Source organism: Rosa chinensis, chromosome 6 (assembly GCF_002994745.2).
Source record: "Rosa chinensis cultivar Old Blush chromosome 6, RchiOBHm-V2, whole genome shotgun sequence".
NCBI lineage: Eukaryota > Viridiplantae > Streptophyta > Magnoliopsida > Rosales > Rosaceae > Rosa > Rosa chinensis.
Window position 1 is genome coordinate 23,847,123 of NC_037093.1, and position 70,664 is coordinate 23,917,786.

The 70,664-nt window shown below is 37.5% G+C and overlaps 5 protein-coding genes and 2 long non-coding RNA genes across 17 annotated transcripts; 5 read left to right on the forward strand and 2 right to left on the reverse strand.

Annotated features, from left to right (window-relative positions):
* The first annotated feature begins 5,825 nt into the window (after positions 1-5,825).
* On the forward strand, positions 5,826-9,785 carry LOC112173220. Of its 4 annotated transcripts, XR_005801107.1 has the most exons (8): positions 5,826-6,103; positions 6,473-6,524; positions 7,503-7,592; positions 7,954-8,067; positions 8,187-8,361; positions 8,475-8,564; positions 9,217-9,267; positions 9,358-9,785. XR_005801107.1 is itself a non-coding variant. In XM_024310809.2 (6 exons), the coding sequence occupies exons 3-6, from the start codon at positions 8,205-8,207 to the stop codon at positions 9,399-9,401; spliced, it is 342 nt and encodes a 113-aa protein (XP_024166577.1). In that variant the 5' UTR covers positions 5,828-6,103; positions 7,503-7,592; positions 8,187-8,204; the 3' UTR covers positions 9,402-9,785. The 4 variants fall into 4 exon arrangements, 1 of the variants encoding a protein (XP_024166577.1); XR_005801108.1 differs by lacking the exon at positions 6,473-6,524; XR_002925488.2 differs by lacking the exon at positions 7,954-8,067 and having other exon boundaries at positions 5,829-6,103.
* A 4,496-nt stretch (positions 9,786-14,281) lies between these two features.
* LOC112174226 lies at positions 14,282-17,842 on the forward strand. Of its 3 annotated transcripts, none has more exons than XR_002925911.2 (5): positions 14,282-14,317; positions 14,490-14,609; positions 14,759-14,828; positions 15,092-15,178; positions 17,733-17,842. It is a non-coding gene; the product is annotated as an uncharacterized LOC112174226 (long non-coding RNA). The 3 variants fall into 3 exon arrangements; XR_002925912.2 differs by lacking the exon at positions 14,282-14,317 and adding an exon at positions 14,335-14,402; XR_005802514.1 differs by lacking the exon at positions 14,282-14,317 and having other exon boundaries at positions 14,411-14,609.
* A 104-nt stretch (positions 17,843-17,946) lies between these two features.
* Positions 17,947-19,057, forward strand: LOC112174511. Of its 2 annotated transcripts, none has more exons than XR_002926042.1 (5): positions 17,947-18,072; positions 18,175-18,311; positions 18,390-18,484; positions 18,633-18,679; positions 18,829-19,057. It is a non-coding gene; the product is annotated as an uncharacterized LOC112174511 (long non-coding RNA). The 2 variants fall into 2 exon arrangements; XR_005801010.1 differs by having other exon boundaries at positions 18,390-18,475.
* Positions 19,058-22,360: 3,303 nt separating this feature from the next.
* LOC112171089 lies at positions 22,361-23,143 on the forward strand. Its single transcript, XM_024308324.1, has one exon. The coding sequence runs from the start codon at positions 22,361-22,363 to the stop codon at positions 23,141-23,143; it is 783 nt and encodes a 260-aa protein (XP_024164092.1).
* Positions 23,144-27,298: 4,155 nt separating this feature from the next.
* Positions 27,299-30,699, reverse strand: LOC112168828. 2 transcript variants are annotated; one of them, XM_024305752.2, is made up of 4 exons: positions 30,571-30,699; positions 29,002-29,148; positions 28,386-28,919; positions 27,299-28,292 (listed from the first exon to the last, which is right to left on the reverse strand). In XM_024305752.2, exons 3-4 carry the CDS (start codon positions 28,815-28,817, stop codon positions 27,531-27,533), a joined length of 1,194 nt encoding a protein of 397 aa, XP_024161520.1. In that variant the 5' UTR covers positions 28,818-28,919; positions 29,002-29,148; positions 30,571-30,699; the 3' UTR covers positions 27,299-27,530. The 2 variants fall into 2 exon arrangements, with proteins under 2 accessions (XP_024161520.1, XP_040365705.1); XM_040509771.1 differs by lacking the exon at positions 30,571-30,699 and adding an exon at positions 29,237-29,316.
* Positions 30,700-53,349: 22,650 nt separating this feature from the next.
* Positions 53,350-60,073, forward strand: LOC112169992 (squalene synthase 2). 2 transcript variants are annotated; one of them, XM_024307127.2, is made up of 14 exons: positions 53,350-53,883; positions 54,309-54,351; positions 55,147-55,236; positions 55,669-55,744; positions 55,831-55,900; positions 56,727-56,870; positions 56,968-57,072; positions 57,259-57,405; positions 58,250-58,325; positions 58,759-58,847; positions 59,369-59,460; positions 59,546-59,591; positions 59,683-59,749; positions 59,833-60,073. In XM_024307127.2, the coding sequence occupies exons 1-13, from the start codon at positions 53,689-53,691 to the stop codon at positions 59,746-59,748; spliced, it is 1,239 nt and encodes a 412-aa protein (XP_024162895.1). In that variant the 5' UTR covers positions 53,350-53,688; the 3' UTR covers position 59,749; positions 59,833-60,073. The 2 variants fall into 2 exon arrangements, with proteins under 2 accessions (XP_024162895.1, XP_024162894.1); XM_024307126.2 differs by having other exon boundaries at positions 53,355-53,883; positions 59,543-59,591.
* A 1,235-nt stretch (positions 60,074-61,308) lies between these two features.
* LOC112169993 (protein BUD31 homolog 1) lies at positions 61,309-63,727 on the reverse strand. 3 transcript variants are annotated; one of them, XM_024307129.2, is made up of 3 exons: positions 63,540-63,727; positions 62,424-62,715; positions 61,309-61,692 (listed from the first exon to the last, which is right to left on the reverse strand). In XM_024307129.2, exons 2-3 carry the CDS (start codon positions 62,703-62,705, stop codon positions 61,537-61,539), a joined length of 438 nt encoding a protein of 145 aa, XP_024162897.1. In that variant the 5' UTR covers positions 62,706-62,715; positions 63,540-63,727; the 3' UTR covers positions 61,309-61,536. The 3 variants fall into 3 exon arrangements, with proteins under 3 accessions (XP_024162897.1, XP_040364116.1, XP_040364115.1); XM_040508182.1 differs by having other exon boundaries at positions 62,424-62,709; positions 63,537-63,727; XM_040508181.1 differs by having other exon boundaries at positions 62,424-62,713; positions 63,537-63,727.
* Positions 63,728-70,664: the final 6,937 nt, after the last annotated feature.

Below are 70,664 nucleotides of genomic sequence, written 5' to 3' on the forward strand. Positions count from 1 at the left end.
TCCAAGAAGGAAGCTTCAGAGACAGAAATTGAATCCTAGTCAAAACAGGGCATTTTGGCCGAGATTCTTCTTTGGACGGATTTCCAGGGCATTTTTGGAAGGTTATTGCTGCTGCAAATATCAAGGAGAGTCCTACAATAATTCCTCAATATTTTCGGAAGATTACTAAGGCTTGAAAATCATTTAATTGTGCACCAATTAAAGGAATCCTCAAGCAACAAGGGAATGTTTTAAAAGCATTGTTGAAGAAGGGAACTAGGGCTGAACTTCTCCTATATATATTGAGCTTCTGCACATGTTGAAGAGGACCACACCTTTCACCTTCTCTTCTATCTCTCTTTCTTATTCATTCGCCATCATCTTTTTCTCTATTTGTCTTATTTTGGTTTTTAAAACAATGTGTAACTAACTATCTTCTTGTTAGGGGCAAGGTTTGAAGCCCCAATTATGTAGAACATATGTTTGTTTAAATTTAGTTTTTTGATCTTTGGTGTGAGTTGGTTGTTTATTTCTGCTTGATTGAAAACTTTTATGTGTTTATGTTCTTTGGGTCGACACTTAAGATATATGCATGTAATTGGAGCTAAGTTTAGAAAATAATTCACCTAATCGTCTTCTTTTCTAATCCACAAGTATGCAAGGCTTTGAACAAAAGCTGATGTTTTAGACAACTAGAAGAGCATGCTAGGTAGGCGTTCCACACTAGACTGCAACTCTATAATCAATCGTTTCCATGAGATCTTAATGCTTCAAATGTGTTGACACTATATGTGTTGTTGATAGGATAGCGTTCTATACCTTGATTGCATGTTTGATAGGCTTAGCTATTGTGCATTCACGTGGACTAAGTATTTAGGGAAACATTAATAAAGGACATGATCTGCTCCGACTTGTTTCTTGGTTGATTTCTGTTCACACCTCAGTAATTGAATCTAGGTTAACTTAACATTGTTCGAAAGTAATTGGTGGTGGATTTCCGAGTCTCTAACGTCTTCTCCATATTGTTTTTCAAACTCTAAAATCGTTTCTGCTTTCTTATTTTCCTTTTATTTTCGTAGGAACATAAAAACCCCAAATCTGTTTCAACTTAGGATTGCAACGCACCCTTCTATCCCCATCTTGTCCTGCCATCTTTTTCCCTCTTTGACGTTTTTCTTTTTCTTAGTTTTGTTATTTGTTTTGTGCTTTAGTTAGTTTTTTTTTGTTTTTTTTTGTGTGAATTATAAAGTTACCCTCAATTCCCGGCTTGAACGATCCCTGCTTACTCTATATTGCTAACGACTACATTTTACAGGGTTAAGTTGAGCGCTTGTTTTTAGCGTATCAGGCATGAGCGGAAGCTCGGGGTGCCGTGAAGGCGTGAGCGTAAAGCCCGGGGTTGCCGCGAAGGCATGAGCGTTAGAGCTCGTGAGCGGGAAGCTCGAATGTGATGTCCTGAGGAGTAAACGTAACCGTTGCTAATTATGATGGGTTGTATGTACAAGTCCCCGAGATGGGTTTTCTTGCGGGGTTGATACCAAAGTGTAGCTTTGTGCCGTATTGTGAGCATAATTAGTGCGAATGCGTCGTCCATCTAGAATTGGTCGGAGCGAGCGCTTGTGCCCTTTCGGGTAGGCCCCTGCTAGGCCCTCTAAGGAGTCCCCCACTCCTGGTTATAGACCTCCGTATGGTCGGAAAATTGTTTGATGAGAGGAGCTGCGTTTAAGCAATGGGTGTTAGGTAGCGAACCTAATCTTTGATACCCAAGCGTCGGGGGTTAACTGCCAGATCAATGGATGCCGTGGGCTGCGCTAACTTGTCCATTTACTCTTTCCCGGAGGAGAAAAGCTTGACTGCAATGCCGCGTAGTGGTCATTGTCATTATGAGGCGTTGCCTTACCGCATGGCGATTGGTCGTAGACCATAGACTCATGGAGTTTAGACCCGTTTGGGTCTCTTTCCCGTGGGGAGGGTTTGACAAAATATGGTGGCCAAGAGGGTAGACAAAATATTTACATATAGTGTATATGTAAATATTGCTTAATTGTATGAATATCAAATAAGCATGGCATAGTTTGTTTAAGTGTCACATGTTTATTTAATTGATTTGCAATTAAATAGAATCACGGCATGTGTAGCATGTATTTGTAGCGTAGTTGCCAATAACATTTTTGTATGTTGTAAACATGCTAAGGTCATTGAGATCAATAATTAAAGCATGGAATTGCATGTAAGGCATAGCAAGTGGTTTTGCTGAATCTACGAAATGTTGTAGGCATGCTTTAAAAGTGGTAAAAGCATGTAAAGACATGGCAATGGCTCTAATTCAAAGAGCCTAAAAGATAAGATATAGTGACTTATCTTATGCCGATTTGGAGGCTAGAGGAGTTGTGTCACGCCCCTGATTTTTACAACAATAAAAATCGATATATATAATCCCATAATTATACATGCGTGAATATTCAGTCATCAATACAAATACCTGGAACATCTTTCCCATAAAACAAGTACTTACTGATACACTGAATCATCCAAGATAACATACACTCGCTCCACAGAGTTATATATTACACAAATTTACGAATTTAATTGTCATCACAAATAAAACGTAAATGCTCCTCAGAGCTTACTGCATAGCGGAAGTCATATACTGGCAAAGCCAACAAAATTTGCTTCCTATCCGTCCTGCTGCCAACAAGCTACTTCAGCTTCAACCACGATTTTCCTGACCTGCAGGATTAGCCCCTACACCATTTACAATGGTGCACCGGGGTTGCCAAACAACAAACCCGGTAAGCTTCTTCAAGCTCGTATGAGTAACTCATGAACATCAATCAACAACTCACATCAATCTACTTAAGGAAACATGCAGCCATGATTTCCTTCTAACGTTTCATATCCTTTCCATAGAAAGGACAACATGAGTCACCACTATGACCATGCCTTATTTGCTAACTTAACCATCAAGTAGCTATTCAAGTCTCATCTAGACAATTAAAGAAGAATGTCATCGAAACTCTCCTTTAAGCTGCATACCTATGAGTCTCAAGCAACCTCGACCGTTACTCCCATAAGCTATCATGGCAGATAAATTGTACTCACTCATCCAAATCAGGACGTGATTACCTATTTCCTGCCTTGATCACCATCTGTGATCTATCACCATCTGTGAACTGTCACCATCTGTGACATATGATTCAGACTCCGTCTAGTCAGGAAATCAACATCAAGGTCGCCATCTGCAACCTGTCACCATCTGTGACCTATAATCTTTAGACCCCATCTGGTCTCAGCTCAACCATTTATCACCATCTGTGACTCGTGATCTTCAGACCCCATCTGGTCATGAAGTCAAACATCAAGGTTACCATCTGCAACCTGTTGCTATCTATGATCTATCACCATCTGTGACGTAAGATCTTCCTAGACCCTATCTGGTCTTGAGATCAACGTTAAGTAAGTCGCATCTGACTTAAGAACGTACAACATCTAGTTTCGGTTTTCCTAATCCCTGCTCACCATCTGTGACCTTTGATACTAAAACCAATACATCTAAAATGAGTCACGCTTGACTCAAAATGTAACATCAAGCTCAATACTTTCCAAACAATAGAAAACATCTTTTTCTATAATATCGTTTCTTGAAAAGTCGCATTTAACAATAATATGAACACCATCATGCATATTATTATTCATCATAATCATTCACAAGGATATATATATTTCATCTAAATATATATATATGTAGTCATTCGCTCAGGAATGCCTACTAATACCAACTATAGTTTGCAGTTAAATAATTAACGCCAAAACAATAATGGTACTCCTGTTCATAAAGGTCCTTGTGAGATTTACTCACCTCGAACTCCTGCTGCGTCTTCAATACAGAACCGAACCAAAACTATCACCAACCACTCGTCTGAATACTTCGTCAAGTACCTAATCACATATGGTTCCAACTTAGTAATGATTCACATTTGATTTAGTTCGAAACCCCTGTTTTTGAACTAAAATCCCCAAAGTGGCGCCAATCGAGGCAAAACCACATCCGAGACCTCCCAAAGTCTTCGGAATACGTCCACGATCGATGTGACCAAACCACAAATCGATCGGACGCTCGAATCCTCACGGATCAAATAAATTGATCGGTATGAAACTGCAAAAATCATAACAAATCCAATCGAACTCCAAAATTTGCATATTATATATCGAAACGCTCGTATCGACGAGTAGAAGACATATAATAGCAGAAACAGTTCCATACATGGCCAGAACACCGCCGGAACGCCGCCACAGACGGTGGCGCACCGCCGCCGGCCAAAACTCAATATTTCACAAAACTCCCAACATCAAAAAGCTTCATCTAAGCATGCTTGTGAACTTTCATAACTGGATCGAAGTCAGAAAACAAGCTTAAGGGATCGAAAACTACCTCACAAGCCGTGAACAGTAATCCAATCCGAGTTGATCGAATTTTCACGTGAATCGATCCAAACAACCACAAAGGATCGATCGGCGAGGCAGCTCTGAGCTCAACCAAGAAAACTCGAAGCCGTGCCGACGTCGGAGCTGTGTTTTCCGACCGGGTCCGAAAACACAAGGCTGCACCGCCTTGTAGCGCCGCCGTGAAGAAGAATCGGCGATAGAGACCACCAGAGGGACGACCAGACGGAAGAGGCGACCCTGCTGACCAAGTTTCAAGGCCGGAGACCGCCGCAGTTGGCCGGAAAAGTCGGGTCGGATCGGCCGGGTTCGGGTCGGGTCAGTCGAAAATCTTCGATACTGAGGGAGCGGACGAGAGAGAAGAGAGAGAGAGAGTATGGTTTCCGGAAATGGAAATGAGGAAAAATGAAATATTTTTCTGATTTTCCCTTTATATACTAAAATGGAAACTTCTTTCCATAGCCATAACTTCCTCATACGAACTCCGATTTACGCGTTCCGCATGTCCACGAACTCGTATCGACGCGCTCTACAACTTTCGTGAAGGAAATTTTCCGAGAATCCCAACATATAAAAAGTCAAACTTCACACGACCCCCTAAACTGTGAAATTCAAATATTTATACGTACGAAAATCATTCCACTCTACATACAACCTACGAATAAAGCATAACAACAATTATTCGTACAACTGGTCCATTATTAATTACCAAAATTACATAACGAAAAATCCAGGTCATCACAAGTTGGCCGAGCATGACGGTCCATTGCTTGTGGCGGATAAAGTATTCCGATAATGTCCGTCAACTAGTAGTTGAGGTTGAATGCTCGATAGAAATAGAAATTTCCTTGAAACAAAATATATGATTAATATGTGGATTTGTAAAATCAATACTAGTATCTTGCATATATACATTGATGAGATTGTTAAGCAATGTTGTAGTTGACAACAAATGACATGCTTGATTGTGTGCTTCTAGTGTGGATTTCAAAGTGATAATGAAATGTCAAAGAATCATTTTCAATAAATCATGTATATATTAGGCATCGAAGCCTACATAGAGGATTATACACAAATAATCACTTTACATATATTGATGCACACATTAAACTAGATGGACTAGATTGGGTGTGAACTAAAGTTCGTTACCGTTTTGAAGTCAAGATATGCAATTCTAATGCGGAGAAGCATATTTGAGACAAGGTACTTGACCATAGCATATGATCCCTTAGGCTTTTGATCACTATAAGCATGTGGTCAGTAGGCATATATATTCATAAAGAGTACGTGATTGTCTAGCTGCTAGCATGTAAGCCAAATATGCATAAAACCTGCATGATTGCAGTTTTGAATTGTCATTTACATTTACATATATCTAAAGCTCAGTTCACTGTTCATCGCTGTGCAAAATGAAGTGGCACTTTTGCCCTTTCTGTTTCGCTCAATTACAAGTTTGCCATTCTTCTACACCCTTCTTACGCGATGGTTTCTATTTTAGTCTGACGGTGGTGGTGTTTCACAATAGAAATCATTTACCAGAGTCCAGAGTTTTTCTCATAATCTCATCATCATCGAGTTCGATCCCCACTGATTCAGTAGAAGAAGAAGTCGAAGCAGTTTTATACGAGACTAGAGTCTGTGAGATTCAGATCGGTGGAGAGAAGAGCGTTTCGTATCGAAGGTATTGTTTCCCAGATTTCTATGTTTTTTCATTTTGGTTGGGGTTTTTGTTGTTCTCTTCTTATTCAGGTTATTGATTGCGGGTTCGGAAATTGGGAATTGAGTTTTGTTGTGTTGGGTTTGATTTGCTTTTACGGTTAGGGTTACTGAATTGGGGTTTTTCTTGGGTGATTGAATTTGATTCTATAATTTCAGAGTTTCGATTCTGAGTTTGTTGAAAGTTAAATTCAGTTAGTCTCTTTGCTGTTTTTATGCTTAATTGAAGAGTTGGCTAATATGATTAATTGAAATGGTAACTGAAGTGAAGTTTTGTAATATGGTAGTTTCTTTTCCTTTGGATTTGATATAAGGTTTTTGATTTTGATGGTAGATCGCTGGGGTACGAGAAAGAAGAGGAGAGATTGAAGATTTTGGTCAAAGAGGTGTGTGTTTGATTTGGGTATATCTGTGGTGAAATCTCCTCTTTTTGCCATTGCTCTTAGAGCCTCTAAATTCAGCATAGTAATTTCTCAAATGCACAGTACCAACAAAAGTTGCTTTCAGAAAACAATCCTAATTAGATAAATTCACCATTAAGCCTATGTATGTTATTGAAAGTCAAAAACATAATTTCGTTTTGTACCAATTGTAACACCACCAAAACTTCATTAGCATAGTAACACCAAAAGATTAAGATTTTGTATTCTACATGTTGTTCTCTAATTCTACTTAGGATTAGATAGTGCTATTTTTTTTCATTAAGTGAAATTTGGTGTTTGCACCTTACGACTGGATTGATGAGTGGATAAATTTAGGGATCGTTTATATATATGCTTTTGTATTGAATAGGGTGCTTAGTTTTAGTACAATTAACTACCATGTTATTTCTACAATTTTGGCTTTAGTTTTGAGTTTAGGATCATTTTCTGGACTTTGCCTTTTGACAGATACAGATTTTGATCTTTTTAGTATTTTATTTCCCCTGGGCTTTGCAATTTTGATGGTTGATTGAAAAAATTAGAAGATAGAGTTTTCAGTGTGTTTTGTTTGTTTGTTTGAAAATTTTGGTTAGTTTTATATTGTTTGTGTATTGTGTAACAGCTTTGCAATGTAGTTCAGTTTCTTTCTGTTTGGTCAGTTTCAGTATATAGTGTATATAGGTGAGCGCTAGAAATAGAGTATTGGAAATTTCAAAGAAACTTATGGATTTGGAAAGACGCATCTCATTAACTTTCATTAAACAAAATAATCTCATATGATTGGATGTTTGTTAATGTTTAGAGATATTCTGCAGTTTTGTTTAGAGTCTACAAATGGTTATCTAACAATGTGATTGCTAAATTATAATACCTTGGTTATGTTTTTTGGCAGCTTAATGATTAATTTTCAAATTTGATTGCTCTTTTGTTTGTGTTTTTCAGATTATATGCAAAGAAGTGTGTGTATTATTCTTCTACCGCTGTTCCTCTGTACATTGTTTGGAAGTATCTCACCGTCTTATTGCTATTCAGGTATGTAGTTAACATAGAATTGATATGTTCATATTGATGTTCATTATTGGTATTAATGCAAATTAGTTGGTAATTAATTTAGTGATGATATGTTTGGGGATGCTATTTGGTTCAGTTTTTTACATTCTGATTCAAAATGATGTAAAGTTTGTACTTAGATTCATGCTGTGTTTACGTAATGTATTACTTTCAGTTTGAATTTGATGATTTTTTGGATCATCTCATGATTGATTCTAAAAATGTTAAGAATGATTCAAATTGGATATAAACTTCTATTCTATTTCATCGGTGATTCATTTATAGTTTCTATGTCTAAAGTGTTATCATATAGTGTAAATAATTTTTTTTTTTCATTCTGCAGATCTAGAGGACAGCGTGCTGTCAGTCTCTTTTGCTGTTTCGGGTTTAGATAGAAATTTTACATGTAGTTTTGTATTCAATTTACCGCTGATATTCAGTTTATATTATGGAAAAGGTTGATTAATAGGTTATTGTTAGTGTGTGTCTATCTATGAGACTATGAATGGACTTACAAATTATCATTATTAGAGATAATTGTCTGAAATTTAAACTGGATTACATATTTGAATGCAGTGATGGCACTAAAAACTGATGATGAGAGGAGCAAAAAGATTGTTAGAACAGTGTGATGCTGAAAATCGTCAGAATCAACAGAAAATTCAACGAATTTGCAGTGGTGAGGGCTTTGTTGCAACAAGAACTAGATGTAATAGTGTTGATCAGGTTAAATCACGTAGATGCAAAACAGGTGGGTCTATTTTATGTCCTTTCAAATGTTGATCTATGCAAATAGTTTTTAGCAAAAACTGTTCTTTCTTTAGAAATATAAACTAATTGACATTGTTTGATTTTTGATTATAGTGTCTTATCCAGAAATTGCTGAAGTATCAAATAGCAACGACCAAAATATCACTGCAGTTGCGAACGAAAATCCGCATATGATTACAGAAGGTAAAATTTTTAATTAATTTAATTTATGGCCTTAATTTTAACGAGACTTTTGTTCTACTGTATTTCCTTTTCCTGTACTAATAAGTTTATATCTACTTCAATTTTGTTTTCAAATTATTCAGTTTTGTCGTCTCTATTTTTATTCAATCAAATTTCAGTTGGTTTCAAATTTTAGTCTTCAATAAGAAACAGAGTATTACAAGTATGACTACTAAAGTCTTTAGTTTGGAACCGAATTAGGTGTTAATTTCAGTTGGTTTTGTTTCGTTCTGTCTCCTGTATCACTCTTAATTAAGTTTTGCCGGTAATGCTCATATCACAACACAGCTTCTGTGTTTTTGTTACTCATATTTTCTAAACTCAGATGCAGTAATTGTTTAGACTTGGTATACATTTGCCATTTCTATTAGTGAATTTATTTCCCCTGATGATTAAAGGAAGGAGAAATTTTTCAGGTTGATTGAATTAATTGATACAACAGTATTAAGTTTTTAGCATATAGCTTTTATTAAACAGTTCAATAAAGTAAAATATTGCAGCATTAACATTGATATAGGTCTGAATTTCTGCAAATTGATAGTAACTAACTGTCATCACATCATTATAATTTTAATGAACAATGTAACTAACTGTTTACAAATTTTGTATGCAGGTCAATACTCTCATCCATTTGGTCAGGCATCATATCAAAGAAGCAAGCAAGGTTATTGGCATGTGATAATTCTTACGTATTATTTTCAAAAAATAATTATCATATTTGTTTGACTAACAAAAGTGAAATTTCTCATTCCAGGATCAATTGTAAAATATGAGGATTCGGGTGATAATGTTCATTAATGTGATTATTGCAATGCATCTTTTTGGTTCGGAGAAGCTGTTAAGCAATCATCTTCAAATGAGCCTGTTGCAAAAGAGGTCAAATCAAAATTGAGCAGCCAAAACCAACACCAATTTTTCTTGAAAGATTATTAGATCCAAACAATGGTTCAGAAAGTAAACTTTTCAGAGAAAATATAAGAGTTTACAATCAATGTTCTCTTTTACATCAATGGGAGCGAAAATTGATTATAAGATAAATACTGGATCAGGTCCATATGTTTTTAAAATTAGTGGTCAAGTCCATCATTTAATGGGTTCTGTATTACCTTCTGATGGAGAATGTCCTAAATATGCTCAGTTATATATATATGATACAAAAAATGAGATTTCAAATCGTGTCAATGCTATTGATCCCGATCATGTTAATCAAAATATCAAACCAGATATTGTCGAAGGACTTATTAAAATGTTTGATAAGACTAATGAATTAGTTAAAGAATTTCGAATGATAAGAGATAAATTTAAAAATCATTCTTTGCCTTCATTAAATATGAGTATACTTAATCGCCAAGCTACTGATAGTAAGCAATATGAAGAACCAACAAGTGATGAAATTAGTGGTTTGATAGTTGGTGATATTGGAGAACACAATTCAAATAAAGATATAATTATTGAATCAAACAGTGGACATTTATAACGTATTTCTAAAATACATCCAAAATATATGTCACTACAATATCCAATACTTTTCCCATATGGTGAAGATGGATATAAAATAAATTTATTAATGCAACGATTGACAGAAAATCGTACACAGAAAAGACAAAGAGTATCAATGCGAGCTTATATTACATATCAGATTCAAGACAGAAATAATATAACAAACACTTTTTTAAAAGGTGGACGACTATTTCAACAATTTTTAGTCGATGCTTATGCAACTGTTGAAGAAGATCGCTTATATTGGATTAGAAAAAATCAAAGTAATTTTCGAAGTGAAGTTTTTGAAGACATTTATACTGCAGATTCAGCTGGAATTAAAAGAGGTTTTGATTTAGGACAAAAAATTATTTTACCAAGTTCTCATACTGGCAGTCCTAGAGATATGATAAATCTAATTATCAAGATGTCATGGCAATTTGCAGACAGTACGGTAATCCTAATTTATTTATAACTTTTATATGCAATGTTAAATGGCCTGAAATACAAAGATATTTTAAGAACAATCCCAACTGTAAAGTTGAAGACAGACCTGACATAATTTCGAGAATGTTTAATATGAAATTACAAAATATGATTGCTTATATTAAATCCGGTGAACCTTTGGACAAATTGACGCAGATGTTTGCACAATAGAATTTTAAAAAAGAGGACTCCCTCATGCTCATATGTTGTTTTGGTTACAAAAAGATTATAAATGTTATACACCAATTGATATTGATTCTATTATTTAAGCATAATTGCCAGATAAAAATATTGATCCAGAACTTTTTAAAATAGTTAGCCAATTTATGATTCATGGACCTTGCGGACAAATAAATCCAAAATCTCCTTGCATGAGAGACGGAAAATGTTCTAAATTTTTTCCAAAACCATATAATACAGATACTACATTTGAAACAAATGCACCTCCAATATACAGAGGTCGTAATGACCATACAAAATTTGTTGTAAAAAATAATGTACAAATTGGAAATAATTTTGTTGTGCCCTATAATTCAAATTTATTATTAAGATATAATGCTCATATTAATGTTGAATTATGTTCTCAATCTATGTTAATTAAATATCTATTTAAATACATAAAGGTCCGGATAGAGCCCGAGTTTTATTTTATGAAAATCTAAATGATGAAATTACAACTTATCTTAATTGTCGTTATTTAACTGCCCACGAATTTGTCTGGAGATTATTTGAATATTCAATGCATTCTCGACATCCAGCTGTCCAACATTTAAAAATTCATCTGCCTTTGCAACAAAATATCGTTTTTAATGAATATCAATCTCTACAATCAATATTAAAACAAAAAAGTACATAAGATACTATGCTCACTGGATGGTTTAAAGCAAATTCAACTTATTCAAATGCATCTGAATTAACTTATACGCAATTTCCAACCAAATTTGTTTGGGACGATTATAAAATTTTTTGGAAACCAAGAAAACAATGTCAAACAATTGGTCGAATAGCATATGTACATCCACAAAAGGTGAATTATATTTTATGAGAATGTTATTAAATATTCAAAAAGGTTGTCACAATTATGATTCAATAAAAACAATAAATGGTATCACATATACTTCTTATCAGGAAGCTTGCCGAGTTTTAGGTTTATTAGGCGATGATAAAGAATGGATTGAAGCATTAACAGATTCTTTACATACGGCAACAGCTTCTGAAATCCGTCAACTTTTTGTTACAATAATTTTATATTGTGAAGTTGCAAATCCTCAAATGCTATTAGATTCACATTGATTCAATATGTGTGATGATATTTTGCATAAAGCCAGAGTTCAACTAGGAAATCCAAATCTCATTTTGTCAGAATCAGAATTAAAAAATGAACTATTATTTCAATTAGAACAATTATTTAATAAATTATCAAGTTCATTAAAAGACCATAAATTACCAAAGCCTGATACAGATAAATTATTACAATTGAATAACAAATTATTAAGAGAAGAATTAGATTATGATTGTCTTCAGCTAAAATATCAACATATAAATTTGGTAGCTCAATTCAATCCATGTCAAAGAATTGTCTATGATGAAGTTATTAAAGCAATTGAAGAAAAAACATTTAATACTTCTTTTGTTCACGATTATGGAGGAACTGGTAAAACATTTTTATGGCATACAATAATAAGCAAATTAAGATCTGAAGGAAAAATTGTTTTAGCTGTTGCTTCATCTGGAATTGCTTCATTATTACTTCCAAATGGTAGAATTGCTCATTCTCGATTTAAAATACCTCTAACAGTCAATAGCTTATCAATATGTCCAATAAAAAAAGGTACTCATCTTGCAAAATTAATTGATAAAGCAGAATTAATTATTTGGGATGAAGCTCCAATGTGTAATAAACACTGTTTTGAAGCACTAGATAAATCTTTACGCGATATTCTATCAGATCCAAATAACAAACCATTTGGCGGTAAACCTATATTATTGAGCGGAGATTTTCGACAGATTCTACCTGTTATTACAGGAGGAACCAAAGAACAGATAATTGAAGCTTCATTAAATAGTTCATACCTATGGTCATCATTTAAAATATTCAACCTAACAGAGAATATGAGACTATCAAAAAAAAATTTAACTGATGAAGAAAAAATAAATATTTCAATTTTTGCAAATTGGTTATTACAAATTGGAGAAGGTCGTATATGTTCAATTAATGATGAGAATGATAGAGATGCATCTTGGATTGAAATTCCAAGCGATTTACTTATTTATACTTATACAAATCCAGTAGAAGCAATTTTTCTTGCAACTTATTCAGATTTTACCATCAATTACAATGACTTTAACTATTTAAAAGAACATGCAATTGTTACACCACGAAATGCAACAGTTCGAGATATAAATGATTACGCTATAACTTATTACCAGGTGACAAAACAACTTATTTAAGTGCAGACAATATTGTATTGAATTCTGGAAATAATGAAAATATGAAGATTTTATATCCGATAGAATTTTTGAATAAACTTGAATTTAATGGATTACCACCACATGAATTAATTTTGAAAATAGGAATGCCTATCATGTTATTAAGAAATTTAAATCAAGTTTCTGGCTTATGTAATGGTATTAATCATACAAGATTAATAGTAACAAAATTATTTGATCGATTAATAGAAGCAAAAATATTAACAGGAGACAACATAGGTCAAAAAGTTTTTATACCTAGAATTGTTCTTACTGCATCTGAAAACAAATGGCCGTTAATTTTTAGAAAGGCGACAATTTCCGATAAGACCATGTTATGCTATAACTATTAATAAAAGTCAAGGTCAATTACTAAATCAAGTTGGCATATATTTACCGGAACCTGTTTTTACTCATGGACAATTATATGTTGCACTTTCGAGAGTTACATCAAGAAATGGATTGAAAATTTTGATAAACAACAACAACAACAATATACCAAATAAATATACTAAAAATATAGTTTATAAAGATGTATTGCTAAATTTATAAATAGAAAAAGAAAAAAACAAAATTATGATACCAAGCTAAAATTTGATATATTTCAATTTTTTATTTACAAAAATTCAATTATATTCTGAGTTATAAATACTTCACATTTTTTGAAATTGTAAAGCATCTTATGATTTGAATTAACAAATAAAACGAATCAATACAAATACTGAAAGTGTACATACTTTACATCTCTAACATACAATATTTTTTTCATGACACTCTAACATACGTATTTAATATATGAATGTGCACAAATTCCATGTGACACAATTGATTATAAATAAAATAAACAATTGATAAAAGTCAAGACAAAAGTCAACATGACTAAAAGAGAAGAAACCCAATACATGCTCCCAGCTATACTTGCAATTCGTTTCAATGTGTATAATTTGAGTGTAAAACAATGGAGTCTCAATTGCTTTCAGCCTATACCATTGAAAAATTGATGAAAATGATATGAAACAGACAACTGAAGCAGTGAAGCTAAACCAGAATATCATCAGCAAGAGTCCAAACAAAATGACCACTGCAGATGATTCTACATCACAAACAAACAGTGTTCAAAAGGGATTAAGTTTGTGATTACATTTTTGCCCTGAATCCCTGGGTATATAAGCGATATCTCCATCACTTTCTCAATTCCAGTAGTCTCCATCGACATCAATGCCTGTTGTTAGGCAATTTCAAGCTTATCATCCATCACAATTAGTCTCAGCAAAAGTTTGGTAAAATTTCACTTCCATATTATTCGGCTTTATCTATTATGTTACACTATAAATCTCTTCTTTTAATTGAATTAAAGCTTGAATGGTATTTGGAAAACAGGAAACAAATTGTTTCAATGGAAATATGTATAGTTTCTTTCGAGCTAATTCCCTTTTTAGGTTTTCTTTGCAGCTCAAAACTTGAAGGAAGGTCACCAAGTTGCAGGCTCTCGCTCTCACACTAAGTATCAATAGGTTTCGTTTTATTAGCTTATTTGCCAGATTTGGGGAATAGTTTTCAGCAAGAAAAGAGGTATGTATTGATTTGGGTTTGTATCGGTTGCTTATAATCTCACTATTACTGAGAAGTCAATCCCTGGTAGAGATTACTTTTTATTTCAAAACTACTTTTTATTTGTCTAAAAATCAATTGATCTAAAATTAGGTTTCCATAATTTGCAGTTTTTGCAAAACGTTGGGCACTGCAATAGAAAACGAAGAAGGCAAATCAGTTTCATCTCCGAATTCAAAAGTGAGACTTCAATCTTATACTCTCTGTCTTCTCTAATCTAAGTACATTGCTTTCTTTCAAAAATGATCAAGTAATTGGTCCTTTGTTCAGTGCATTGAGAGGCCACAAACGTGACCACACACAGTCTTCAGTCAAGTCATCTGTTGAACTGAAATGCTTATATAGCTGTTTTTACCCCAATTCGTTAGTTCTTTCTATTTTGTTTCTACAAATAAGCATATCTTTTCTCTTACTTTTTGTTTTGTGGAATTTCTGAAGTGCAGGGTTTAGAACATCAAATTAAGTTATAGGTGTTCTTCAAATTAAGTTTCAGATCACAACCCTTGCAAATGCAATTGAAGAGATGTTAGGTACGTCCATTCTGTTGCTATACTGCGTGATAAGAAATTGCTTGCTTAACCTTAAGGTTTTAACACTTCTTACTGTATAATTGTCTCATAATCTCGACGTAGCATATGTCCTAATTGATACTTTGACATTTCTCATGTACTGCTTAGAATATTGTGTACACACATCATATTTGTATATTTACTTTCTTTGTTTCCCTCTTAGAATATCAAAGATAATTTAATTTGAATATAAGCATTGATAAATGCTTTGTACTACAGTAGTTGGGTTTCCATTTTATTGTGCAAACTGGACAGTATATTGAATCCAAGTACTTTAGTTGTTTGCCTCTTAGAATATCAAACAAATATGATAAATGCTTGGCTGTAATTTTTATTTCGAGGATAACCCTTGGATTGGCAGTACACTTATCATATTAAAAGCCAAATATTGGCAAGACTAACAGAAGAGCTATATCTCTTGCGTGAAAATCACTAAGAAACAAATTCTCAGACAAATTCAACATGCTTTGGTCTTTCATTTTTGTTTCCTATACAAAAATGATCTTTTGTTCTGTATAAGTTCAATGCCCTTTCTCCACTATAGATTGCTCAAAAGTCATTGGTAGAAGACTCATTGATAGGAGCAAAAAAGTGTGACGATATTATTGAATATGTGCCCCATTTTAGCCTTATTTCTCCCTTAGTTTAGTGTTTTGAGTCATTAAGTCATTTTGAGAGTCTTGTTGAGTGTTTGGAGTGAAATAGGTGGAAAAAGTAAAATTCATGAAAAATCCTAGCTGGATCAGGATTCCTCACTGTCGACTGTTTTTGCGGTCTTTACATTTTAATTCCCTTTATTTTCTCTAGAAAATTTTGATATTCTCCTGCTTGTTGTAGGAAACCTTGCCTGGTGGAACTCTTGGAAACAGCAATGATGGAGTCATAAAATAAAGCATTAAGATATTTGACCAAGCAATGAAGAAGGGAAATAAAGGAGAAAGACGTTTTCAGTTGAGGAATAAAAGAGAAAGATGTTTCAACTGAAAAATAAATAAGAGAAAGACGTTTCAGCTTGGAAATTAAAGGAATTGCCCAATTATGAGAAGAGTTAAGGCCTTAAAGGAGATGTTTCAGTTGGAAAATTAAAGGAATTACGATGCAATCCCATCCGTCCAATGATGAAGGGTATGATCGACAAAAGCCAACCAACGTTCAGAACAGAATTTTCATCACTTCCCAGCCAAGATAATTCATTGCCTATCACTTCCTGGCCAAAAAACCATGCCAAGACTGCCCAATTCACTTCTAAAACCTCCATCTCCTACAAGACCATGACCACCATCCATCCATTAATCTACGAAGCTCTTAGGCGCTGAGTCAAGGACGCTCCACCACCATAGCAGAGACAAGTTCATCACCTTGTTGCTAAGCCGCTGAGGAAAGCTTCAAAGTGTAACTATGATTCTACTTATAATTTTTTTTTTGGTTTTGTGTGTTCGGATTTGCGAGTTGTGTAATTGGAGACATGAAATTTTCAGAATATTTTTATTAATATTTTTGAGATTTTCAGTTTATTATTGATTTAATTTCGAGAATTCGTTTATGATTCATGTTACAATATTGTGCCCTTTTACGTGTTTAGGTAATTTTCAGAGTTAGGTTCATAAGTTTGCATGCTAGAATAACGGTGAGAGTTCTTGTGTGTTTGCTTAATTTGCCAAGAGTAATTGTTATTTGTTAAGCCGCTGAGTTAAACAAGTAGTAATTAGTTCTAACGAGTGGTAAAAATCATGCTTTAATGATTAAATGATTCTGGAAATTACGTGTTAAATTCTATGTGTAATGGTTAATTTGCACTTGTGAGTTGATTCGAGGGTTAGATAATACTACTAGTTAAGAGAATTACGCTGAGTGTTTTCGAAAATTAGTAGTATTAGGTTTGGTAAGGACTTTTCCGATCCAAGCCTACATTAGAATGAATTAGATAAATGGATTGATCCGCTGAGGCTTTTCATTTGGGCTCTTATCTAGGCATTTAAGATGGGCACATTTTTGTAGCTTGTTGAAATGAATTTTCTGTTTTTACACTTAGTAATTTTCGAGTGATATTGGTCTAGGTTAGGGAAGTCGATCACTGTATATAGTTTTATTTATTTTGTTTTTATTTTAAGTAGATTAGGAACCAAATTTGAAAACCCCCCATTTTATTCTTTTATTTGTTAATTGACCTTTTTGTGTAGGTGTACCCTACAATCCCCGGACTGAACGATCCCTGCTTATCCTATACTGACAACTACATTTTGCAGCGTTAAATTGTGAGGCTATTTCAGCCGCATCACTCATCGAAGCAGCTAAAATAACAGCTGACTTAAGTGGGGCAATAGCCCTTACCCGATGACAGAATTTCCATCACCTAAAGCTTTAAAACATTGGACCCACCAAAAGTTGGCAAAGGTAATGACAAGGATTCATCTGAAAAACTGGAAAAGGGTGAGCTGAGCAATACAGTTTATGTTCTCCCCAATTTTGTTTATAAGCGTGTGCTTCTTTACATTACTTCTTTTAATGGGTACAGAGTGACAGTGGTAGAGAAACTGAGAACAAAACTGCAGCTCATCAAACCTATCCAGCACGAACTCTGAAGCACCCAAGTGGCCAAGTATGTGCAACATAAAAAAAGTTATGTTCTTCCTGGGTAAGACATCTTATTTTGAGTAAGCCTTTTGTTATATGTCTTCTCTAGCAATTGTCATGATATAATGATTCTGATACTTGGTGTTGTGTTATAATCTCTAGGTTCACATAGAGGAACATTCTAAGGATTTACCCCAAAGAAACTTAAAGTTGCCTCCTCAAATTACCAACCACATATTGAATGGATGCATGGAGCTCAAATGGTTGTGTCTAATATGCAGGTTAGTTTTCCAGTTTCATGAAACTGATTAGAACCTGATAATATGTCAATGACCTTGACCGATAAGAAATATAACCTGACTGCACATAAAATTTTATGACAGGGATGTGATAACTCACGATGGTTCATGCATGGGATGTTTAGAGCCAATGATGAGGCCCTGCCTTTTTTATGCACAAGGGCTCAAATGATGAGATTTTTGATCCTAAAAAGACCTTGGTAGTGACAAAGACATTGAAGGTGAGGACAATTTATTTACTTTGAGTTAAATTTTTGGCATATTAGCAATAATCTCAGAGGATTGATGTTAATATACAGGTGAAAGCATTTATGGCCAATGGATGTCACTTGGATTTTAATCAAACCCCCTTTGATTCATTCTCCCCACAGACTTCTACACAAAAGTTAGTAAGGTCCGTTTTGTTTTTCTGATAATTCGAGAATTTGATTCCTATTTTTAGTTATTGTTGAAATCAGTTACATTCCTATCGTATAACATAGTATACTCACATTGCTAAATATCTCAACACTGATTGCACTCTAAGTTTCACTTCACATCAGTATTTTGCAGAGCTCTAATCACGTCATATGCAGCTGGTTGTTTATAGGTAACCTCATCTCTACATTCCAATGCCTCATTGATTAATGTTTGTGCTTACTCCATACAAAGCCATTTCAATGATTTCAATTTACAGAACCAAATAATCACTCTTTCTTATTGATTGACATTATTACTTATGTTTTCCAATTACAACAGCTCAGCTGAAATTTCGGAGGACTTATCATTTGTTGCAAATGACGAATTAGACTTTGTACATAAACACCTAATGTTGTGAGGATATAATATATAATGTAACAATGTAATATAACAATGTAGTTACGATATAATATATAATTTAACAATGTAATATAACAATGTTTCTAAATTCAGTAGCATCGAATCAAACAATATTCCCGCAGCATCGCGCGGGTGCATTTTCTAGTTAGTAACTAAGCACAAGTAGGAAGCTCACATTAGATGTGCATGCAGAGTTTGATGGTACTGATGCTTAATTGCCATCATAATTGAATATTTGAAACAAGCAAATAAGTGCAGCAAGCTAGCTTGTATATGGGATTCCGTTGATAAGTATATGCATGCAATCAACTATTGTGGTGGTGATATCATGCATATAAAGCACACTTAAATCAGTTACACGTGCATGCATGCACAAGCAAACAAGTACGCGGTCTCGCGTCATTAACCTGGAGTCTAGCAGATCATGCATGTATCTGGAACATAAGTAATATTCTTGCGAAAATTCTGCTATATCCACCTAGGTGAGGGTCACCTCCGATATTCTAGTGGTTATCTCTTTTGCATGTGCGCAGTATACTATAAGTCTATAATAGATGCCTGGCCATGCTAACCCATGTCATATATGTCAAGATGGGAGAACGCCACCGAGTGCCTGGAGCACGTTTGAAAATATAATTTATGTTTTTGATAGGTTGGGTGCAGACACAAGTATGAATGCACAGCTAGTCAACGAACACGTATATATTTGAATGGCGAAGACTTCAGAAGATAACCATGATTTCATAGAGAGCAGACTTAGCTTTCGTAAATCAGAGATATGGCCGCGCTCGAACGTAGCAGAGAATCCAAGGTGGATGTCTGATCGTGTATGAAAGCATAGAGTGAGGAACGCGGGTTGCTGGGTGCAGAGAGTAAATCTGGGAAGTGTGAAGAGTACATCTCTGGATGTACTTGAAAACCACTGATGAGGTGATCAAGTTGAGCGCCGCTGCAAGTTGAGAGTTGCTTCATAGAGCATCTCTGCACCAAAGACTTGTTCGTGTCGGAATTTGGATAGGGTAATGCCTATGACTTTTCAAACCTTGTACACGTAAGATACGTTGAAAAGTCAAAGTGTCCACGAGGGATCCTGACTTTTCAACAACAACTAAATAAATCTCAACCTCGACTTCCAACCCTCGTTACTCGAATGCCATGAGTCTTAGAACTGGAAGGTCACTCGTATAGCTCGGTCATCACCCAAGCCTGCAATGTCATGATCGACCAAGCACTACTTAGTTGGACTGTCAAGACCTCCCTCTACATGGGATTGCTCACAAATCACAAGGGCTTGATTTACTCAAAATCAAGGGGCAAATCTCACCTAATTGGACAAGTGGCACAATCCCACAACCAGCATGGCCGTGAACGTGGGTAGGAGATGATGTGATTAGAAGAGACCACAAAATGGTGACATCTGTCACCCACGCTGCCACCCACTCGACCAAACCCATGCTGATGGCATGTCAAAAAAGGAGCTGACACCCTTATTTTCGGGGCCAAGCCCATACTCCAACAGTGTACCTCAACCACCTCCAAGCCCTATAAAAAGAAGGACTCTTCCTTCATTCGGGGTCTCTGGATCACTTTCTAAAAATACCAAAAACACTTCTCCTCCTTCTCACTTTCTGATTTAATCATCGGAGCCTGACAGGCCAGCACCATGTTGAATCGATCAGTCAACCCTATGGAAAGAAGATAAACCCCACATCCAAGATCCTACCCCACTACCCCACCTCGGATTTCAACAGAACCTTGTTGACTTGATGCAAACGAAATTTTGCATCAACAAAATGGCGCCGTCTGTGGGAAGACTGGACGCTTAGCACGTGTCTCCACCTTCTCCCCCTCCACGGTTGAAATCCTTATTTTCCTTTTTCGTAGAGTCCATTTGCTTACTCACATTTATTCTCTTTTTACCACATCAAAGATGGTGACCTATGACTCGGAACCAGACCCAGAGTCTGATCACGACATTGAATACAAACACGAGCTGGAGTCGGACCAACAGACAGATTCCGAAGAGGAAGCCAAGGATGTTGGCCCATAAATCCCCCACAAGAAGCTTGCACATCAAGCTCGAAAGTCCAAGAGAAAGATCAGTCGCACGAGAGCCATCAAAGACAGGCTCGGAGCCTTTGCCCGTGTCTTGAACGACGTTCAAGCACAGACAGCCTTGATCAACCAGAAGTGTGAAAGCCAGGCGGTCACTAACGAGCGCTTGACGAGGCAGTTGGAGGAGGCTAACGAAGAACTTCTTGCGCAGCAAGAAAGGACTCGACGTATCGAGAACAACTTCAACAGAAACAAGGATCACGAGAAATCCTCAGAATCGGAGGAAGGGCTGGACGGTGACAATGAGCGGACGAGTAGATCCGATGATACTGCATTTGAAGACGGAGAATTATACTCCGATGAAGATCAAAGGCGCCCAGGAATGAGAAAGTTGGGGCGCAAGACTCGGAGGGCTCTAACATCCAGTGGTCGGCGTAAGAAGGTTGCCAAACCAGAATTTGCAACACAAGTGCTCTTGACGGCAGAATCCATGGCAACCCTGGTTAGGCAAGCTGTAGTTGGAGAGCTCGGGACCGTGTATAGACGCATGGATCAAATGGACAAAGGGAAGTTACCCTACATTCCCGATCTTGGCTCAGAGGAACTTCCGCTTCCATACACGGAGTCCATAATGCTGGGCAAAACTTCCAAGCATACCAAGTTCCAAAAGATTGATCTTTATGATGGCTCAACTGACCCCTATGACCACTTGGACAACTTTCGGTCGACCATGGATGGAAAAGATGCGACGGAGGCTGACCGGTGCAAAGCCTTTCCCCAAACACTCAAGGGTTCAGCCCTTAACTGGTTTTGTCGCATTCCAGCTGGCACGATCCGGAGTTTCGGGGATATGCGTAGGGCATTCCTCGATGAGTTCATGATAGTCTCCAACCGGGTCTACACTCCAAACGACCTCACCCAGATACGTTAACTCCCCGAGGAAAATCTGAGAGATTACGTGATCCGCTTTCAAGGAGATTACCACCGATGTGAGGGTGCAGACGAGAAGATAGCATATGCTGCCCTTATGGGAGGATTTCGTTCCCGTCCATTCTTGTTTAAGATCATGCAAGACCCACCAGGTTCTTTCAAAGCACTCATGCGCGAGGCAACGAATTACTCATGGGCGGAGAACCTTAATTGCGCAAGAGACATGATCATGGACCCTCAACCTGCCGTGGGAACAAAGAGAACCAATGATACTTCTTTTGGAGAGAGAACCCAAACCAACGACAACAAGAAGCCCAAGCCCACCACCACTGGAGGAAACCCAGGAACTAAGCCAAAAGTGCCGCTGTCGTGATATGGGAAATACACTCCGCTAGTTGGCTCGAAAACGGAGATCTTTGCTGTCGTCTCACGAGACCTTCCAGAACCTAAGAAGATCAGACCTCCGATGAGAGGAAGAATAGATGAGTCTCACTATTGCAAATACCACAGGGAATACAGACACTCCTTAGAGAAATGCGTGCATTTGGCAGACGCATACCAAGCTTTGATAGATAGGGGTGCCCCGAGCATACAACGCTTCATCAAAAAAGAAGGAAACCAAGCTGGTAATCCAAGGCCCGTTGGTCAGGAGGCACGCCCCAACAACCCCCGGACAGTCATCAACACGATTTCCGGAAACTCCAATAGGTCTCGCAAGGCATACGCTCGATCGATCAACGCGGACATTTTTTCGGTGGACGCTAGACCCACCAAGATGAGACGACTAGTACCAGAGCCCATCACCTTCACTGATGAAGACGGGGAAGGACTGATTTACCCACATAGCGACCCAATCATCATTACGGCCTTGATTGCGGACTGCGAGGTAGCTCGTGTCCTGGTTGATGGCGGTAGTGCGGTAAACATCATCTCGGCTGTAGCGTTTGCAAAGCTAGGGGTCGAGCCCGGAATGCTGACACGAGGAACTGCATCACTGACCGCATACGGAGGTGCGAAGATCCAACCAATCGGTCACATGCCGTTGACACTCTCTTTGGGGACTTGGCCCAATGTTGGGACCTGCACAACCTTGTTTGTGATAAGCGACTGCCCGTCAGCTTATAATGTCATTCTCGGACGACCAACACTCGGGGACCTGATGGCTAGAGTCTCATACTATCACTTAACATTGAAGTTCCCTACGTCAAGCGGTATAGGAAAAGTTAGAGGAGACCAGGCTCTAGCATGAGCTTGCTACGCTACAGACTCCAAGCAAAGCGTGGGACCTGAAATGATGGACACCATGATGGTATCATCAGAGGCCAGTCAATTAACTAATGAGGTGATCCCGGCCCAAGAGACGTGTGAAGAAAAAGAAAGCTAAAACCCGAGCCAGTGGAAAAGTTGCTCGCTGTTGTCCTTTCAAATGATCATCCCGAAAGAGTAGTGAAGATTGGTGCTGAACTCGACGGTCACGTACGAGAGGATATAATTGGCTGCATCCAACGAAATGTCGATGTCTTTGCATGGTCTCATGATGACATGCCAGGAATCAAACCCGAGATCATCACACACAAGCTCAGCATTAACCAGGGGGCTAAGCCAATCAGGCAACGGCGGAGGCCATCCGATTCAGAAAGATACGCTGCCATCAAAGGGGAGGTTGACAAACTCCTAAGGAATGGATTCATAAGACCCGTGGACTACCCTCGATGGGTGTCGAATGTAGTGATGGTGAAGAAGGCAAATGGGAAATGGCGGATGTGCGTGGATTACACAAACCTAAATAAAGCGTGCCCAAAAGATAGCTTTCCCTTGCCGCGTATCGACCAACTCGTGGATGCTACCGCTGGACATAAGCTTCTAAGCTTTATGGATGCCTATTCAGGATACAACCAAATTCTCATGCACGAAGAAGATCAAGAACATACTTCATTCATCACCGACAAGGGGTTATATTGTTATTGTGTGATGCCCTTTGGTCTCAAGAATGCCGGAGCCACTTACCAACGCCTTGTGAACCACATGTTTGCCGATCTAATCGGTAACACCGTGGAAGTCTATGTTGATGACATGCTAGTCAAGAGCACGCATGTTACAAACCATGTGGAGAATTTGGAGAGGGCATTCAAGATATTGAGGGAGTACGGAATGAAGTTGAACCCTGAAAAGTGTGCATTCGGTGTCCACTCGGGAAAATTTTTGAGTTTCATGGTCAGCGAACGGGGGATAGAAGCCAATCCAGAGAAAATCCGAGCATTGCTTGACATGAAGTCCCCGAGGACGAGGAAAGAGGTCCAAAGCCTCACTGGTAGAGTAGCAGCACTGAACCGTTTCATCTCGAGGTCCACCGACCGATGTCTCCCATTCTTCAAAGCCTTGAAAGGAGCAGGAAGGAGCATTAGCTGGACTGAGGAGTGCGAGAAGGCTTTCATTAGTTTGAAGGAACATATGGGAAAAGCACCTGTGCTGTCTAAACCAAAACCGGGGGAAATACTCCTAATTTACCTATCGGTATCAGGTGCGGCTATTAGTTCCGTACTCGTTCGTAAAGAAGAGAAGGACGAAGAAGCAATATACTATGTCAGCAAGGGATTCACGGATGCGGAATTCCGGTACCCGGAGATTGAAAAATTGGCTCTAGCCCTCGTAACCTCAGCCAGGAAGCTTAGACCATACTTCCAAGCCCATTCCATCAAAGTAATGACTAATCAACCACTAAAGCAAGTGTTGTGGAAGCCCGAGACATCGGGAAGGCTTGTCAAGTGGGCGATTGAATTGGGGGAATTCGACATCCACCACCACCCACGCACGGCCATCAAAGGCCAAGCTGTGGCAGATTTCATCTCAGAATCTACTCGCCCACTTTACCCTGAGGTCACGACTGAGGTCCAAGAGAGTGATCAGCCGCCAAGAGATGAAGCTCGACCATCAACAGAAAAAGTTCCACCTCTGAAAGAAGAGGTTTGAGCATCCAAGGACAACGATCAAAGTCCAATATGGACGCTCCATGTCGATGGATCCTCCAACCAAGTAGGGAGTGGAGCAGGCCTGGTCCTCACAACCCCACACAAGGCAGAATTTGAGTATGCCCTCCGATTTAACTTCAAAGCATCTAATAACGAAGCGGAATACGAGGCTCTCATCGCAGGCCTTCGCATTGCAAGAGAGCTAGGAGCAGCTCGAATTCGGGTACACAGCGACTCTCAACTCGTGGTCAACCAAGTATTGGATGAATATCAAGCAAAAGATCCCACAATGGCTGCATACCTTGGGAAAGTGAAATCTCTCCTATCAAGCTTCGCATCATATGAAGTCATACAAATACCGAGGGCACAAAACGAGCGTGCCGACGCACTGGCTCGACTAGCATCAGCCATCGACAGTGATGTCGGGCGAAGTACCCCAATTGAGCATCTAAACAAGCCGAGCATCAAAGAAGACCTGGAAATATCCCAAATCAATGGTGTACCTAGTTGGATGGACCCTGTCTACAACTATCTAGCTAAAGGAGAGCTGCCGGACGATTCTCTCGAATCAAGAAAAATCAAGTACAGAGCTGGCCACTACCTAATAATCAATGGGTCCCTCTACAAGCGCGGCTACTCTGCCCCTTACTTGCGCTGTGTAACCTTTGAGGAAGGAAGGAATGTACTGGCGGACATACACGAGGGGCTCTGCGGGAACCACTCCGGTGCTCGCTCCTTAGCTCTCAAGACACTCAGGCAAGGGTATTTCTGGCCAACCCTAAAAGAAGATTCAAAATTGATGGTCCAGACCTGCAAAGCATGCCAAAAGAACTCTACCATTCCACACCAACCAGCAGAACCATTGACATCAATGAGTGCACCATGTCCTTTCGCCATTTAGGGTGTCGACAAGATAGGACCTATGCCCAAAGGAAATAACAAGGCTACTCATGCCATAGTTTGTGTCGACTATAGCACTAAGTGGGCAGAGGCCGAAGCCTTGACGACCATCACTTCACTCCAAGTGCAAAAGTTCTTATGGAAAAATATCATTTGTCGTTTTGGAGTCCCTTATGCGTTAGTGATGGACAACGGCAAACAATTCGATTGTACTTCACTCCGGGAATTTTGCTCAAAGTTGGGAATCAAGACACGCTACGCAGCACCATACCACCCGCAAGCCAATGGGCAAGTAGAGGCCATAAACAAGATTATCAAAAAGACTCTCAAGAAGCGCATAGGTCGTGCCAAAGGAGTCTGGCCTGACCTACTTCCTCGGATTCTTTGGGCATACAGGACAACACCCTGCACTTCCACAAAGGAAACTCCTTTTTCACTGGCCTATGGCTCAGAAGCAGTGGTACCAGTGGAACTGAAGACATTGACTCACCGAGTCGACACGTTCAACGTAGAGGAAAACGATCAACAATTGCGCCTCAACTTAGACTTGGTTGAGGAAAGAAGGGAGGATGCGGAGCTGTATCGGGCCGCATATCAACAGCGCGTCACCAGATACTACAATCGCAATGTCAAGGAACGAAGTTTTCGAGTTGGAGACTTGGTCCTCAAAAAAGTCACACTTGCTTCAAAAGACAGACCTTCTGGAACATTGGGCGCCAACTGGGAAGGGCCCTATAAGGTCATTGGCATCGAACGTCCAGGAACTTACTCACTGTCCAATCTTGCCGGGAAAAGACTCGCCCACCCTTGGAACGTCCAGAACCTGAGGATCTACCATCAATGAATGCACTGGACCACCATCGCTCCGTTTTTACCAGGAAAGACCTTCTCTCCATGCTTCCTCCCCTTGGGAGGAGACACTTATTCGTTTTTGTATCTTTCCACTTGGGCGCGCCCATCCCATTATCTTTTGTTTATGTAGTGGCGCGCCATCTCATGTAATGCCTGTAGTATATTTATCAAGCATCAGTTTCATTATTTTACATTGTATGTTCTAGTTGCATGATAAAATCGTGTTGAGATCGGAATTTGCAACAATCGAATTAGTTTGAAAAAACTCTATTGAATCAAACAATTCGGCAAAGACTCCCGTGCTAAGCATATGACTGATTAGTTCTAGTTATGTCAGCTCATTACTGACAAACTAGTGTCAATGCCCAGACGCGGACCAAGTGAGGTACCCGTTCCATATATCCACCCACACGCGAACACAAATAAGTTTGCCGGAACCCAAGGGTATAGGTATCTCAACAAAAAGTCTATCTAAGTTTGATGTAAGTGCAAAACAGAAAAGTAGGATGGTGCCTGCCCCGGCGGGCGCCCAAATAAAAAGAAACTAGACGTGCCAAGGCTGATAGCTGGATATCCAACGACACGATTCTAGAAATACAAACAATTCCATCGAACAAACAAAGCATTAGTCCATAGAACGACACTATTAAGATTTAAATTATAGTTAGCAAAAGATACCCGAGGATGAATACTGGCAGATCAAGATACTCATCCTCGTACATATCTAGATTACATAGAAATCATAGATATTCAAGAGCTGTATACCCTACCACAAAAGGGCTAATCGGCCATCCGAGTTAGCAAAATAAAGGGTGAAACATCCGCAACGTAAAGTAAATAAATCCAAAGAGTCCCTACTACATACAAGAACAAAATAGAAATAACAAACTAAACCTTACGTCAACCCTTGACACTTCAAGGATCGACATTTGTCACCTTAGCCCTTTCATTCCCATCTTCCCCACCTCCAAGAGCACCCCCTTTGTCCTCAGCTGGAGTGTCAGCAGTGCCAGACTTACCTTGCTGATGGTCGTCGCTTAGTACCTCGATAGGTTCGTCTCCCAATACTGACCCGCTTGCCTGGTCGACTCCTCCACTGTCCAATCCCTCAACTTCATGACTTGACAGGGCAAGACCTGGACTTGCATCAGCAAGTGTAACCTTAGAAGGGCTACCCTTGATTTCTGAAGGCATAGCATCAACACCCAAAGAAACTGCCCATCCCATACCCTTCTCAACAAAATGCTCTACGCACAGGGTAAGCAAGTCAGTGTACCCCTCCGAGTAGCTATTCTCTAGGATGTCCTTGTACTCCTTAGAATCCTGGAACTCCCTCAGAATACTGTTACGACTAGCCTTGGCCTTGCTCCTGAGACCCTCAACCCTCTCTCTAAGGTCTTGGACTTCCACCTCCAGATCTTTGTTTTTCTTGCACTCATTGGCCTTAACCCTGAGTTCCTTCTCCAGGCCCTTAACCTTTTCTCCTAGCTGATCAACCTCTGTTTCTTTTTCCTTCAGCCTTTTGTGATAATCCTCCATCTTAGCCACATCTTTCTTCTTTTGACCCAGCTGAGTCAGGGTCGCCCTGAGCTCCTTGTTAGTTGCTAGCACCTGGGAGTCCAACTCACGAATCCTCTCCGCCATCTTATCAATTATGAGATGATTCTTCAAATTGGCCTGCACAAAGAAAGAAACAAGAAGTGTCATACGTACAATAGATGTGAACCCTGATATACCAACACACAAAAAAAAAAAAATCATCATCAGTACCAAAATCAAAGAACTTTTAGCCCCCTCCACAAGAGAATCAAGTTCCCCCTCAAGTTCACCGGTCCCAAAATTTGCTGTATAAGTCTTAGTATCAACAAGCCCCATCATGTCCCCAACATAATCAGAAAGAAATTCTGGAACGTCAACTTGACGGTGGTGCGCACCCGGAGTGTCAACTCGCTGCCTAGCCTTGGACTGCCGAGTCTCCCTCTTGGCATCTTCCATAAGATTGTCGACCTCATCACTCGCCCTCATTTTCTTCTTCGGAGGGCCTTGCTTACTCTGCACCTCCTCACCCATTCTTCTTTTTCCCGAGGTTTTTTCAAACGAATCAATGGGAGATCTGATCGTTGCCCTCCTAAATCCAGGGGGAATGGAGGCCTGGGTGGTCGGGCTCGAGACTTGGGGGCTTAGGTGAAGACATGTCTTCATTAGGAGGGACCAAGGGTCTGGGCACAATTGGCCCCTTTATGGCTTGGCGTTGCTGGAGAATCCTTGCACGAAGTCCAGGATCATTCTTGTCAAGTGTCATGTCTGCATTCAAAAAAAAAAAAAAAACAACAACTAAGATATGGTGCATAATCAGAGACCAAGAGTCATTAAACCAGGGACTTACTTCTGGCTGGAGCTGCTATACCAAGCCTCGCCAATTTAGCTTCTGTGACAATAGTCTTGAAAAGTCGCTCCTCCCTCGGAAGATCAAGCAAAGTTTCGAATCTCTCCTTTACAACTCTAGAGAGAAAATTCAATTTTCGCCACTTCCCTGCAAGATAAATAATTGTAAGTTTTAGGACGTGGTACATATGTACGAAAAATAAAAGACATAAGAAATTCTCCATAACTAACCTAACCTGCATCCTTAAAATGGGTAACAATGTTGGGGGCTGGAACTCCACCACTAGAAGTGAACGCCCAGCCCTTAACATAAAACCACTTATTCCTCTAAGTTCTAATCGGGGATGGAAGCTCAAGTACAATGGCAGGACGTTGAGGGACGATACAATAAAAACCCTCAATAGGATCCTTGGTCGTTGATATGTTCTTCTTAAGCCGCAAATGGTAACGAAGAACTTCAACTGGTGGGTCACAACTGAATTTATCATTCCACAAAGCTATCAAAGCAATAATTACTCTATAGCCATTAGGATTAATTTGAGCTGGAGCAATGCCAAGCTCACTCACCCAACCATGCACGGAGGGCTGGAATGGTATCCTAATACCTAATTCTAGCATGGCTGGGTATAGAGTAATAAACCCATCTGGAGGACTACTAGGCAGCTCATCATCCTTAATCAATCTTAGCTCTACGGAGTCAGGTATTTGATAGTTCCACCTCAGTTCTCTTAGAGCGTCAACACTAGTCTCGGTCATCTCCTGGTCAGCTGTCCATGGAGAACGAGCAGCCCTATACGCCAACAGCCGTTTCCTAGTTTCTGTTTGCATTTTTCTACTCAACTTCGACCCGCCATAATAACTCTCCGCCTCACTATTGCTGCGTAATCGCCCAGATGAAGCGCCCCGGAGACTAGGCCCAGATGACATGCCAACCGAAGTCACACGACCACCAACTCTCCCACTCACCATTCGGAGTCCCCCTTTGAAGGAGGAACCACTAGACTCCGAACATGTAGTAGAGGAACCCCGACTGCCAGACTCTAATCCCTGATCCATGAACTCCTTCTCTAACCTATGCACACCCAAGTTTTCCAACGACCCAGTAAACGTCCCCCCTCGTCAGAACTAGATGTTGATCCCTGAGAAGACCTGTCGGAGTCACTAGACGACGAGGATTCATTACTAAAGCTGTCGTCTCCACTTGTGGAATCCTCCATAAAAACGTAAGTCTTCGGGTTCCCTTTCCTAAAAAAGAAGGGGAAGCCATTAAGGAAGAGTATTCCCGAAATTTAAGCGGTTTACTACACCTCCTCCATCCCGCACTAAAACCCCAAACATGTATCACCAACATAAACCCACAACCAACAGCTGAGTTTAAAAAAAAAAAATAATAATAAAAAAAAAAAGTTCCTATCTCCAACTCACCAAAAGAAACCAACTGTACGTCAGCTTTTCTCTAAGGGTTAAAGCTTCAAGCTTTCAAAACAAGCTCTACATGAATAAGACTTTCACATATCCACAAATCCAAAGCAAAACAAGGAAATAAGAAAAATGAAACAGAAACTAATACCTTGAAAAGCTGGGGCACCGTAGAAATTCCAGCAGAGAGGAGGATGATATCGACCTCTCTGGTATGATATCAACACTTCCTATTCTTTCCTCTCCTAAAGATAACCACACCAGCGTCCTTCTCAAAAACAAAAAGAAGAAGAAAAGTGCTTTGATTCAAGAGAGAAGGCGAGAGGCGAGAAAGAGAGAATCAGCAGATAAAGAAAGAACAAAAAACGTAAACATGCAGACCTATTTCATAATTAAGGCCTAGGCTAGTCAGAAGGTTGGAATCCTGGCCTTTAATTTCTATCATCACCCAGCATTAGATTGCGACAAGTGGCAATATCAACTTCCCTACTCAACCCACCATTTCGGCTGCCCAAACTTTGTCTTATCAATCACATAAAAAGCATCTTTTCAAAATATACAATTATATATATGTACACAAATGAGCTTACAATTAAAACTTTGTCCTTTCAAGAAGCAACCTTCCAAACTCTGACCGTACGTATGCAACCCCACTTTCACACTTTCAAACAACATATTCACATTTATGCTTGCATACTCCTGGCCCCACCCCAAGCCTATGGCACGTTATGATCATATGATGAAGCAAAGTAGCCATATATGTCTGAGCATTGGATTCACATCTAATTTGACTATTTTATAGATGTGAACGTGTGAACATGCCATATATGTATAGTTCACTATTTTTCCTGAAACAATCTCACTATTTAGACATACTTAGATATACGTAACTAAGTATGTATCGTCCCAGATTGTTTCAAAATAAATAAATAAATATATATATATGTGTGTATGTATATATATATATCCTTTCATAAAAAAATTAAAAAAACAACAACAAAAACAAAAATTTCCTCCTTATAAAATTATGTCCGCTTAGCATACAAAGTATTACAATTTTAGAAAAAATTTTGCCCCGCAAAAATCAAGAGTTTGCAAAGCCACCCAAAAGAGCAAATCAAATCCCGTAAAGATTGATAAAGTTCCCCGCCCAACATAAGACCCGGTTGGCCGAGGCACTGGGGGCTTGTTCGTGTCGGAATTTGGATAGGGTAATGCCTATGACTTTTCAAACCTTGTACATGTAAGATACGTTGAAAAGTCAAAGTGTCCACGAGGGATCCTGACTTTTCAACAACAACTAAATAAATCTCAACCTCGACTTCCAACCCTCGTTACTCGAATGCCATGAGTCTTAGAACTGGAAGGTCACTCGTATAGCTCGGTCATCACCCAAGCCTGCAATGTCATGATCGACCAAGCACTACTCAGTTGGACTGTCAAGACCTCCCTCTACATGGGATTGCTCACAAATCACAAGGGCTTGATTTACTCAAAATCAAGGGGCAAATCTCACCTAATTGGACAAGTGGCACAATCCCACAACCAGCATGGCCGTGAACGTGGGTAGGAGATGATGTGATTAGAAGAGACCACAAAATGGTGACATCTGTCACCCACTCTGCCACCCACTCGACCAAACCCATGCTGATGGCATGTCAAAAAAGGAGCTGACACCCTTATTTTCGGGGCCAAGCCCATACTCCAACAGTGTACCTCAACCACCTCCAAGCCCTATAAAAAGAAGGACTCTTCCTTCATTCGGGGTCTCTGGATCACTTTCTAAAAATACCAAAAAAACTTCTCCTCCTTCTCACTTTCTGATTTAATCATCGGAGCCTGACAGGCCAGCACCATGTTGAATCGATCAGTCAACCCTATGGAAAGAAGATAAACCCCACATCCAAGATCCTACCCCACTACCCCACCTCGGATTTCAACAAAACCTTGTTGACTTGATGCAAACGAAATTTTGCATCAACAAGACTTTGGCAGTGTGTGATGATTGAAGGGCATGATGATAGCGGTTGGCGGAATGACGGAGGAAACCCAGAGGGGGGCTGCCCGGCTGTGAAGCACAGCGCAGGCTGCCCAACGGCGTCTACCCAGCGGAGAAGCTCGGCTGTGATGCCTGGCGGAGAAGCTCAGCGGAGGTTGCCCGGCGAAGAAGCTGCTCAGCGGAGGCCGGCGGAGCAGAGCCTTGCTAGCCGTTGTGGCTGGCGGAACTGTGTCTAGCGGAAGAAACTCGGGTCAGCGTGTGGTTTGCGGTGGTCTGACCGCTTGAAGCGATGCCACTGATGGATGATGGAGGCGCAAACCCTCTGGTGCTGGTGTGCTCGAACCGTCTGGCGGTTTGGTGAGACAGAGAGCAAGCTCGATTGGTGGAGTGGTAGCTTTGTTTGGTTGTGAGGCTTAGCAGTGCAAGCTCTTGGCGGTGGCCTAGTTGGCGGAGGGGCTTTTCTCAGTGGAGATTCTTTTATGCTGCCCTGCAGTGATGTGGCCCAGCGGAGGATGCCAGGAAGCATGGCCAGCGGTGCGGTGCCGCTGAAGGATGGTTAGCTGTGCCGCTGATGGATGGCCCACAGTTTTTCTTTCTCTTTCATTCAGCAACCTGTTGTGCCGAGATGGAGAAATGGACGCTTGATGACTGGTTTGGCGGAGCGGAAGGCCCTTAGCCTGCTGTGCTTAGCGGTGGGTGTGATGGGTTTGTGTTATGGGTGCCCAGAATAGATTTCTGGGTGCACAAAGATGCCGCTAAGGTTTTTTGTTTTTTTTTTTAGTTGGCGTTGACCTTTTTTGAGATGGTCGTTGACCATTGTTTGACTGCTGTTGACCAACCTTGTCAGCGTTGACCAGAGTTGGGCGTTGACCAAAGTTGACCAGCCTAAAGTTGATGTTTACCGAAGTTCATGGTATGTGACGCAGCTTTTGTGTTCGCTTCCCACAGACGGCGCTAATGTTAACATTAGTGACCGAGGGGGTCTCTAGTTAGCCTTAGAGAGAGAGAGAGAGAGAGAGGCACACACGAGAAGTATAGTGGTTCGTTTTCCGCCTTAGCGGGAAACTACGTCCACTTGAATGTTGTAGTATGTGTGTTTGGGATTACAAAGTGTGTAATGGAGTGGATTAAGTTGTGGGAGGAGGCATTCCTTTTATAAGTGAAGGAAGCCATCTCCTTTACATTTTCTTATATGTGGGACAAGAACCCACTATTATAGTATAGAAAAGCCTAGTTGTGAGGGCATGTTGGCAAGGAGGCTTCCCGGCGACGTATTTGCCTCTTCCGGATACCGTGGCGTAGCTTGAACATAGGGCTACAAGATGCATGTCTCGGTTGGGCCCCACTATGGCTTGTGGGTGTCCCAAAGAGGGTGTTACTTATGCTTGGTGATGTAGCAAATTATGCCTCATCAAAAAGCCCGCGGATCAAGTGGGCCGATGGAGGCCCACCTGCCCTGAGGGCTAAAAGCCCGGCCCGGCCCGTTAAAAATCCCGCAAAAGACCGCCTCGGTGGGTAGTGGCCCGGCCCGCCAAAAACCCTCAAAAACCCGGCCCGGCCAGTAAAAGCCCGTAAAATATTATATATATATATATATGTAGATATTTGTGTGTGTGTTTAATATAAACACACACTCATATTTATATTTGTGTGTGTGTGTTTATATATATATGGGGAAATGCCCGTTCACCCATTTACTCAGGGGGGTAATTCCCACTTACACAAAGTATTTTCAAAATACCGAAAAGGGGTACAGGAGGAGCATAGCAGGATTTCTCTTTACTTCACGTCTGCACCATCACTTGTCCCTACCATCACATGGAGTTTGTCTCCTTCATGTTTGAAAACCCGTGGGTCAGCTTGCAAGCCTAGAAAGAATAAAATATAGCTTTATAGCTTTTATTTGTAGTTTTGTCAGCAAGCTCTTTGCGTAAGAGCTATTGTCCCTTTTTGCATGGGCTTTTGTTTATTTCTGCATGCTGTTTTGTATAGTTATGCATGTTTCTTCCACCTGTTTTTGCAATCACCACCTTACGATGGATCTTGTACAAAGCCAGCTAGAGCTGGTATAAGAAGGAAGAATGGATAGCAGATGGAGTACGTTAGAGAAGAAAAAATCTCAGTACCCATTGCTTTCCTTTGTAAACACTTTCAGTATCAATAAAGCCCTTTGTTCATAATATCATCTGTTCATATACTTTCTACTTATTAACACCACAATCATCCATACATAACCCACAACAATAATCTGTAGCTGTAATATGGAGCAGTAGCTGTTCATGATTAGCAGTAGCTGTGGTGACACTTTATTCAGGTTCGTGTGAAGCAAACTAGCATTCAACCAGTGTTTTCTGTTGCAACTCCATAGAAGACTGTACAGTTTGTACTAGCACGTTCAAGTAGGTTCATCTTACTTTTTATTTTCCGGTTTTCTTAGTAGACTTCTAGTCCAAAATAGGGAAACACTGAGATAATTATGATATTATATTGCTAAACGGACAATCATATTATCTTTAAGGATTCCTATTTTAATTAACATGCATGCTAAGATAACTAATAAAATTAGTCAGGGAACCTCTGAGTCTAAGAACCTCTGTTTCTGCTCTTGTTTGGCCCAATAGGTTGGCTTTGTATGCAGTCTTAAGCTCTTGTCCATGTTCAAGACTCAATCTTTAATAGATGTTTTGGCATATGTGTAGTTAGGACAGACCTCCTTAAATCTGGTATCAGAGCTTAGTTTAGCATTATAATAGTATAGTTATATCAGTAAAGTACCTTGAGGACAGAACTCATAAACACACCTAGTAAGAAAACAAGAAAATTTTGAACCTGTAATTAAGAGTCAGTACAATCTGACCCTGTATTGGGGGGCAATAGACGACTATTGGAGGCCAATAGACGATTCCGTTATCTTGAAATCTAAACTGTTTGTTACATATATTTAAATCTGTTGTTGTTTTATGATAGATTATCTTAATTTAGAGATTACAGAGCATCAAAAACGTAAGATCACTCTAGATCAGAATACTTTAGTTTGTTATTTTCCACAGAAGAATAATAAGCATATTTTGCATAGTGAAGAACATCCACTAATTAATAGTGTCATAGACCTTATAATTAGCCAAGCAGAAAGTATAAAATTAGAACATAGTCAGTATAATCAGAAATTATAGCAAGTATTAGATTATTTTCAGAAAAATTCCCTACAAATAATTAGACAAAATTTAAGTTTTATACAATCACAGCTAGAAGATAATAATAGAAATATACAAAGGTTTCCTAGTAGAAAAGAAATAAAAGAGCTTGTAGACATCATTGACAGTAAGCCGAAGCAAGTAGAATTGCAGTCCTTAGAAATTGTAGAACAGCTGAAAATAGAAGTACAAAAAATAAAATTAGTACAAAAAGAGTTAACAGAGCAAGTAGAAACATTGCATAGTAAAATAGATAGATTATTAGTTTAATGAATGATTCTAGAAATAATAATAATTACATCAAAGCATTAAAAGAAGTTAGTGAGTTAGAAGAAGAACCAATAGGATTTTCAGACTTTACCACAAGTGTTCCTAGTAATAATATTCCCATAAGGCAAAATAATATTATTATCCAATTGATAATAAATTTAGCAGAAAAAATAGATCACATAGAAGAACAAATAGCAGAAATTAATCAACTTTTAAATAGCATATCAGCATCATTACTACCATCATTAGTTACTAAATTAGAAAATTTAACATTAGGCACAAGCAATATAAGAAAAAGAAAAATAAACCCTTTTGATAATAGCAAATGGAACTCTTTAGAAGAAAAGGAAAAGAAATAGTAAGAACAGAAGATATATATCCTAGTGAAGAGGAAGCACAAGACTTCCTTAGAAATGGATTTTTAAGATCACAAAGAAATAGACATAATTTATATCAATTAGGAAGATTTGAAAATAGAAATAGCATAGTAAATAGCATAAGTCAATATGAAATAAGTTGCATAGATAAAGAAGTTATACTAAATTTACTTAGTAATTCGGCAATAGAACAACTTAGAAAATCAAACTATTCACAAATTCATATAGGAACTATATTAATCGGAATAGCAGGATTAACTAGAGCACAGGTAGGAACTAAAGCATTAGTATACATATATGATGATAGATGGGATAATCACCAACAAGCAGCCATAGCAACAGCTGAAGTAGACCTTAGCACAAACTTAGCAATTATAGGTTGCATTCCAAATTATGTAATGAATATTAAAGAATTTAGTAAATATATTAAGGTAAGCATTAGAACAAAAAATTATAATATGAAAGGCGATTTTAAAAACTTAAGTGTTAGTTTAATGTATGTAGGAAGAGTGTCAGACACATTTAACTATAAGTTTAATGTTGAATTCCAAAACTTAGTACAAACTTTTGGAAGTAAACATGTTAATATGATAGAAGCAAAACCAGTAGATAATAGTTTTTTAGAAGGAACTCAATGGTTATTACCTAATTTACATGGATAAAAAAATAAACAACCTGATAAAGCACAAATTTTTGAAAATCACTTAGGAGAAGCATCAGTAAGGTTTAGCAATTATAGACAAATAGAAAATGTAGACGACTTAGAAAGTGAAGCAGAAATTAATATGGCTTTTGATAATTTAGAAATCAATATGATTGAACATAATTTTGATAACATAGTAGATAAATTAATAGAAGACATAGATAATTTGAGTGAAGAACAATACTTAGAAAAATATAAAACTTATGAATTAGGATTACATAGACTAAATGATGAGGAACTGAAGCAATTAATATTAAAAATAGGATTAGAACATATTTTAGGAGAAAAAGAATATAACAATATGTTAATAGAAGTAGAATGTATGCCTGTAGAAGAAACTAGTTCAACAGGAACTTCAGGAATCCATACTGAACCAAGAGTAGGTAGAACCGATCAACAAAATATAAGACCAACTAGAGAACATTATGCAGAAAATAGTAGAACTTATGATTATGAAGAAACTAGACCTAGAAAAAATAGAATACCTTATTCAGGAATAGAACATGTAAACTTAGCAGGAAATATATTAAACATAGATCATGTAGACCCACAAGATTGGGAAAAAACAATAGAAAGATGGGAGACAAGATGTGTACATGCGGCAATCATGTTAGATTTTAGTAATACAACTGATATGTTAGATTATTTTGAACATACTTTAGATGGAATGGTATTTGATTTCTTTCAAGCATGGAAAGTAAAAAATCCACAACAACATCAAGCAGCAAAAGAAACTTTTAATATAGATACTTTTGTTAAACTTATTAAGTATGAGTTTTTAGATCATAATAGGTTAGATGGTAGAAACGAACAAGAACAAATTAGAGCAATAAGAAATTTAGAGCAATTACAAATTTGTGATTTGCAATACATAGGAGAATATACTACAGATTTCTTTAAATATTTAGGAAGAACAGGTAGGATTAATGACATAAATTTACTAAATACATATATGACTAAAATTAAAGGACCAATAGGAGAAAAAATATGGAGAGAATGGCAAAAACACCCTAGAAAAGATGATATAGCAATAGGACCTAGAACACAACATGTATATGATATATTAAGAGAAGAATGTAGACAATTAAAAGCAAAGAGACAAATTAGAAAACAATTTTACATGAGCTGTAAGAACATAGATTTACCTAAGCAATATGGTTGTCATAGGAAAGATAAGTATAATAAGAAAATTAGACCATATAGAAAGAACTATAGGAAGAAGTATAGATCATATAAGCAACATAAGACCCTTGATATACAACCTTCAAGAATCTTTAGGAAGAGAAAATACATTCCTAAGCACTTTAGGAAAAGAACCAATAAACCTTGGATTAGAAAATACAAAGCACCAAAAGATAAGAGTACTTGTAAATGTTATTTTTGTGGTGAAGTAGGACACATTAGACCTAAATGTCCTAAGTTAGGAAAACAACCTAGAGAAAAAGTACAATTAATTGAGCAATTTAAATTAGAAGAAGATGAAGACTTAGAGTCAATATATAGATTAGACAACTTAAGTGATAGTGAAAGCATTTATAGCATAAATAGCATAGATATGTTATCCGAATCAGAATTAGAGTCAGATTACTCTAGTAATTCAGATAGTGAACTAGATGAAAATATATGTATGTTTGAGGAAGAACAAGAAGAATTTCAATATGTTAATTTAGGTTGGCCTCAAGAATGTAGTAAATGTAAGAAAATAGTAGCTGAAAAATATTATACAAGCAAGATAATATTTTGTAAACCTTGTTATACTAATGAAACATTAGAGCTAAATTCAATAGAGGACGAAGAAATTAATATGCAAAACATTGGAGAAAATCAGAAAACTAGTTCTTTAATAACTATTAATTGTGAGTTAGAACTATCTAAAGAACATAAGATTCAAACAGTAGGTATGATAGATACAGGTAGCACTAAGAGTGTCATAAAGGAAGAGTTAGTACCAACACAATTTAGGCAAAAACTAGTTAAACCAGTTAGAGTATCACAATTCGATACTAGAACTGTATACTTAACACATTGTATGACTAATATACCTATAAAGATAGAAAGACAATTATTTACCTTACCTTTAACATTTATATCACCCGTAGGATCTTACCAATTTATCTTAGGATTAAACTTTCTTAAAAGCTTACAAGGATTTTTGTATATACCTCCGGATATAACTTTCTTTAAGAAAGGTATAATTACAACTGATCAAAGTAATTTGATAGAAGCTTATAATAGCATTAGCATAGAAGAGTCAAGAGAAAATAGCTTTAGAGAAGAAGAAAATCTAGATAACAATGTCGATGAGCAGAATAGTATAGAATATGATGAATCAATCTTTGAACTTGAGTATCCAAACATAAGAGAAGTAGCTCTAGTAAAACTAAAACAAATAGGTAGACCTAAAACATTAGAAGAATTATTACAATTAGCAGAACAAACTAGAATCATAGGAGAAGATCCCCAACTACATTGGAATAAAAATAAGATTTTAGCAAAATTAGATATAATTAACCCAGATTTAACTATTAAAACAGCAGATATGCCTTGTAATTTATTGGATAAACAAGAATTTGAGAAGCAAATAAAAGAGTTATTAAACCTTAAAGTAATTAGACCTTCTAAATCTAGACATAGGTCAGCAGCCTTTATAGTTCGAAAGCATTCTGAACTAAAAAGAGGTAAAAGCTAGAATAGTTTATAATTATAGGAGACTAAATGACAATACTTATGAAGATAGTTATAAATTACCTAATAAAGATGAGTTAATAAATAAGATTCAAGAGAGTAAATACTTTAGTAAATTTGATTGTAAATCAGGTTTTTGGCAAATTAGATTAGCTGAAGAATCAATAGAATGGACATCCTTCACTTGTCCAGAAGGACACTTTGAATGGTTAGTCATGCCATTTGGATTGAAAAATGCACCTTCTATTTTTCAAAGAAAAATGGATCAACTTTTGAAGAAGTATGATAGTTTTTGTAGTGTATATGTAGATGATATACTTATACATAGCAAAAATAGAAATGAACATAGAAAACACTTAGAAATAATCTTGCAAGAGTTTATAGATAATGGTATCATTATTAGTAAAAATAAAATAGACTTAGAAAAACAAGATATAGAGTTTTTGGGAATATATATTAAGTCAGGAACTATTCAATTGCAGGAACATATAGCTAAGAAGGTTATAGAATTTCCAGATCGATTAGAGGATAAAAAGCAGTTACAAGCATTTTTAGGATTATTAAATTATGCTAGAAGTTTCATCCCAGATTTAGGAAGAAAAATAGCAGTTTTACATAGTAAGACTAGCAAAACAGGTCAGAAATACTTTAATACAGAAGATATTAAGTTAGTTCAGCAAATTAAACAAGAAATTACACAACTTAAACCTTTAGCACTACCATTAGATAGTAGTTACAAACTAGTAGAAACAGATGCATCAGCATTAGGATGGGCAGGAATTTTATATCAGAAAAAGTTTAAAGAATTACCAAAGTCTGATGAGCAAATTTGTAGATATGCATCAGGTAAATTTAGTGATATACAATCTCGATTACCAGCCACAGATTTAGAAATATTAGGCATAATTAATTCTTTAGAAGCATTTTCTTTATTCTTACATAATGAAATATTTACAATTAGAACTGATTGTCAAAATATTGTTTCTCATTATAATAAAATCACTACTAATAAACAAGCAGCTAGAAGATGGGTTACTTTTATAGATTGTGTTACAGGAAATGGATTTAGGCCACAATTTGAGCATATAAAAGGAGCTGATAATACACTTGCAGATATCTTATCTCGGCTTCTTCTTTGACAGGTATGGACTTTTTCAGGCCTTCATCTTCTAGTACTCAAAGAGCAGAAAGTGGTGTACCACCTCAAAGTGGTAATCCACTAAGCAGGACAGCAAGATCAGCAAATATTAGTTATAACTTTAATGGCTACACTGTGCAAGAAATTAGAAATCCACTCTTTAGATATAAAAGTACAGCATCATTATCGCCTAGACAACAAGTTTTATTAGATAATTTTTGGAATATTAGAATAAATACCATAGAGATGAGAAGGGGTCAAGAAAAGTTAATTAAAGCACTTGAGCAAGAGTTTTCGGCCAATAACTGTGATCTCGCTAGATATCAAGAAGAATATCCTAAGTTAAGATCACAGCATGCTAGACTCCAGCCACAATATAATTACCTTAAAGCACAACATGATAATCTGAATACATTGTATCATAATTTGCAAAACGAGCATGATACAGTAGTTACTCATTTTCGTACACTAAATATAAATTATCAAAAAACAGTTGAGTTTATTCAGCAAGAAAGTAGTTGGCCTGCATCTCTGTTAGAAAGAGAAACAAAAAATCCCTACTTTTTACAAGCCCTAGCAAAAGAAAGGTTTTCGTATTTACCTCATGATTGTAAAGATAAAATCTTCAAGTTACAGCATGATAAGCATCTTTCCCTTCAAGTAGCTATCCAGAATTTTCTCTTTAATCTTATATCTCATCCTCAACCTGGTATAGGAGTCATTTGTCATGATACATTTTCTCACCCTGAAGAAAAAGCACGATTTCATATTCTATTAGCTACTATTAATATGAGAGACTTTGGTGAAATGTACATTGAGCATGATAATCGTAGAGTTAGAGTTACTCCAGGTTTTCTAATGGAACATGGAGTGTTAAAAAGTCTTTATGTCCAAAATGAACATCATATAGAGTCATTCACCTATCACCTTAAGTATGCTATAACTCATTATCTTAAGCAATGGGGAAGTATAGGGTTAGGTTATAGTACTATCCGATTAGAAATAATTAGCATTCCTTCATATCCCCGTAGAACTAGTCTATATCATGATAAAGCCAGACACCTAGTCATCATATCACTTCGTAATTATATAGAGCCACCTCCATTACCAACAATTGGTGTGGCACCAACACTGGAAGATATTCATAAATTTCGTGCAGCCCAGCTTGTAGTAGATGATTTCTTTGATGATACTCATCTGCAATTAATCTACCAAGCCAATGCTTTAAATCTCTACACCAGAGAACACCTGGATGGCGTACCACGACCAGGAGAGCTGTACACTGTTGATATGAGCACAACCACTAAAGAAGTATATGATTTATTGTATAAATAAGAGCATGAGAGACAACAAGTGAGAGAAAGTGATGCTAATTATTGGGATAATCTCGATGATGAAGAACTCCACAACATTGAAAACATGATGGAAGCTTGACGATCATCTCACTGCATCAACATAAAAATAAGACTCAAGCATGAAGATCTATTTCACACTTTTCAAGAAATTCATTTCTCAAGCAAGAAGATCAAGATGAACAGCTCAACATAGTATTCTCAGCAACTGGCAAGAAAAAACGAAGCAGTGATCCAAGAGGCAAGAAAAAGCCAAAATAACATTCAGCTTGAGACAAGCAAGGAATTCCTCAAAAAGAAAAGGACATCAATGTCTTTTCACAGCAAAGAGTTGTGTAACCGGGCAACTTTCGCTAGTACTGGGGCAAATGGGAAATATCCCTATATATATATATATGTATATGTGTGTGTGTGTGTGTGTGTGTGGAAGTTTTTATACTTCTATATAGAATATGTGCATTAGTGCACATATATATTCTACATATCGGTTGACCAATTCGATCGGATTCGAAAATAGGGTGAAATTGGCTAAATTTTTTTACCACACTCATAATTTATTATAATAAACTCATCTAACGGTCGGTTTTTCCATTTTCTTTGAATTGATAGGGGTTGCTCTGTGGAGTGTATGATATATAAATATAGGTTTATAAGATTAACTAAGTTTGACCTAGTGGCTCGAATTCGAAACAAGAACCAAATTGGCTGAATTTTCTACAACCACCATAAAACATTACAATCTCTCTATCGAGCGGTTGGTTTCTCCGAATTCATGGTTGCTTTAGAATGAACCTCAACAATTTAAATGTAATGTACAAGTCATACAACTTTAGGAGGAAAATTGGTATAGGCCAATGTGTTTGTAATTAAAATTAATTTTTTTTTATCTCATGTCCACACACATCCATCGATGGAATATTTACAAACGAGATGTGAAAAAATAAGCACATTTCACGGTCGTCATGCCATCGGTCAACCAAGAAAACATACAAGTGACTACGGTTGATCAATTCGATCAGATTCGAAAATATGGTGAAATTGGCTAAATTTTTTACCACACTCATAATTTATTGTAATAATCTCATCCAACGGTCCATTTTTCCACTTTTTTTGAATTGATAGGGGTTGCTCTTTGGAGTATATGATATATAGATATATGTTTATAAGAGTAACCAAATTTGACATAGTTGATCGAATTCGAAACGATAATCAAATTAGCTGAATTTTTTACAATCACCATAAAACATTACAATCTCTCAACCGAGCGGTTGATTTCCCTAAATTCATTTTCCACTTCATGGTTGCTTTAGAATGAACCTCAACAATTTAAATGCAATATACAAGTCATACAACTTTAAGAGGCAAATTAATATAGGCCAACAACTTTGTAATTAAAATTGAAATTTTTATCTTATGTCCACGCACATCCATCAATGAAATATTTACAGACGTGATGTGAAAAAATAAGCAAGTTTCACGGTCGTCATGCCATCGGTCAACCAAGAAAACATACAAGTGACAACGGTTGACCAATTCGATCGGATTCGAAAATATGGTGAAATTGGCTAAATTTTTTACCACACTCATAATTTATTGTAATAATCTCATCCAACGGTCCATTTTTCCATTTTCTTTGAATTGATAGGGGTTGCTCTTTGGAGTATATGATATATAGATATAAGTTTATAAGAGTAACTAAATTTGACCTAACTGATTGAATTAGAAACGAGAATCAAATTAGCTGAATTTTTTACAATCACCATAAAACATTACAATCTCTCAATCGAGTGGTTGATTTTTCTAAATTCATTTTCCACTTCATGGTTGTTTTAGAATGAACCTCAACAATTTAAATGCAATATACAAGTCATACGACTTTAGGAGGCAAATTGATATAGGCCAACATCAATTAAAATTGAAATTTTTATCTTATGTTCACGCAGATCCATCGATGGAATATTTAAAGACATGGTGTGAAAAAATAAGCACGTTTCGCGGTCGTCATGCCATCGGTTAACCAAGAAAACATACAAGTAACGACGGTTGACCAATTTGATCGGACTCGAAAATATGGTGAAATTGGCTAAATTTTTTACCACACTCATAATTTATTATAATAATCTCATCCAACGGTCGGTTTTCCCATTTTATTTAAGTTGATAGAGGTTTCTCTTTGGAGTGTATGATATATAAATATAATAAATATATAAAATAATTAAAGATTTGTTTGTAAATAAAGCCCGCAATGCCAGTCCCGAAAAAGCCCGCAAGGCTTAGCCCGGCCTGGCCCGAAAAAGCCTGCGAGGCCGGCATTAAATGGATGGGCTTGGATCATTCAATTTACAATAAAGCCCGGCCCGGCCCGGGCCGCTACTATTTAAAAATGGAGTAAGGCCCGGCCCAAACTCGCTACACTAGCCCGGCCTGTTGATGAGGCCTATAGCAAATAGCCTTGCTAGTAGAGGTATCTACATCTCGATACTTCAAAATTATGAAAATTTCAATAGAAATTTCAGCAGTTTCGGAGAGATTTCAATCCTTGGAACTACCCAGCTTATTTCAATACTCATTTGTTTAGGGAGAAATGCTAAGATAAGAAAAACCAAAACACAAAGAGAGAGAAATTTTTTTTATTTTTTTGAGGGGAATGAAAGACTAATTCATCGATTGAGAATCATTACAATCAGAGTTTATATGGGCCTCCACATTTGGAGGAATAGAAGAGAAGTCTAACACAAACTGGTCTAACTTGGCTTCCTAAGCCAGAATATGAGCCACTTGATTAGCTGTCCGTCCACCAAAAACCACTCTAGCTGTCAAAGCTTCTTGTAGCAAGTCTCTTAAATCATGAAGCAAAAAACCCAATTCGGAATGATCTAAGGAAGATCCATTAATCGCCAATCCCAAATCCTTGCCTTCAGTTTCAACGATTAATGGCGTAAGTTGGTGTTCAATAACCATCTGCACACCTAGAAGCAAAGCTAATAGCTCTGCATGCCTAGCCGACTAGATACTAGCACTGTGTGCCGGAAACCTCCCAAACAAGAACCCACATAATCCCTAAAAATGTCGCCCAGAGTTGTAAGCCCAGATTCTAAATCAAATGCAGCAACAACATTTAATTTAATAAAACCAACTGGAGGCTTTGTCCATCTAGAAGTTCTTCCCTGAACAGTAAGAGAAGCGGAAGAGAGACGTGCAGATTTGTAGTTTGCCCACCAGCCCATAGTCATTGGCATAACCTCTGTGGCCAATTTGAAATCATCATCCCAAACTTTGGAATTTCTATTCCTCCAAGTTGCCCAAAGAATCATAATAGTAAGGGAGCAAAAGAATCAGGAGATAATGAGTGAACAGATACTAACCAATCCGCAACACATGAAGATGAGGAAGAGTTAGGCATATTGGCCTCTCGAAGCATACTTGCTGCATGAGTACAATCACGCAGTGCATGGATATGGGATCTAACTTCCTCCTCACAAAATGGGCATTGGGTATCAATGTCAATACCTCTTTGGTTGAGCCTGCTATGTGTAGGAAGAATATTTGAAGTCGCCTTCCAAGCACAAATTTGCACATTGCCTGGTACCGGAGCCTTCCAAATTTGGTTCCATAGAACTGCACTAGAATTAGGAATTCCCTGATGGTCATTAAGGATTCTACTTCTAGCAATATGGTATGCAGATTTCACTATAAATTGACCATTTTTATCACCACTCCAGATCCATCTATCATCATGATTCAGTGGACTAAGAGGGATAGCCTGAATTTTTTCAACCATATGCATAGGAAATAATTCAAACAAGAGATAAGTATCCCACACACCTGGGGAGAGAAAAAAGTCGGCAACAACAGTCACACTGTCTGTCCAGAACAGACTCAAATATTCCCCCAATAACCAAGGTTCTGACCAAATATTAGTCGTAAACCCGTTTCCAATATGTTTCTGGATGCCTGCTCGAATGATATCTCTAGCTTGTAAAATACTCCGCCAAGCATAAGAAAGTTGGGTACCCAAGGTAGCCTCCCAAAAAGTACCATGAGGAAAATAAAGAGCTTTGAAGAGCTTACGTACCAATAAGAGAATTCGGGTTTTGAACAAGTCTCCATCCTTGCTTAGCTAACATAGCCAGATTAAAAGTGAACAAGTATCTAAATCCCATACCTCCCATTCTCTTGGGTTTACATAATTCATCCGATGCACGCCAATGCATTTTTCTCCTCTTCTGTACCACCCCACCAAAACTAAGCACATAATTGATGGAGTTTCTGGATAAGATTTTGAGGCAAAAGATAGCAATTCATTATATAGATAGGGATTGCATGAGTAACTACCTTGATTAGGACCTCCCACCTAGCAGAACTAAGTAACTTGGAGCCCCACCTTGTTAACTTCTTAGAGAGATTATCTTTAATATATAAAAAAGTATCAGATTTGGACCAGCCAACTAGAGTAGGAATATCCAAATACTTTTCATGCTTATCAACCACCTGCACTCCCAAAATCCACGCCAAATTTACACGCAGATGAGGTTGCATACTGCCACTAAAAACCACATTACTCTTGTACAAATTAACCTGCTGCCCCCAGGCCTTCTCATAAATATTCAACAAGTCACAGGTAATAGAACAATCCTGAGAAGTAGCATTAAATCAACAAACAGTAGATGTGGTGACCTGAGAGGGGGGGGTCCCACAGCTCCGTGACCCCGAGCCAATGAGAAACCGACACGTTAAGAATGACCTCCCGGTAACTCATCAACCCGAAATTGCAAGGCCTTTTGAGTTTAGATTGTTGGTTACAAAACACTTTTTTGGACAAATTATTCTAGCAACCGAACATCATATTTTCAAAACGGAATTTAAATTGGGCTAAGGATTTGGGCTCACAATAGGGGCCTAATTTGGAAGATAACAAATCACTAAGTAAATACAGGTATGAGAGACGCGCCCCAGGGTTGCGGGTCTCCCGAAATTTTGTAAATAAGTTAGTAGAAAGCAAATAAATAAAAGGTAAATAAATAAGTTACTTCAAAATTCGATAAGGGACCGAAACCCTCTTTTAACAAAGTCAAAGAGAAATGCGCCAAGCCGGGCCATTTTCCTCCTCAGTACGCTCCCTGACCACATGCTCGAAACCTGCACACTGTTGTAGGGGTGAGCTTTCGTCCTTGCATGCCCAGTAGGGGCCGACCCAACCATGCTAGGTTTGAAAATAATATACTTGAAAATATTTACTATATAATATTGTGCACGTTTATCGAAAATACTTTAAAAAGAGGCAACCACAAACATTTATCTCTTTTATAAAAGATATGCAGTATGTTTCACACAATTTGGAGCTCCGAGATACTTACCTGCCGGCTAAACTAAAATAAATCGGTGACCGACCTGGTTCGTCAACCTTCGAGAACCAGCTAACTACTCTGTAGTCCTTGTGACTACAAGTAACAAAAGTGTCCATTTCCTGGCCCTAAGTCTCCTATGACTGGTTTACTTTCTGTACTCACTCTTCCTCGACAAACATAGGAGCACGGCCCCCTCCGGAGGTTCACGGTTATCGACATCGCGGGATCCCTAGGAATCTACGCATCTAAGTCCCATTCACTTTCAGGTCACAAGTACAAACATACAAATGGTACAGTATCTCAACATGCAAGTCTAGCCTCGGTTTTCGAAATCAACAATTATTAGTTATGAAAACACAGGTATCATGAGGCATCGACTAATGAACAACCAAAAAGGTACTTGCGGGCAACATAATACAATACTAGAGCATTCCACGTATATAGAAAAACCTCTAACAAGGAAGGGACAACTCACCCTACCTGGATATGGAGTGCTCATCCACACAAAGGTGCGTTCCCGATTTTTCCAATACTTCATCCAATTCCATCTGCACACGCTCAAGTCCTTAGAAATAAATTCAAACTAATGAATAACTCCACATCATCATAGCGTATTAACCAAACAACCAGAGCTTTGATTTAGTTTCCTTGAAGTCCAACCAATTATCCTTTAATAAATAAAACCTTTTAACCATTATCAAATAATTCAAATGATATGGCTTTTGAACCATTTAGGATATGGTGATTATGCTTCTTTCTATAATATAGTTCGAATTAAATATTCGATGCCATTGTCTAGCATTTCTTTCTTAAGCAACAAATACATTTACCATTCCTAAGTAATCCAAATGATCTATGTAGCATTTGAATCATTCGGGATATGGCGATTAAACTTGGCACTTTCACCTTTATTTGTTTAGCATTTTTACTTTAAGAAAACAAAGGTTAATTTACCATTTCCGGATGATCTCATTTTGCTCTAGGATATGGAAACTTGAGTAATTCAATTTGTAATTTGTTTCACAAACTTTAATCCAATATCCTAATTTAACTCAATCAAATAAAATCCACCATTTTCATTTTCGAATCCCACTCAACGTTGATAATTACTCAAGCTCCTCATTTTCTTTCACAACAACCATTTACCTCACAATATGACAATTCAAACTCCGTCATCACTTTAGCTAATAAAACCAATCTTCTTTACACATTTAGCCATTTCATACTTGTCCACATTTAAGCTAAATTCTCAACAATCAATCACTCAAAGGAGCATTAACCAGTCAGGCAGCATACCAATTTCATTCCATTCGATAACACCATTAGAATTTTACTATCACCACACCAAAGCCGCTGGATAGGCAGAGAATAAAACTTACCATCTCTTCTTTTCCAACAAGGAAACCAATTCCGTCCTAGCTGCAATCCAACTCCAACAATTGTTTTGGACACCTAACAGATATAATAAGATCAACAGTCCAATTCTTAACCAATCTTTCATCCAAAACAGAGTTCGGAAATCCTTACCAATCTCCAATACCAATTAGGCTGAACCAACAGTTTCTCCCTCCTCCAAAATCTCTAAAACACAGATTCCACAATCCTCACAGGTTTCAAATTAAGGAATAGAGTTAGGGTTTTCAATCTAGATCAAACCAGAAGCCCATACTAAGAAGAAGGGATAAAAATCCAGCTTACCAGACGAAGGGGAGTAAGCTGGTAGCCCTCACGGTGGCGCTGGGTGGCTCACACGCTGTCGCAGGAGCGTGTAGCGCGTGCGGTGGCTGGTCAGAGTCAGAAGTTGGGACTAAGGGGTTAAGGCGATTCGTGCAGCCCTAAGCTTCTTCGAGCTGGTGGCTTCGTTCAATCGTGGCCGAAGGTGGTATCCCTGGTTTTGCAGAAGCCCAGATCGCCGGCGAGGGTGCGTACGGTGTTCTCCAGCTTCGGGTTAGCGACAAGGCTTTGGGGTGATGCTTAACAGCCTACCCCTAGCTCGTAGGTGGCGGCGGTGTGTTGGAATGATGGCCGGAAATCGACAAGGCTCGTGGAACAGTGGCGTCGCGGTCATGGGTTGGCGAGTATAGAGGCTGCCGGCGATGCATGTTGGTGCTGAGGCTTGGCTTGGGTCAGATTTGGATGTAGGTTCGATTGGTTGTGACGGTGACATGTGGTGGTGGCCGGAAATGGTGGTTTTTGGCACTAGCAGTGGGAAGACGAGAAAGAGAGAGATCGGGGAGAGAGAGAGAGCAACACGGCTGGGAGAGGAGAGAGGAGAGTTGTGAGGTCTCTAGGGTTTTCTAACCCTATTCTTAGCTCGTAACTTCTATTTTATTCGTTTTTCGTCGGAAACTTCCTAAGTTACTTCTCAACTTTGTCCTAGGCCTAAAACTCTATTTCATAAAATTAAAATCCAAAACTTTGTTACAACACAAATTATCGTCTCCAAAACTTCAACAAATGGTCGCCTCACTAAACTTCGGTAACCTTCTAGGCCTAAATGAAAGAATCTCCGCCCAAACTTAAATCGTACGGCCCAATAGATGGTCTCGACATTAAAACAATCTCCAAAGTCATGTCCTCCACTTAAATCACCTCGCGGAAAAATCTCATTAGCAAGAAATTACTTTTGGATATTAACTAAAATTTTTCAGGGGCTCACAGTAGATGGTTGATAATGGGAGCTCCATCACATATATGTAAGCTCTGCCATTGACTAGAAGAGACAGCATGGGAAATCAAGGCAGACAAACACTCAGCACATGGCAAGAATAAATAAGGAGAGATAGGGTCTCCTTGCCTCAACCTACGCTATTGTGTAACATATCCCCTAGGTACCTCATTAATAAGAAAAGAGTAGCGTACGGTAGATAAGCAAAACATGATCAGCTCCAGCCATGGAACAACAAATCCCACTTTGAGCATAATCTTTTGCAAAAAAACCCACTCTAGCCTATCATAGGCTTTGCTGATATCCAATTTGAGTGCCAAGAAGCCTTCTTGTCCCCTATTCAATTTATGCATATAATGAGCAACTTCAGAAGCTACCAATGTATTATCAGAAATCAATCAATTTGGCACAAATGCACTCTATTGAGAAGAAATAATATCCGGCAAAAATTTCTTGAGTCTATTAGCAACGACCTTGGAAGCAATTTTATAAATTACATTGCACAAGGAGATGGGTCTCAAATATGACATATTCACTATCTCTTTTACTTTCCAAATAAGAGCCACATAAGTGAAATTCAAATCTAGCGGCATCTCCAAATTAGTAAGCATAGAAATCATTGCAGTACTAACTTCTGAACCAATTAGGTCCCAATAATTTTGAAAGAAAAAAGGTGACATACCATCAGGCCCAGGAGCTTTAGAAGGATGCATATGAAATAGAGCCGCTTTAACTTCATCCATGCCATATGGAGTCAGTAACTGTTCATTCATTTTATCTGTTACCCTCCTCCAATAGTTTGCAACACCAAGTTTTGAGAATCTAAATCTAGAACCTAGGAACTAAAGATGGATTGGAAGTAGTCCAAAACAACAGACTCAATTCCTTGTTGTGAATCTTGCCACACACCGTTGTCATTAAACAACCCTTTGATTATTCTTTTGGCGCCGATTAGATGCCCTATTATGGAAAAACCTTGAATTCCTATCCCCATCCTTGAGCCAAATTGCTCGAGAGTGCTGACGCCAATAAGTCTCATCAATGGACATAAGTTCATTCAACCTTCTGGTAAGTTGTTGTTTGACCTCGGTATCATTTTGGTCAAAGGGTTTCTATAGCAGATCATTGAGTTGGGACCTAACACTCTCAACTTCCTGCCTTCTGCTTTGGAACACTATTCTATCCCATTCCAGTAAATCACCACCCACTCCTTTGATCTTACAGCACAACCGAAGCATAGGATCCCCAATTTGGGGTATACCCTAAGCCTCCTATATCTTCTGAGAGAAATCCTCATGTGCACATCACATCTCTTCAAACTGAAATTATCTCTAAACTCCATTCCTCTGTTGCAACTCGCGTTGCACCTCTAAGAGGAGGAGAACATGGTCAGAGCGACTAGGAAACAAAATCACAACCCTAGAGAAACCAAATTCCGCTTGCCAAGCTTGGGAACACGTACCTCTATCCAAGCGCTTTTTGTTATTGGAATCGCTCCAGGTGAAAGGGCCACCAACAGCCCCCATATCTGCAAGATGACAGTCTGCCAACGCTTGCCGGAAGGCTTGCATCTGACCATGACTGCAAAGTCGGCCCCTAGACTTCTCTCCTCTCCAGAATCTCATTAAAGTCGCCGACTACGACCCATTTCTCATTCGGATCCCTGGCTAGGGATCGTAGCAGAGATAATTTTTTTTATTAAATCGACCCTAGAACCAACAAAGATCTGAGTTAGGGAGACTTCAACATTTGGTACCTAAATCTTAAAACTGGACAAATCCTTTTAAAGCTTAGAGAGAATACATCACATTTCTTGTAGATATCTTCTTAGATATCTAAATCATTGTATGATTATCTTTCCTTATATGACTCAGTTTCTTTGCTTGTAATCTTTACATAAAGAGACCCTATTATCAGTTGAATACTATTAAATTGAGGGCTTCTCTTGATTAATCACGTGAACTATTAAATGGTGTGGGGCATTTTGTTTTTATTTATTTTTGCTAGAAGTGGAGAGGTGGTCTATTAAGTTGAGGAGTTCTCTTGATTAACTCAAGTGAACTATTAAATGGTGTGGAGGCATGTTGTTTTTATTTTTTGCCAGCAAGAAGTAGCGAGGTGGTCTATTAAGTTGAGGACTTTTCTTGATTAACTCACGTGAACTATTAAATGGTGTGGGGTGTTTTTTTTTTTTTTTGGGGCTAGAAAGAAGTGGTGTCGTGGTTGACCAAGTTCAGTTATAAATTTTCAGATAAGGATTTGGTACAAGTTATGCATGATATTAGGTGATTGATAATTATCTAATAGTATTTAATAATTATTTTAGTGTTTTTTTTTTTTTGAGAATTATTTTAGTGTTTTAAATGTAACTAAGCAATCGAATTATCTAGAAGAGAAATTCTTAGGTAGGGCAAACGTACCAGCCACGTGGTATGCCCAGCCAATCAAGTTTTTCTATTTTTTAATTGTATTCCGAAACTACCAATGTTTAATGAAAATAAAATACCAAAAACATCCATCTGCATAGGCAATGATTGGTTGAGCGTACCATTGCAAAAAACATGCAAATTATTTCATATTATGAAACATGTGAATTATTTAACAAAGAAAAAAACATGTGAATTCATCAATTTGTGTTTATTATTAATAAGATCAAAATTTATATTTAAAAAATAAAAACTGCTTAGGTGCCGCCTAATACCCTCTCTCGACTAGCACATAGTGATTTTTAAAACCTTGATATTTCCGCATTTAGAATTAAACATTTACTCTATGTTCCCATGAGAAAGGCAATAATTTCCTTGATAGGGAATTAGAGACGTCCAACATACTTACTCACAAGTCATACTTATGTATCGCGCTGATCTCATAAGGTAATGTCCGACTAGGCGCTTGAGCGCTAGTCCCCTCAAAACGCGAGATATTTCCGCATTTATTGATTTCCCTACTTGATAGAGAGTAAATGTCTAATTTTGTGGGCCTATAAAAAAGGCAAATAATTTCCTCCAATTAGAGACGTCCAACGTATCTACTCATGAGTCACACTTAATGGAGCAGGTACGTAGCTGCGTATCGCGCGGCTGATCTCGTCAAACAAATCCTGCCCTGCCCTTTGAGAAAGCAAACAAATTTTCACTACTGTAACGAACATCACCATCATCGCCAGCCAATACCTCCAACATCAAACTCTCAATGCCTCACGCCATTATTTTAAGCCAGATTTTGCAGGCGTGAAATTATTATTGAGCTAAAAACAAAACCCAAAAACAAAAACGAGTATATATCACAGTGTGAGCGGCGAGCTCATCATCAACGACTTTCACGAGTTCAATTCTTTATCATTTTCCAAAGTCGGGGACGCCACCTTGGACCAAACCCAGCCCGCCTTCACAAGACCATCCTCGTTTATTTATTCCCCACTTCTTCACTCGCACCTCTGTCGCTCTCTCTTTTTTGGGGATTTCGGATTCTGCGAGATTTGGGGTTTGGTTCAGATTCTGCGATTTGGGTTCTGTGATTCGCCTCAGATCGCGAGATGGGTAGTTTGGGGGCTATGCTGAAACACCCAGATGACATTTACCCTCTTTTGAAGCTCAAGATGGCGGCCAGGCACATCGAGAAGCAGATCCCTCCCGAGCCTCATTGGGCTTTCTGCTACACCATGCTTCACAAGGTCTCCAGGAGCTTTGCTCTCGTTATTCAGCAGCTCGGTACGGAGCTCCGTAATGCTGTAAGTTCTTTATCTTTTCTTTTGCTCTGATCATGCTTATTATTGTTGTGATTTGAATATTTTAATCCATTATGGTGTTGGGTCTCGATCGATTTTATATGGCGTTGAAAATCTTGATCATGTTATGTATTACAATATAGATGATCTATAAGCTCAAAGATAGTCAATTTTTATTATTTCATTAAAACATGATTACGTAATTGCTTTGACTAAGTGAGAGATTGAATTATTATTACATGTTTGTGACTTTGTGGTCTTCTGTATTTCTGGCAAATAGCTCGCACTTGGGGAAGTCATTGTTGTTCACTACTATTCTTACTTGTTGCATACAGTGCCCACGGACCAACGTATTTCATTTCTATTGTTGCTTGTGTCACCTTTCTCCCTTGTGCTGACTTTTTTGTTTCTTTTTTTTGTAATTGCAGGTTTGTATTTTTTATCTGGTTCTTCGAGCTCTAGACACTGTTGGTAAGTATCTATTTTTTTTTTTTTGGTCTTAACATAACTCTTGATTATGTCTGAAAGATTCAATTTGGCTTGTTTCAGCTTAAGTCTCTATACCATTCATTAGCGTTGTGCATGTGGTGTTGTTTGTTGGGCAAAATGTCAGCATAGCATTTACTGAAATTTGACTTGATTAGACACTAGGCAAAAATGATAATTTTTTTTTTCTTCATGTGTAGCTTTATGAACATTATTTGGTCCATTTCCTAATTGTTTAAGCTCATATGATAATCCATTCTATAACTAGATGATAGATTCTGTTTCTGGGAGGATATTGCCCCCACATTGTTTTGAGGAATGACCATACATTTCTCTTTGGTTGCAATTGATAATTTTTGTGGTATAGGATGTTTAAATACCTAAGTTCAATCACTAAGTGGAAAGTGGAACTAGACAAATTAGTTCTCAATGCATGCTACTTCTGTAACAAAATAGTGAATCAAAGACTGCTTATCCAGCTCATAGTTAATGAATCAAAGACTGCATTACATTGCTTCACTAAAACTAAGAAACAAAGATCATGCCTATTCATGGTTATATGCTTCGATGTTGTATTAGCATCACCTTTTAATTTGTTTAACTAGGGCCAGCACAGAAACTATCTGCTGTGATATACAGTCTGCTCCTATTTCATGTTGATTACTTGTGTGACTGTTAATAGTAGTGTAATTTAACTTGTTCCTTCAATTTCCCCACTCTGGTGCTAACGTATTATCTCTATTCTAAATGATGTAATTTATTCTGGTGGATTCTTTACAGAGGATGATACAGCCATAGAGACAGACGTCAAACTTCCTATCCTGATAGATTTCCATCGTCACATATATGATCCCAAGTGGCATTTTGCATGTGAGTGATTTCAGACTTGAATACTCCATCCTTCATGTTTTCTATCTGTATGTTCGTGTAGACAAAACAATACTATGGATAACTTGTAATGTAGTTGTAAACTTGTTCTGATGAACGATAAACAAAGTTTATTTTTTTTATTTCCTAAAATGCTAAACATTGGTTAATTTCTTTTCTTTTCTACTTTCATTGTTTGTACGTATTTTTGTTGTTTAATATTAAGTGCACTGCAAAAGCTCTTGGATTTACAATTATTAAAGAGAAGAGAGAGAGAGAAAAAAAAACACACACACACACACACACACACAAAACACAAGGCTCAGGTACTTTTGTTTTAGCCTGTAGGTCTGTGTTGAGTAAGTTACTTGCATGTTAATTTGTAAATTGAAATCATGGTCTGCCTGCTCAATTTAGCTGTCTCTTTGTCTTAAGGTGGTACAAAGGAGTACAAAGTTCTCATGGACGAGTTTCATCATGTTTCAACTGCTTTTCTGGAACTTGGGAAGGGGTAATTTCTTTTCCTTAAAATATTTCTCTATCATTGGAGTTTTCATTCGACACTATTTGATGAGCAATCGATATGCTATTTTGCAGTTATCAGGAGGCAATTGAGGATATTACCAAAAGAATGGGGGCAGGGATGGCAAAGTTTATCTGCAAGGAGGTTTGTAGTGCATTTATTCCGTAGGAAGCTTGGTGGATGTTTTATAATGTTTTTCATGATTCTCATGCTTATTTTTATATCAATGTCACAATAGATGCTCATGCGAACACATAGGCTTTATACATTCTAATAATGAGCTCCTAAAGTTGCTTAAGGGTTCATAAGCAATTTGTTTTTTTTTCGACCTCTCATTTCTACTAAGTAACACCTTATATCTTACTTCCGGGAAAGACCCTTTCTCAGAGGCCTTTTAGCCTTTTGATCAATTGCATTGTTTCTTAATGCTTCTTGACATGTGCATGAGATTATATACAATATACTAAACTTGTTATAACACGCACATATATACATAAGCATGGGATGTAGTTATATTTTGAGTGCTATTTTACAAGTCTTTCTAAAAGGGACTAAATGTAGATCAACCAAGAAATGATTTATGGCACTAAATGTAGATCAACCAAGAGATGATTTATGGCTACGTTTTTTTTTTTTAAATAGGATTTTATTAAGTAGGTTCAAAATTATGAGTTAATACTTGGAACTCTACACTAAACAGAAGTTCATATTCTGTGGTCAACCACATAGTTGAGTGTGTCCATAGTTTATAAACATCTATAAGTTATCTAATCTATGGACCATAATTTGTGCATATATGGACATAGAAAGCTTAATGTCTTTGTATCCTGGGAAACCAGATCCTGCAATGAAGTGCTTAATATTTTCCATGCATGAGTCTCCTATTCCTAACTGCATTAATAGTATGATTTTTGCACAATTTGTAGAAAGGTCAAGTGGACCTCTACTTATATTTCCCCTCATCTTGCAGGTAGAAACAGTTGATGACTATGATGAGTACTGCCACTATGTGGCAGGACTTGTTGGTTTAGGTTTGTCCAAGCTTTTCCATGCTGCTGAATTGGAGGATTTGGCTACTGATGAACTTTCAAATTCAATGGGCTTATTTCTTCAGGTAAATCAATGGTATATGAAGCAAGGAATGCTTTCCATATCAAGTTTGGTTTAAAAGTGTGATTCTAATAAACGATCTTTGAATTTTCTAATTACAGAAAACAAACATTATTCGAGATTATCTGGAGGATATTAATGAGATACCCAAGTCACGTATGTTTTGGCCCCGCCAGATCTGGAGTAAATATGTTAACAAACTTGAGGTATATAATCTCAGATCTCATTGAATCAACTTACGCTATCGCTTTAGTTTCCAATGACTTATGCTCCATTTCATTACTAATCATCATGAAAACTTATGACTCTGGGATGACACAAGTATTTATTCCTAAAATTCATTGCACAGTAAAAATTCTTTCCTGAATTGATTTATTTTTTTATGGTTGCAGGACTTGAAATATGAGGAAAACTCGGACAAGGCAGTGCAATGTCTGAATGACATGGTCACTAATGCTTTGATACATATGGAAGACTGCTTGAAGTATATGTCTGCTTTAAGAGATCCTGCTATATTTAAATTTTGTGCTATCCCTCAGGTATAAGATGTTTTCAACGAAATATTGCTACAGTTGATCAGTCTTATGTGCGTCAGAATTTGACATGTGTACTTTGTCTATATATAGGAAACAGAAGAGTATTGGCCAAATAAATTGAGTGGGAAACTTGCATAATGAACATTAAGTCATTAACCATCTGTCCTGAAAATATAGGACATTAACCTCAGAAATACTTTTCATGTTTGTTCATAGATAACCACACTAGCAGTTTCCTAGGAGGACATCTCTAGATATACATTGACAAGAAATGAGGGTTTACCTGACTGCGCCATGTTGGGCAGGGGAAGAATATATTTAGTCTAAGTTATAAGAGAAGATTAAGAATTCTTCCTTTGGGATTATTGTCAGTGATTCTTAGATGGCCCTTTCATTTCTATGTACAAGTGAATTGTGGCTTTGATAGGAAGTTGTAATGATATTGATCTAAGAATTTCAGGTAAGATGCTAGAGCCTATAATGTTTCTAAGTAAATAAGATGTATTGTCATTTATTTAATGATAATTATATTAAACTGCTAGTTGGGCAGTATCTAGTGGTGTTGCTTCCAAGATACCTCGCCTCTTTTAACTAAATAGTAACTCTATAGATGAGCTTTCGATTCTTTGAAGTATCTGAAGGCATTGATATACTGTTTCTGATTTAAATACTTAATCAAAGCTCCTCTGATCTTCATTTTGAATTGTCAGAGCTTATTAATGCGATACAAAAGTCAAAATACTCTTCTCTAATTTTGTATTTACAGTTTAAGTATTCAACATTCTCTTGAAACTAACTGATCTCTAAATGAAGTTTGAATCTCATTTGTTTATGCTAATTCTACTAGATCATGGCAATTGGCACACTAGCACTATGCTACAACAACATTGAGGTCTTCAGAGGTGTGGTGAAAATGAGGCGTGGTAGGATATCAATCTTTAAACACGTTATTTGAGTTGGTTGAAACTGATACTTTCGGAATAGTCTTAAACTATTGCATATATTAATTATTAAGAAATGAATTGTAAAAAAGGTTGGTCTGCATATGCCATATGATTTTAGTGTCTGCAAATGAAATCCGTTTGATCCTAGCAGAATTCTTTTGATAGCATATAGAGATGTCCACAATCTTCTACCGTTGGATGCTCCTCCATATGCGTATATCACTATATCTATACTTATGCACTCATGTCTGTACTCTTGTACTTTATTTTGTTTGAGGCATCTCTCTCTCATTTTGGTCTGGATCTTCTGGATATAAAAAGTAGTATTGTGATAGTGCTTTGAATTCTATCATACTTGTAATATTTCGTCTTATTTCAGTAACAATTTTTAATCTATTGTTATGTTTTTTAGGTCTTACAGCAAAAGTTATTGACAGAACAAGAACAATGGCTGATGTCTATGCCGCTTTCTATGATTTTTCATCCATTCTAAAGTCCAAGGTACGATGCTTCTAGAAACAAGCATTTATCAAATCCAATATCAATAACCCGTTTTATTTTACCTATATTCACTTGTATATCCTCCCCTAGAATTTTATTTACCGGACAAGTCAAAATTTTCATTTCTGAACGAACCACTACACGTATAAGATATGTACCAGCTTGATAAAATACTGCCTTAGCTTACAAACCCTGGATATAAGGGTTAGATATATCTGACCAATTCCAACTTTGTGCTTGGACAAGAATGTGTGTGAATAGTTGAGTAAAAAGGTTTGATTATACATATTAAACATTCTTAAGAAAGGAAAAAGCCAAAATTGTACATGACTTTCTGTCTTTCATAATTATTAAAATAGTTTAACAGAGCTATTACTTTGGCTCCAATGCTTACTGAAAGCTCTCTCTGGTTTTGCTTCCAATTCTACACTGCTGTCACTCATGCTTTCATTTTGATGCAAAGGTTTCTTTATCCATTTTCTGTTGTAATTCTCAGACATTAAATTGAATCTTGGCTACAGGTTGACAAGAAGGATCCTAATGCTACAAAAACATTGAGCAGGCTGGAATCAGTGCAGAAAACATGCAGGGACTCTGGAGCCCTTATCAACAGGTACTTCATAGTGTCTAGTTCAGTTATCTGAATATTAAACGTTCTTCTGCATTGAATTCTGACAAGTATCTATGGATCACAGCAGGAAATCATATATAGTCAACAGTGAGCAAAGTTACAATTCATCTTTGGTGAGTTTCTTATAAAAATAGAAAATTAAATTAGAAAGGGATCAATATCATTCCAGAAATCACATTTGATTAATCTATCTTTGAAATGCAGATTATGGTGATGTTTCTCATATTGGCCATCATTTACGCTTATGTCTCTGCCAGCCCAAGATTCTAATGTAAGTTTCATCAATAGAACAATCTATAGCTGGTCTGATAATCTTTGGTTTTTTAACAATCTACATTTCCTTTTCTTCTGCAGGGTTTACATTCCTAAAGTTGCCGACACAAATAGTTTGTTACAAAAAGACATGCCTCGTTCCATGCGACTAATGTCTGTAAACAATAATGACAATGCTGCTGCAATTGTATATCCAATATCAAGTTGCTTAAAATTATTAGTGTAGCCTTCAGCACCATTTAGCATGGTTATTTATTGTAACAGAATTGAGGCTTTGCTTTGCATTGTTTTTGGAGATAATATTTGGTTGATCGTCACGCAATTAATATAGTTACTTACATGTTCATACACAGTAATGGTAAATACTTCTGTTGTATATCCAGCATAAAGACGCCTTGCATGACATATTCATGTTACGGGGTAAGTATACCTGTTATGACCCTTGGAAATATCAAAGTCAACTATATCAAGTTATCAACCATGTTTTTGAGAATTGGCATCTATGATGTATAGCTACGAATATGAGATGGATCGTTGACAGTGAGATTTGAACACGACTTAACAGTGTTGGGTTTTTCAAGAAATCAATAGACCACAGCTCATCAGCTGAATGGATGCTCTATATTGTCACCGTATAAGAATTGTAAGGTATTTGATTTTCAGTATCAGAAGCTGAACAGGGGGTGCAGGTATCAGTACATGCTCCAAAAGAAAACAACTTCAAACGACTAGGCCAGGAGGCTCAAGTGATCCTTCTCTACCATTAACAGCATGTTTCCCATTCTTCATATAATGCATCAGTGGTGTTCACCTGGTCAGTTGCTGACCAAAAAAATTATGCTCAACAACCCTTAGATTTACATCCAAGGGTGGAAAACAAAACACCTCAACTTACTAATAATTCTCTCTGTCCTTGGATTTACATCCAATGGTGGTTGAGCATTATTTTCTTGGTCAATAACTGATCAGGTGAACATTTTCGATAATGCATAATAGTAGAGCCACACTTTTCATTACCTGTACTCAATCGTGATTACAAATAGCTGCCACACCATGACACCATCCCACTTCCTAACTGTGAGGCCTCTTTTTCTTTCCTTGTCTTTGTGCAGGACAAGCAACATCTAAATTGACTAGTCTATTGTGTTTTAGGCTTATCCAATTCCCATTACCACTGAAAAACAAACCATACAAGCTTTCCTAAAACATCCCCAAAAATTCCCCTTACCACCAAAAAGAGAACTATACAAGCTTTCCTCAAACAAGAATCTATTGGCAGCCCAAGAGTCCTCTAGCCAAAGCAAACAACGTTCAGAGTGGTGAACTGGGAGAACTCTGTTTGAATTGTGAATCTTACAAATGGGGAGTTCTATCAAGCTACTTAGTTTGATATAGAAATTGATTTGTTTGACATAAATCTATAGTCCCAAACTAGTCTACCAATGAATGAAGTCAATTTACTTTTAAATCAAACTAGTCTACTTGATGTATTGGTACATTAAATGTACCATAAACAGACACCATACAAATTACTGAGAAAGAAATCATCCATATGTCTTCACACAAAATTATCAATAAGCAAACCCATGACAAACAAATCAAATCATGCAAGTCGCAAGGCATGCCTTGTTTTAGCTTTCAAGTTGCAGTTAGTTAAACATCACAACAATTTGATCTTGCAAGAGAAGACATACTAATACAAGTCCCAGCTTGAGAAGGTTCAAGGTCAGTTAAAGGCATACATCGTACAAAGGATAATCTAGGAAAATTTGAAGAGACCAGCAATCAATCTCCACTGGCACAGCCCCTGCAGCCACAATGCACACACTCTATAACCTTCTCCTCCCTCAGATGCTTGGGCACTCGGCAGACGCATGTGGTGGCAAAGTTGTGATCCCGAGGCTGCATGCACCTCAAACAGCAGAGGCGTTCATAACCAGGCTGTAAACACAAACCAGATATCATTAAAGTTGAAGTGGGAAATTAAAGAGACTTAGATAAAACAGACAGCACAGTAAATGAGTTTGATGTGATATTTTTCAATTGTTTTCCAGTAAATTTGCATAACACCCTCCAAATATATGACACATGTAATCCGTTAGCATTGTAATATCAAACCATGCCTTTCCATTGCATGTAGCAAGAGAACTTCAGAAAATGAGTTTAAACAATGTTGAACACCTTTAGGAATATGCAGGTCATTTCCAACATACAAATTGAAGTAACTGTCATCCAGTATTTCACACAATCTCCAAATCTATGGTATAAGAGTTCCTTCAGCATCTTTATATCAAACATTGCCACTTACAATGCATATAGCAAAATACTGCATACAATGGGTTTAACCAATATTGAACAACTTTTATATCACTCTTACCAGGAATTTCTTACGCATATGCATGTCACATTATAAGTGTGTCCAACCTCTATGTATCTGCTTTGTATGGCTAAAGTTCTAGCATGCTATGCTGACTCCAATTAATTCCTTTACTGAATATTTTTTCTTGCTCATTTAGAATACATTCATCATTAATTACTAAAGTTTCAAATCACATATGGGCACGTTGATTTCCAAGTTCATGAAACCTCTGAGTCAACTCTATTCACAATTAAACCAAAGCAAATTTTGCCTAATAGTATAAGATTATAATAAAAGAGATTGAGAGACAAACCTTCTTCCACTTAGCAATTAGATTGCGGTCAGCATAACCTTGGTCCAGGCAGAACTCATACAATTCCTTGGAAATTTCTTTTCTCCGATGGTAAAGGTCAAAAATGTAGCGGCTTTTTTGATGTGCTATTTTGAAAATAGGCCATAAGGTTTCACATTTTCTCTTACCATCATGAGTATCATTCTCAGCTTCTCTCATCTTTGCTTGCAGTTCACGAAGAGTAGGCTCGATTAGTTCCCAACCTTCTGGGTAGTTGACTCGATTAGTCTTTACCTTAGGCATTTTTTTTTACCTGTCATCAGTGGCAACATAGGATGAGTAAATTAGCTGGAATTCAAAAGACATCAACATCAAAACAACATAATGTCCTGACAAAATAGGAGGACGTCTCAGATAATATAATCAGGAGAATAATCATCAAAGTATTAATAATGAATGAAACATATAAATACACTAAAAGCTACACACCAAAACAAAAACAAAAAAAGTTATCAGTAGCAGCACTGCAGCAGTAGCCACAACAAGAAAAGAGAATCAATGATTACATTCAGTTTCCTGTCATTATGGTTTCAAGAAACAATTGTAATGTTTCACATCATCAACCTAGTTCCGCCCCTTTGTCTGGCACACTCGACCTGACTGTACAATTAAACGAAAGATAGCTGTATTGTATTGCACCAAGACATTGGCAGGTCCATTTGGTGTTGACCTAAGTTTGACTGACCTAAGACCTTGCTGCATTCAAAGCAGAGATAATATAGGGTGTTGAGCTACTCATCTGACCGCCACTCGGTGGATGCATAACTACACATTTACAATGACATGTTTCATATCACTAATCATTTAATCATCACAGATTTCATTTAATCATTTAATCATCAATCATCATGTATCAAATTATTTATATAATCAACACATAATGTAGTTTATTTCATTCAATTAGAAAATACAAACTCTAGCTCCTAAAGTTTGCTACTAATTTTTGCGCCAACTGCAATTCACCCAATCAACGGATTAACAACCTAGATGTGCCTACATAACAAAGATATAAGTTTGAGGGATTTTCAAAATTGATAGTAATGTCAAAATTAACACTTAATGCTCAAAGAAGATTACCTCTGACGATTCAATTGAAACAATTAGGGTTTGCTTTCTGGGTTTCGAAGATCTAGGGTTTGGAGTGTTTCCGGGTGAGAACTGAGATGGTTGTTGATGAAGAGAAATGCAAACGTTTTGGGTGAGAGAGAGAGAGAGAGAGAGAGAGAGGTGAGGGTTAGAAAGGGTTTTTCTGATCTACTGTGTGAGAGGGCTTACAAATAAGCCTTATCAAGGCACGTAAAAGTGACACCTAATTAAATACAAATGTTTTTGTTTATATACTTCATCTGTACTCTCTACGTAGCTTAACCGTAGTTTTATTTTATTTATTTTGGTTACAAAGGAGGCCAAGAAGGTCTAAACATTACTTAACCGTAGTTTTATTTTATTTATTTTGGTTACAAAGGAGGCCAAGAAGGTCTAAACAGGAGAAAAAGAAAGAAAACTAGCCCAGAGGCCTATCCCTAACTCTCCTAGGCCCAGTTTGGGATTGATTTTGGAGGTGTTTTTGAACCTGCTTCTGCTTTTGGGCTTATGCTATGTTGTTTGGTAAATTGTGTAGAAGTGGCTTTTGGTCCAAATTGATTCTCCTAGCAACTGAAATTGAGAAGCATCCAAGTACCAGCTTTGGGAAGCTGCTTCTGTGGAAACACGGAGTGAACATGGATTGATTAAATGAAATTTACTCTTTATTCCTATTATGTCCTCATCTTTTCTATGACTTTACCTTGACCCAGATAGGGTTTTGTTATGCTCAGCCTCCTCTACCGTCAAAATTGATTTCTCTTCCCAGCCTCCTCTGCCGTCAAAACTCAAAACACAAATAATCATTTATCGATCTCTTCCCAGCCTCCTCATCCGTCGCTCCTCCGCCACACGCCCCAAACCCAAAGCATTCCCGGACCCCAGAAGGAATACACTCTCCACATCAAAGCATTCCCGGAACCCAGAAGGAACCCAAAGCATTCCCGGACCCTAGAAGGACCTAAAGCATTACCTCCTTTCGTACTTGGTAAGCTCCTCATCAGAACTACTCTCCACATCTTCCTTGTTTTTCCTCCTCCCAACATATATTATCCCATTAGAAGTTACTATAACCTAGTCATACAATCCGGCGAAAACCCCACTGACATGAGCGACGCAGGGAACCGAGTAACCATCAATTTCGCTTAATCACATCTTCGCAAGCCTACCAAGAACCACTCTATCTCCGCCTCTCTCTCTCTCTCTCTCAAACCCAATAGCAAATTGATCCGAAAGTTTCTGTCTTCAGCAAATCAAACTCACTGTAAGTTCTCTCCTTCTCCATCTTTCCCCAAATTTACAGTATATTGCTGTTGCAAGCTTCGATTCACTGCGCTTCTTATTGTTTGTCTCCTCTAAAGTTCTTAATTTTCCCCATATGCGTCACCTGCAGAACAAGTAGCAACAGATCGAAACAACTAGCTTCTTATTGTTTGGTCAATTTGTCGTATTTTGGGTACCAAATTTCCTCACACAAAGACGAGGTAAGTAAGATTCTGACACTTTTCAATTCAATTCCAGTCCTTCCAATTATTTCACCTTTTGATTTCATTTCTTTGATTATGATGCTACCTGGGTATTTTTTTTGGCTACTGGTTCTTTTATATGTATATATTTCAACCTTTGCATACTAGTGTGAAATTGATATATTCTGGTCCCTAGCTCTTTATTGAATCCTATGGTTTTAAACAAAGGATATATCTAGCTCTTTATTGTGGTCAGCAGCTTTGTTTTGTGAGGATCATGTTAGGTGTTGGATATGGTAGTTTATAACTATTGTTTGTTTACTATAAGCATGTGTTATCTTTAGATGGGAAAAAAGAAATCCACCAGTACTGAAAATGAGGGATCTGGAAAACAAAAAACCACATGGCCGGATGAGGTAGTAGCTATATTTTGTGATATAGCTGCTAAGGAAGTGGCCAAGGGAAACAGACGTGGTACACATTTTGATAAAAAGGGATGATCAAATGTTATCATGGCCTTTAAGGAGTTAACCGGAAGGGATTACGATAAAAGGCAACTGAAAAATAAGTGGGATTCACTTAAAAATGATTGTAATTGTGGAGTTCACTTTTGCATAAGGAAACTGGTATTAGATGGGATCCGGCTAGGAAAACTGTCGACGCACCTGCTGAATGGTGGGAATCCAAAATTCAGGTGTGTATTTTTCCTTCTTTGCCTGTGGTAGTAATTTTTTTTTTAATTTCTGTTTTTATATTGAATTTTAAGTACATCAAGCTGCAACGTAGAAGGTGCATAAATAAGTGACGGGTAGGAAGGCTATGTTTCTTGGGTTTGTCACTAAAAACCATAAACATGTCGATGCACTTTTGTTGGTTTATTTTTTTCTTCTTCTGAAAATATGGAGTTGCTTGTGTATCAAAATTAAGCATGGCCTGTTCTCTGTGATGCTAAGGTTTGTGAGTTGCTAGTTGATGCCATTGCTGAAATGCTAGCTTAATCATTTAGTGTGTTGGTTGAACTCTTTATGTAGGATATATTCTCTTAAAGCATCTGAGCATATGCTCCTATTATTCATTTTTGGTAAACAACTGCATAAAAAAATCACTTTTAGGTAATTGTACAATTAGCTTTGTCTCCCACTTTCATCAGTGCCTTGTAGCTCTTTCGGCTTCTAATGAACTAAAATTTGATGCCATAGTTGTCTTTTCTGGATCTCGATTCTTCACTTTGTTTTTTACACTCAATGATAAATGGGTCCTAATGTGTTTGCTCAGAGAATTGATTATTGCCATCTTGTTACAGTTTGTCTGCATTGGCTCTAAAGATAGTGTTCAGCTGCATGTTATAGTGGAATTCTCCTATCTTGTGATGTAATTATGGCCATTCATCAAGAGGTGATTTCTCCTCCAAATTTCCTTGATTTTCTCTTACAAAGTCATGAATTTTCTGATCTCTTTTCCCCTTAATGGCTCATTGTATATGCCTTGAATAGTGACCAGATACATCCCTTATTCCTCTCCTTTGAATTGCACTAATTTCTTCCAAGAATTGTGCACACAATAAACTCCTACAATCAAGAAAAATCAGAATTTAATTAGAGTTTATAATCAATAAGAAATAAGATAATTAGCTATAAATATTGAATAAAAACAATCCATTTTATCTCCTCGAATTCTTCCTGATTAATCCTTCAATTTTTCTTGATTTCATCACTCAAGAGTTTTTAATGGGGTGGACTCTCTTTAAAATAAGAAAATCAGAAATTGCAAAGTTTAAAAGAAGAAAGTTCCCAAAAACAAAATAGGAAATATTTCCTAAAATGAAAGAGGAAAGTTTCTAAAATAACTCATCCTTCATTTACACTCATTTATGCTCTTTTTTACCTCTTTTCACCATTTTCGACCATGAAGTAGCTAAAAACATAAACTATATTATAATTATTAATTTTAAGAAAATAACTTAGCCAAATGAGGAAAAATACATATTAAAAATGTCACACTTTGTGCTCCTATCAGGATTGCATTGGTGCTATCGATGGTGTTCATGTTCAAGCTTCGATATCTCCATGTGATCAGGTGCCATATATTGGAAGAAAAGGGATACCCACCCAAAATGTATTGGCTATATGCAACTTTGACATGCAATTCATATTTGCATGTGCATGGTGGGAAGGCACCGCCCATAATAGTAGAGTATTCTTATCAGCTCTACGCAATCCTCAATCGAATTTTTCTAAACCCCCAAATGGTATTTTTTTTTCCTAGAATTACACAAATAATAACTTATAATCTTTTATTTTACCGAGATCAATAATTCCTTATAATTTATAATTTCAGAAAAATACTGTGTGGTAGATGCCGGATATCCACAAATGAAGGGTTATTTAGGACCATATAAAGGTGAGCGGTACCACCTTCCACATTTCTGTAGAGGTGATGAGCCGACCCACTAGTACAAAAATTGAATCAGACGACACCTCTCAGACGACATATTACAGTTTTCTGTCGTCTGATTGATTTTTATTTTTTTGTACGTCGTATTTATAAAACCTGTCGTCTGATATGGAATTATAAACTAGTTCACAAGACGTTTAAGGATAAAACTGTTGTATGACCCTAAAAAAATTGAGCGGCAAGTTTCCCACCATGTCTGTGGTGCCAAACCTTATCTCAAACCTGAAATTTCCCCCCAACATGTATTATCATACGACGAGAAATAATAAAACTATGGTTTGATTAACATGTTTGGCAGAAAGGAAGGAGATTTCCCACCATCAGTTTTCTCCAACTCCCCCAACGAGGGAAGTCAAATTGATAGGAGACAAATTTCAAATTTAAAACTCATGCACTCAGACCACATTGTTATAAAATCTTGTTCTGTGAGTCTTCATAGAGCTTGTCCAAATTCATAGCGCAGGGCTTGAAACCCTACACTTAAGCAAAAAAAATAAAAAAAATAACAACAGACCCTCACTCCTCACTCTTGACAGCGCTCCACTCTCTCTCGATACAAACCCGAAACCTTTGCTCTCTTCTTCGACAAAGCTCTCTCTCTCTCCTCGACAATCCCCGACCTCTCCCCTCTATAGACGCTATCTCTTCTTTGACAAATCCCAACCAAAGCGCTCTCTCTCTCTTCGACAAAAACCGACCAAAACCTAATGGGTAATTCGAGCTCTACTCCGAACGGGCTCAAGCCAATATCAAATTCAAAAATCTCACAGGTAACAACACCCCTCTCTCTTGCAATTTCCGATGCCTGGTCTTCCTCATCTTCTTCTTTCGTTTCTGAGACCTAAAATTGCGTTTATTGTGTGAACTGATTGATTTGGGGTTTTCTGGTTCAGAGGTAGTAGAAAACCTAATGGGTAACCTCTAGGGTTCTTCAGATCTTTCGACAGTGGTGTGTTGCATTTGGCGGAATCGAAATTTAGCTATGGGTAACTGAGATTTGAATTCGAACATTGGAGCTGTGGATTTGGGATTGAAGGCAAAATGTCAAACTGGGGCTAAGAAGGTAACTAAGAAGGTTTCTGGGTAAGTGGGTATTAAGGCTTTGCAGTCAATCTATTTCTGTTTGCTTGATAAATTGATATGGTTAGGTTGTGAGGAAACTAAGAAGGTTATAATTATGTTTCCAAATAGAGAGCTCTAGAACTGGATGTTTGTCCACAGTCTCAGGCTAAGCTTCGCAAAACCTCTTAATTTCATGATTACTAGAGTTCAGGCATAGAAAGGATGTTATGAAAACCTTTTTACTCTACTTTTCATGTCATATTGTATCATCATATCTGTATCATGTGAGTTAAAGCCAGCCTTTGATCTTTCTGCTTGCATTTTATTCCTTCTCTAGCCTTTGATATTGTTTCATCATATCTGTAATGAAAATTTTAAGACCTCACTAACTAACAAAATTTTAATATGTAGATGTTAGTCATTTAAATCCAATACACTGATTAATTGACTGAAAATATTATGAGGCGATCTTCTGCATACTTTATGCTCTTTGATAAGAGGATCTTCCCCATATAACACTAAAGTTCTGATCTCTTTAATTAGCTAGGAACAAAAGCATCCAGCTAGCTTTCTGCAAAAGAGTACTTGTGGCAATGGATGATTGAGTTCAGACTTCAAACTTTACCTGCACAATCATAAGGTTGATTTTAAGTTAATAATGGAAGTTGTGGCTGGGAATGTCTTTTTTTTTTACTTTGACAGTAAGCAAAAAGCTAGAGATAAGTGAAGAAATTGACTTCTATAGTCTAAGTACATGACATATTTAGAGTAGAACACTCCTATCTTCTAAGTACTTGACATATTTAGAGTAGAACAGCTTCACGAAGTTGGATAAGCTAATTGAAACACTTTCATATCAATTTCAATTTGTTGGTGTAGGTAAACCGGTCTGAATTATGATAGAAATTTCAGATGTAACATGAAACATACTTTTGTTAAATTTTAAGCTAACATTTTGATCATCCTTTGTGAAAAGATGAAATGAAAATAGAGTACTACTACACCATCTTCTCAGCTTTGGTCCCTGAATTCTCAGCTTTCATTGCAGACCCTAAAAACTTGGGTTCGTCATCAGCAAGGTCATTAGGTAGGTGGATTTTTTTTCTCTGATTCTCAATTTTTACTAACGATTGTTTAATTTTTTTGATGCATGTGGGAATTTTCTTTTATATATTTTTTTATGCAGGAATAGATTCGTCCGAGGGTCGGGAAAGAACATTGCATTCGGTAAGTGTTTTTGCTAACTACACTTTTGTTGGGGAGTGATTAATTTCCCCCTTTGAATTTAGCATGAGAATTGATTTTAGTTTAATTTACAGGAGATCAGTTATTGAGCGGAGGAGAAGAGGACTGCTTTGATCTGGGTTTGTTTTGGCTTCCTGCAAGTGCAATGGGTAATTCTAAATCTATCACTGTGAATATCAACAGTTGTTTTTGGTTTGCTATGAATCTAGATTGAAGGAGAGGATATCATTATTTCTAGACTGAAAGAACTTAAAGGATAATTGTATGAGTTACAAGTGTTTTAAATTTTAAAATATAGATACAGGAGACCAGCAATTTCTGTTGCAACCTTTGCTCTTCCAAATTGCTCCTTACCTTTTTCATTGTGTGGTGGATGTTCAAGTTTATGGTTTGGAATGTAAAGACCTGAAAACAAAATAACACATGCTTTTGATCTTCAAGTTGTATCATGTCATAGAATGTGCTTGATCATTCCACCAACATATATTTTTCAGTTTGTGGCAAGTTTTGGTAGTATTATATTCTTTTATTTTTGTTTATATTATAAGTCCCAATCAATGTGTTGAGGCAACGTGGGCTCTGTCCCGAATTGCAGACCTTGTGTTTGTTTAGCTATGGACGAAATAGTTATGGAGCAAATAGTGTAAATTAAGTTTAACTTTCTGAATGACTTAATGGAAGATGTGTGAAGCCACGGACATGTTGATACAATGTAATTTAACTTAATAAACAATTTCGATCAATTTTATTTCGCACGTCTTCCGTTTCATTTACGGATAACTTAATTGTTTTTATTCCAATTTTGATCCCACAGCATCGCGCGGGTTTGTTTTCTAGTTTATACTACAAGTTTGTTTAACATCTTTTAGTTAGCCTTTGGTAGTTGTGTAAT

What these genes read in the sequence shown, in the direction of transcription:
- LOC112173220 (XM_024310809.2), top strand. Translation starts at nt 8,205, where the DNA reads ATGATGAGAGGAGCAAAAAGATTGTTAGAACAGTGTGATGCTGAAAAT. An exon ending in ATCACGTAGATGCAAAACAG is followed by an intron (nt 8,362 to 8,474) that starts GTGGGTCTATTT and finishes TTTTGATTATAG; the next exon opens with TGTCTTATCCAGAAATTGCT. An exon ending in TCCGCATATGATTACAGAAG is followed by an intron (nt 8,565 to 9,216) that starts GTAAAATTTTTA and finishes TTTTGTATGCAG; the next exon opens with GTCAATACTCTCATCCATTT.
- LOC112171089 (XM_024308324.1), top strand. Translation starts at nt 22,361, where the DNA reads ATGAGAGGAAGAATAGATGAGTCTCACTATTGCAAATACCACAGGGAA.
- LOC112168828 (XM_024305752.2), bottom strand. Translation starts at nt 28,817, where the DNA reads ATGAAGACATGTCTTCACCTAAGCCCCCAAGTCTCGAGCCCGACCACC. An exon ending in CTAAAAGTTCTTTGATTTTG is followed by an intron (nt 28,293 to 28,385) that starts GTACTGATGATG and finishes TTCTTTGTGCAG; the next exon opens with GCCAATTTGAAGAATCATCT.
- LOC112169992 (XM_024307126.2), top strand. Translation starts at nt 53,689, where the DNA reads ATGGGTAGTTTGGGGGCTATGCTGAAACACCCAGATGACATTTACCCT. An exon ending in GTACGGAGCTCCGTAATGCT is followed by an intron (nt 53,884 to 54,308) that starts GTAAGTTCTTTA and finishes TTGTAATTGCAG; the next exon opens with GTTTGTATTTTTTATCTGGT. An exon ending in AATTTTGTGCTATCCCTCAG is followed by an intron (nt 57,406 to 58,249) that starts GTATAAGATGTT and finishes TAATTCTACTAG; the next exon opens with ATCATGGCAATTGGCACACT.
- LOC112169993 (XM_024307129.2), bottom strand. Translation starts at nt 62,705, where the DNA reads ATGCCTAAGGTAAAGACTAATCGAGTCAACTACCCAGAAGGTTGGGAA. An exon ending in TAATTGCTAAGTGGAAGAAG is followed by an intron (nt 61,693 to 62,423) that starts GTTTGTCTCTCA and finishes TTGTGTTTACAG; the next exon opens with CCTGGTTATGAACGCCTCTG.